Source organism: Nicotiana sylvestris, chromosome 2, assembly GCF_000393655.2.
Source record: "Nicotiana sylvestris chromosome 2, ASM39365v2, whole genome shotgun sequence".
In the NCBI taxonomy this organism is placed as follows: Eukaryota; Viridiplantae; Streptophyta; class Magnoliopsida; order Solanales; family Solanaceae; genus Nicotiana; species Nicotiana sylvestris.
Window position 1 is genome coordinate 133,715,829 of NC_091058.1, and position 72,089 is coordinate 133,787,917.

The 72,089-nt window shown below is 39.4% G+C and overlaps 1 protein-coding gene and 1 long non-coding RNA gene across 2 annotated transcripts; both read right to left on the reverse strand.

Annotated features, from left to right (window-relative positions):
- Window positions 1-31,701: 31,701 nt before the first annotated feature.
- Window positions 31,702-32,728, reverse strand: LOC104249001 (S-adenosylmethionine decarboxylase proenzyme-like). The gene is made up of 2 exons (XM_009805361.2): window positions 32,273-32,728; window positions 31,702-31,800 (listed from the first exon to the last, which is right to left on the reverse strand). The coding sequence occupies exons 1-2, from the start codon at window positions 32,726-32,728 to the stop codon at window positions 31,702-31,704; spliced, it is 555 nt and encodes a 184-aa protein (XP_009803663.2).
- An 8,998-nt stretch (window positions 32,729-41,726) lies between these two features.
- LOC104248998 (uncharacterized) lies at window positions 41,727-42,479 on the reverse strand. The gene is made up of 3 exons (XR_011405116.1): window positions 42,345-42,479; window positions 42,177-42,245; window positions 41,727-42,041 (listed from the first exon to the last, which is right to left on the reverse strand). It is a non-coding gene; the product is annotated as an uncharacterized lncRNA (long non-coding RNA).
- Between the last annotated feature and the right edge of the window lie 29,610 nt (window positions 42,480-72,089).

The window sequence follows — 72,089 nt, forward strand, 5'->3', positions numbered from 1 at the left end:
CCTTCAGCGGTGCAGAGGGAGAGGATGCCCAGGTTTCTTGGATAAGTGTCAAAGGATGCTTTGTACATCGGGTAATCTGAAGACCAGCAGGGTCATTTTCACTACTTATCAGTTTTCTGGAGCTGCCTTCACTTGGTGGGAGGATTTTGAGAGGTGTAGGCCTGTTGGTGCAGCACCCCTTACCTGGCAGCAGTTCTCTGTTCTCTTTCAAGAGAAGTATGTGTTGCAGTCTCGTAGAGAGGAGCTGCACAGCAGTTTGAGTGGTTGCGTTAGGGAGAGATGACTGTGTCTCAGTATGAGTTGAGATTCTCTGAGTTAGCTCGTCATGCCATTTAGTTGGTTACGACAGATAGAGAGAGGATTAAGAGGTTTGTTGACGGCCTCACTTATCAGCTTCGTATTCTCATGACCAGGGAGAGGGTAACTTGTGCTACTTTCGAGGATGTTGTGGATATTTCCCGTGAGATTGAGTCTATTTGTCGCCATGAGCAAGAGAAGAGGGAGTGCAAGAGGCCTCGAGGATCTGGTAGTTATAGTGGTACTCCTTTGAGAGTTCAGTTTCAACACGGCAGAGGCTGTCCATTCAGGCATGCTCAGCCAACTCGCCTAGGTTATCGTGGGGCGTCATCAGATCATGGTTCTCACAGTTCTCATTAGGGCCAGTCATCACTTAGTGCCCTTCTAGCTCAGAGTTCGTCCCGTGCTCCATCAGTTCAGGGCTTTTCCAAGCTAGGTGCATCTGCTAGTCACTCTGGTGCGAGAGGTTCCCTTCAGTCCCCTTCTCCAGCACCTAGGAGTTGTTACGAGTGTGGAGAGATGGTCATATATGGAGGCAGTGCCCTCGTCGTCTTGCGAGTTCATCTTAGCAGAGGGGTCAGTCATCAGCTCCAGCGCCAGTTACTTCACTACTACCCGCCCAGCCAGCTAGGGGTGGAGGTCAGTCAGCCAGGGGTTTCCCCAGAGGGGGAGGTCGATCAGGTGGCGGTCAGGCCTATTTCTATGCACTTCCAGCTAGACCCGATGCTATTGCTTCAGATGTTGTTATTACGGGTATTGTTTTAGTCTGCCACAGAGATGCCTCTGTATTATTTGATCCTGGTTCCACCTTTTCTTATATGTCATCATACTTTGCTCGTTATTTGGGTATGCTCTATTAGTCTCGTGCTTCACTTGTTCATGTATCTACCCCGGTGGATGATATTGTTGTTGTAGACCGTGTGTACCGGTCATGTGTGGTGACTATTGGGGGGTCTGAAAACCCGAGTAGATCTTTTATTATTGTATATGGTGGATTTCGATGTCATTTTGGGCATGGATTGGATATCTCCGACTCGTGCTATTCTGGATAGTCATGCCAAGACAGTCACATTGGCTATATGGGGTGTGCCACGAGTTGAGTAGCGAAGTGTGACTGATTATGTTCCCAGTAGAATGATCTCATTCTTGAAGGCCCAGCGTATGGTTGGGAAGGGTTGTCTTTTGTTTCTAGCCTTTGTGAGGGATGTCAATGTTGAGACTCCCAGTATTGATTTTGTTCCAGTTGTGAGGGATTTTCTTGATGTGTTTCCTGCAGACCTGTCGGGCATGCCATCGGACAGGGATATTGATTTTGGTATTGACCTGGTGCCGGGCACTAAGCCCATTTCTATTCTGTCGTATCATATGGCACCAGCGGAGTTGAAGGAGTTAAAGGAGCAGCTTCGGGAACTCCTTGATAAGGGGTTTATTCGGCCTAGTGTGTCACCTTGGGGTGCGCCGGTTCTATATGTGAAGAAGAAGGATGGCACTATGAGGATGTGCATTGATTATAAGCAATTGACCAAGGTAACAGTTAAGAACAAGTATCATTTGCCTCGCATTGATGATTTATTCAACCACCTTCAGGGAGTGAGAGTGTTCTCCAAGATTGATCTCCATTCAGGTTATCACCAGTTGAAGATCAGGGACTCAGATATTCTTAAGACGGCTTTTAGGACCCGATATGGTCATTATGAGTTCTTGGTGATGTCTTTTGGGATGACCAATGCCCCAGCAGCGTTCATGAATTTGATGAACAACGTGTTCTGGACTTGTCTCAACTCTTTTGTCATAGTCTTCATTGATGATATTCTGGTGTATACGTGTAGTCGGGAGGAGCACGCGGAGCATTTGAGAGTTGTGTTGCAGAGATTGAGGGAGGAGAAGCTTTATGCAAAATTCTTCAAATGTGAGTTTTGGCTTAGTTCAGTGGCTTTCTTAGGGCATATGGTGTCCAGCGAGGGTATTCAGCTTCAGGTTCAAATATGAGTTTTGCCATCAGCTTCAGGCTCATATACTGTGTATTGTGATGCCTCTAGAGTTGGTATTGGTTGTGTATTGATGCAAGAGGGTAGAGTTATTGCTTATTCTTCTCGTCAGTTGAAGCCCCATGAGAAGAACTACCCTCTTCATGATTTGGAGTTGGCTGCCATAGTTCACACGTTGAAGATTTTGAGGCATTACTTATATGGTGTGTCATGTGAGCTGTTTACTGATCACCGTAGTCTTCAGCACTTGTTCAAGTAGAAAGATCTTAATTTGAGGCAGCGGAGGTGGTTGTAATTGCTTAAGGATTATGATATCACTATATTGTACCATCCGGGAAAGGCCAATGTGGTGGCCGATGTTTAGCCGAAAGGCGGTGAGTATGGGGAGTTTGGCATATATTCCAGTTGGGGAGAGACCTCTTGCAGTTGATTTTAGGCCTTGGCCAATCGGATCGTGAGGTTAGATATTTCAAATCCCAGTCGAGTATTGGCTTGTGTGGTTTCTCGGTCTTCATTATATGATCGCATCAGAGAGCGCTAGTATGATGATCCGCATTTACCCTTCTTTAAGGATAGAGTTCAGCACGATGATTCCAAAGATATGACCATTAGTGATGATGGGGTGTTAAGGATGCAGGGCCAGATTTGTGTGCCCAATGTGTATGGGCTTCGGGAGTTAATTCTGGAGGATACCCATAGCTCACGGTATTCCATTCATCCGAGACTCGCGAAGATGTATCAGGATTTGAGGTAGCATTATTGGTGGAGAAGAATGAAGAAGGACATCGTGGGATTTGTAGCTCGGTGTCTGAATTGTCAGCAGGTGAAATATGAGCATTAGAGGTCGGGTGGCTTGCTTCAGTGGATGGATATTCCACAGTTGAAGTGGGAGAAGATCACTATTGACTTTGTTGTTGGACTTCCACAGACTTTGAGAAAGTTCGATGCTATTTGGGTGATTGTGGATTGGCTGACCAAGTCCGCACATTTCATTCCTATATGTACTACCTATTCTTCAAAGTGGTTGGTAGAGATCTATATCCGGAAGATTGTTCGTTTGCATGGTGTCCCAGTTTCCATCATTTCAAATAGGGGCACTCAGTTTACATCGCAGTTTTGGAGGTCTGTGCAGCGAGAGTTGGGTACCCAGGTGTCACGACCCCAAATACCAGTCATGATGGCACCTATCACATTACTAGGCAAGCCAACCAATCAACTAACCATGACCCATTTTCCTTTAACATTTAAGCCATTTTCTAATAGAAGTTTTAAATACTGAAGTCATTATAAGCGTTAAACAACAGAAATATGCGGAAGGTCAAAATAACAATAACTACACAACCCCAACAATCTGGTATCACGAGTCTAGAGCCTCTAATACAAGTTTGAATATCTAATGCATCAATAGTCTAGGAAATACAGAAAAATAATAAGATAGGGGGAGAGAACAGGCTGCGGATGCCATGCAGCTACCTCGAAGTCTCCGTCAAATACTGAAACAACTGAAAGTCCTCACTCGGTCGCTCGGGCACCTGGATATGCACACAAGGTGCATGGAGTAATGTGACTACGCCAACTCAGTATGTAACTAGAGTAAATAAGGATTGAAAGCAGTGACGAGTAGTTCAAAAATACATAACTAGATAATCAACAGAATATCAGGTCATCTTTACAATTTAAAATCAGTTTTCATTATAAAATCACATTTCCAGTTTAAACATTTGGAATCAAATACTTAGTGGTATATCAAATAGAGGCTTATTTAAAAGAAGAGTGAAATCAGTGAAAACATCATAACAAGGCCTCTCGGGCAAGGAATCACTCAGAATATGGCCTCTCGGGCAACCTCTCAGTCACTCGTGACTTGACTCTCATCACACAGTACTCACTCTCAGCACTTGGCTCATTAGTATCTCATAATAATATAAATCATAGTAACCGATGCAACGTGCAGCCCGATCCGTAATTTATAGTCGACTACGCTCACTAGGGGGTGTATAGACTCCGAAGGGGCTCCTACAGCCCAAGCATCATATCGCTGCGGCGTGCAGCCTAATCCAATATATATATCGTTGTGGCGTGCAGCCCGATCCAGTATATATATCATTGCGGTGTGCAGCCCGATCTAATATATATGTTGTTGCGGTGTGCATCCCGATCCATATAAGTATCGCTGCGCCGTGCAGCCAGATCCATAATATATTCATATAATATCCTCACTATTAGGTTCTCAACCTCTCTCAGTCATTAACCTTACAGCCTCTCGGGCACAGCAATAGAACTTAAGGAACTCAGCCCAAATAGTCCTCACAATTGAAGTGGGGTGATAAAACCATTTTTAATCTTTTAAACAGGTAAAACATGACTGAGGATTTGCTTCCAGCAAGTAAAGTGAGGAAAATAGTCAAAATGCATCTAAGGGTTTCTACAGGTCGGCACAAGGCCCCATACAGGGCATACAGCCCATAATACAGTATAAATATCCAAAATACGGAATAACATAATATTTCCAAATCAAATACACGATTTAATAGTCGCTACGGGACGACCAAGTCACAATCCCTACCGGTGCACGCCCACATGCTCGTCACCTAGCATGTGCGTCACCGCTATTATCAAAACAAGTCAAATACCGGGGTTTTGTACCCTCAGTTCTAGATTTACAATGGTTACTTACCTCAAACTGGTGAAAATACTACTCCGTGATGCCGTTTCCCCTCACATTGGCCTCCACTCGTGTCGAATCTATCCAAAATCAGAATCACGATGTCAAAATATGATAAGGGAACAAAGCCCAAGCGAAAACAATCGAAAATACCAAAAATCCCGAAATTGGCCAAACCGGATCCCCGGGCCCATGTCTCGGAATTCGATAATTTTTACATCAATAGGTTCCTTATCTCCCCACGAGTTTATACATATCAAAAGTTCTCAAATACGACCTCAAATGGTCCTTCAAATCCACAATTAAAGGCCTAAGTTTCAAAGCCCTAGTTTCCCCAATTTTAACATTTGATTTCCATAATTTCTAGCTCTAATCCATGAAATAATAACATAGGAACAAGTTTTATGTCCAAATTCCTTACCTTAACGAAGTTCTCTTTAAATCCCTCTTTCAAATCGCCCAAAAAGCTCTCAAGCCGAAGTCAAAAATGGTGAATTAAACCCATAATTCGCGAAAGACCTTTTTATACCTTCTGCCCAGTTGTTCTGCATCTGCGGCACCGCATATGCGGTCTATCCTCTGCTTCTGCGGAAATCACTTAGCGGACCAGTTCTGCATCTGCGATCGAATATACGCACCTGCTACTAAGTCGGTGCGGTCCAATTACCGCATATGCGGTTCCTACCTCTTCCTCTCAAATCCGCTTCTACGGCTCCCCTTCCACACGTGCGGCACTGCACTTATGGTCCTCAAACCGCAAGTGCAAAAACACCAGAAGCAGCAAAGTTTAGCAGCTGCAATAACATCTCAACTTCTCTGTTAACCACCCGAAATCACCTCGAGGCCTCTGGGACCGCAACCAAAAGCACAAACATATTCCAATACCTTATAAAAACTTGTTCCAATCACCAAAACACCTCAAACAAATTTAAATCACCCAAAACACATCGGATTCAAGCCTAAGTTTCAAAAATCATTTTAAATCCTCTTTTGATCAAAAACCCAACCAAACCACATCCGAATAACCTGAAATATTACACACACATCCCAAATGACACGACGGAGCTACTGCAACTCTCGGAATTCCATTCCGACCCCTAAATCAAAATCTCTCCTACCAACCGGAAATTGCCAAAATATCAACTTCGCCAATTCAAGCCTAAATCTACTCCAAACCTCCAAAAACCATTCCGATCACACTCCTAAGTCATAAATCACCTCCTGAAGCTAACCGAACCATCAAAACTCACATTCGAGCCCTCTAACTCATAAGTCAACATCTGGTTGACTTTTCCAACTTAAACTTCTTTAAAGAGACTAAGTGTCTCAAACCCTACCATAATTATTCCGGACTCGATCCGACCAACCCGATACCACAAAACACGGATAACGAAGCTTAAAGAAGCAAAAATAGGGAAAACGGAGCGGTAACCCATGAGACTACTGGCCAGGTCGTCACATCCTCCCCAACTTAAACAAACATTCATCCTCGAACGAGTCAAGAAATATACCTGAAGCCTCAAACATGTGAGGATATCTGCTACGCATCTCCTGCTCGGTCTCCCAGGTAGCCTCCTCCACGGGTCGACCTCTCCATTGCACTTTCAATGAAGCTATATCCTTTAACCTTAACTTTCGAACCTGATGACCCAAAATAGCTACTGGCTCCACATCATAGGTCAAATCATTGTCCAACTGAATCGTGCTGAAATCCAGAACATGAGACGGATCCCCAATATACTTTCGGAGCATAAAAACATGAAATACCGGGTACACACTCGACAAGCTGGGCGGCAAAGCAAGTTCATAAGCCGCCTCCCCAATTCTCCGAAGCACCTCAAAAGTCCCAATGAACCGCGGACTCAATTTACCTTTCTTTCCAAATCTCATAACACCCACCATGGGTGAAACCTTCAACAGAACCTTCTCGCCAACCATGTAGGACACATCTCGAACCTTCCTATCAGCATAACTCTTTTGCCTCGACTGTGCTGTATGAAGCCTCTCCTGAATCACCTTCACCTTCTCCAAAGCATCTTGTACCATATCAGTCCCCAATACCCTAGCCTTACCGGGCTCAAACCAACTAACTAGAGATCTACACTGCCTCACATACAAAGCCTCATATGGAGCCATTTGAATACTCGACCGGTAGTTGTTGTTATAGGCAAACTCCGCAAGCGGTAGAAACTGATCCCATGACCCTCCGAAATTAATGACACAAGCACGCAACATGTCCTCTAATATCTGAATAGTGCACTCGGACTGCCCGTCCGTTTGAGGGTGAAAGTTTGTGCTCAACTCAACCTAAGTACTCAATTATCGTTGCACAGACCTCCAAAACTGCGAAGTAAACTGAGTGCTCCTATCTGAAATGATGGAAACTGGGACACCATGCAAACGAATAATCTCCTGGATATAGATCTCTGCCAACCGATCTGAAGAATAGGTAGTACACACATGAATGAAATGCGCGGACTTGGTCAGCCGATCCACAATCACCCAAATAGCATCGAACTTCCTCAAAGTCCGTGAAAGCCCAACAACAAAGTCCATAGTGATCCTCTCACACTTCCACTCAGGAATATCCATCTGTTGAAGTAAGCCACCCGGTCTCTGATGCTCATACTTCACCTGCTAATAATTGAGACACCAAGCTACAAATCCCATAATGTCTTTCTTCATTCTTCTCCACCAATAATGCTGCCTCAAATCCTGATACATCTTCACGGCACCCGAATGAATGGAAGACCACAAGCTGTGGACCTCTTTCAGAATCAACTCCCGAAGCCCATCCACATTGGGCACACAAATTCGGCCCTGCATCCTTAACACCACATCATCACCAATAGTCACGTGTCTGGCATCATAATGCTGAACTTTGTCCTTAAGGACCAGCAAATGCGGATCATCATACTAGCACTCTCTGATTTGATCATACAAGAAAACCGAGAAACCACGCAAGCCAATACCCGATTAGGCTCCGAATTATCTAACAACACAAACCGATTAGCCAAGTCCTGAACATCAACTGCAAGAGATCTCTCCCCAATTGGGATATATGTCAAACTCCCCATACTTACTGCCTTTCAGCTCAAAGCATCGGCCACCATGTTGGCCTTTCCCGGATGGTACAATATAGTGATATCATAATCTTTAAGAAACTCCAACCATCTCTGCTGCCTTAAATTAAGATCCTTTTGCTTGAACAAATACTGAAGACTGCGATGATTAGTGAACAACTCACAAGATACGCCATACAAGTAGTGCCTCCAAATCTTTAATGCGTGAACTATGGCAGCCAACTCCAAATCATGAACGGGGTAGTTCTTCTCATGGGGCATCAACTAACAAGAAGCATATGCAATAACTTTACCCTCCTACATCAACACACAACCAATCCTAACTCTCGATGCATCACAATACACGGTATATGAACCTGAAGCATATGGAAAAACTAACATTGGAGCTATGGTCAAAGCTATCTTGAGCTTCCGAAAGCTCTCCTCGCACTCGTCCGACCATACAAATAAAGCACCCTTCTGAGTCAACTTGGTCAAGGGTGAAGCAATAGATGAGAATCCCTGAACAAACCGGCGATAATAGCCTGCCAAACCAAGAAAGTTGTGAATTTCCGTAGCTGAGCACGGTCTGGGCCAACTCTGAACCGTCTCTATCTTCTTTGTATCAACCTGAATACCTTCGATGGACACCACGTGCCCCAAGAAAGCCATTGAGCTAAGCCAGAACTCACATTTGGAGAATTTTGAATAAAGCTTCTCCTCCCTCAATCTCTGTAACACAACTCTCAAATGCTCTGCGTGCTCCTCCTAACTACGCGAATAAACCAGAATATCATCAATGAAGACTGTGACAAATGAGTCAAGATAAGGCCGGAACACATTGTTCATCAAATGCATGAACACTGATGGGGCATTGGTCAGCCCAAAAGACATCACCAAGAACTCATAATGACCATATCGGGTCCTAAAAGCCATCTTAAGAATATCTGAATTCCTGATCTTCAACTGGTTATAGCCCAAACGGAGATCAATCTTGGTGAACACTCTCGCTCCCTCAAGCTAGTCGAATAAATCATCAATGCAAGGCAAAAGATACTTGTTCTTAATTGTTTCCTTGTTCAATTGCCTATAATCAATGCACATCCTCATTGTGCCATCTTTTTTCTTCACAAATAAAACCGGCGCACCTCAAGGTGACACACTAGACCGAACAAACCCCTTATCAAGGAGTTCCTGAAGCTGCTCCTTTAACTCCTTAAACTCCACTGGTTCCATACGATACGGTAGAATAGAAATGGGCTGAGTGACCGACACCAGATCAATACTGAAATCAATATCCCTGTCCGGTGGCATGCTCAATAGGTCTGTAGGAAACATATCTAGAAAATCCCTCACAACTGGGAAAGAATCAATACTGGGAGCCTCAACTCCAACATCCCTCATGAAGGATAGATACGAAAGTAATCCCTTCCCAACCATGTGCTAGGCTTTCAAGAATGAGATCACCTTGCTGGGAACATAATCGATCAAGCCTCGCCACTCAATCCGTGGCACACCCGGTATAGCCAATGTGATTGTCTTAGCATGACAGTCTAGAATAGCATGACAGTCTAGAATAGCCAATCCATGCCCAAAATGATATCGAAATCCACCATACATAATAGTAAAATATCCACTCGGGTCTCCAGAGCCCCAATAATCACCACACACGACTGATACATACGATCTACAACAACAGTATCGCCCACCGGTGTAGATACATGAACAGGTGAAAAGAGACTCACAAGGCATATCCGAATAACGGGCAAAGTATGATGACACATAAGAAAAGGTGGAACCGAAATCAAATAATATAGAGGCATCTCTGTGGTAGACTAAAACAATATCTGAAATCACGGCATGTGAAATAGCAATATCTGATCTACCCGGAAGGGCATAGAAACGAGCCTGACCCCCACCTTATCGACCTTCCCCTCTAGGGCGGCCCCTGGCTGACTAACCTCTAGCCCTAGCTGGCTGGGTGGGTGGTGAAGTAACTGGAGCAGAACTCGAGGGTTGATCCCTCTACTGAGACTGACCATCACGAAGACGAGGACACTACCTCATATGCCCAAACTCTCCACACTCATAACAACTCCTCGATGCTAGAGATGGGGACTGAAGGGAACCCCTGGCATCGGAATGACCAGTAGAAGGACTCGGCATGGAAGAACCCTGGACTAATAGAGTACGAGACGAGCTCTGAGCTGGAAGGGCGCTAAGTGATGAGTGGCCTTGATGAGAACGGCGAAAGCCATGACTTGATGATGCTCCACGGTAACCTGGGCGAGCTGAATAGGCTTGCCTGAAAGAACAGCCTCTACCCTGCTGGAACTGACCCCTCAAAAGAGCACTTCTAAAGCTACCAGATCCCCGAGGCCTCTTGCCTCCCTCTCCTTTCGCTCCTGCCGGCGAACCGACTCAATCTCACGGGCGATATCAACAACCTCCTCGAAGGTAGCACCTGTCACCCTCTACCTAGTTAAAAGAATTCGAATTTGGCACGTGAGGCCATCAACAAACCTCCTGATCCTCTCTCGATCTGTAGGAGCCATCCAAACTGTATGACGGGCTAACTCAGAGAATCGCATCTCATACTGTGTCACCGTCATCTCCCCCTGGCGCAGCTGCTCAAACTACATGCGCAGCTCTTCTCAGCGCGACTGTGGTACATACTTCTCCAGGAAGAGAACAGAAAACTTCTGCTAAGTAAGGGGCGCTGCACCAACAGGCCACCCCTCCTACCAAGTGAAGGCAGCCCCAGAAAATTGAAGGTAGTAAATGCCACACCACTGGTCTCAAGAATCCCTATCATACGAAGCATCCTCTGGCACTTATCCAAGAAACTTGGGCATCCTCGCCCTCTAAACCACTGAATATCAGGGGCTGGAGTCTGCCAAACCTCGCAAGTCGATGCTGCTCATCGTCCGGCATAACTGGTACTATAAACTCCTGAGCTGGTGCAATCGGCTAGGCTAGAGGTGCCCCCAGTGTCTGGAGTCCCTATACAACCTGCTCAGGTGTGCGAGCAACGGGAGTCTGGGTGCCTCCCCCGATCTGAGAAGTAGCTGCAGTCGTTGTAACTGAAACTGCCTGAGCCAAACTGGTACACACTGATAAGATCTAAGATAAGCCTCCTGAAGGGCTGGAACCACAATAGGCACAGCTGGTGCCTGGGCTGATGCTGCTGTAGCATCCACAATTGGGACCTGATCGGGAACTGGGGCAGTTGGTGGATCTGGCAGTGCTGCTCTAGCTGTTTTTCCCCTACCACGGCCTCGACCTCGAACTCGGCCTCTGGTGGCCCCAGCTGGTGGAACTGGTGGTCGTCCACCCCGTCCGGTAGCATGTGTCCTCACCATCTGTAAGAGAATGGAATAACAGAAGTTTAGTGCTCAGATCAACAAGTTCGCACGACAAGAATTTCAAGAATATGAAGTTTTTCCAAAAGGTTATGCAGCCTCTCGAGGATAAATACAAATGTCTCTGTACCGATCCGCGAGACTCTACTAAACCGGCTCATGACTCGCGAGACCTATATAACCTAGGCTCTGATACCAAATTGTCGCGCCTATCACATTACTAGGCAAGCCAACCAATCAACTAACCACAACCCATTTTCCTTTAACATTTAAGTCATTTTCTAACACAAGTTTTAAATACTGAAGACATTATAAGCGTTAAACAACAAAAATATGCAGAAGGTCAAAATAACAATAACTACACAACCCCAACAATCTAGTGTCACGAGTCTAGAGCCTCTAATACAAATCTGAATACCTAATACATCAATAGTCTAGGAAATGCGGAAAAATAATAAGATAGGAGGGAGAGAACATGGCTGCGGACGCCATGCAGCTACCTCGAAGTCTCCATCAAATACTGAAATAGCTGAAAGTCCTCACTTGGCCGCTCGGGCACCTAGATCTGCACACAAGGTGCAAGGAGTAACGTGAGTATGCCAACTTAGAAAGTAACTAGAGTAAATAAGGACTGAAAGCAGTGATGAGCAGTTAAAAATACATAACTGGATAATCAATAGAATATTATGTCATCTTTACAGTTTAAAATCAGTTTTCGTTATAAAATCACATGTCCAGTTTAAACATTTGAAATCGAATACTTAGCGGTATATCAAATAGAGGCTTATTTAAAAGAAGAGTGAAATTAGTGAAACCATCATAACAAGGGCTCTCGGGCAATCACTCAAAATATGGCCCCTCGATCATCCTCTCAGTCACTCGTGACTCGACTCTCATCACACTGTATTCACTCTTAGCATTCGACTCATTAGTATCTCATAATAATAGAAATCATAGTAACCGCTGCGGCGTGTAGCCCGATCCGTAATTTATAGTCGACTACACTCACTGGGATGTACAGACTCTGGAGGGGCTCCTAAAGCTCAAGTGTCATATTACTGCGGTGTGCATCCCGATCCAATATATATATCACTGCGGCGTGCAACCTGATCCAATATATATATATATATATATATATATATATATATATATATATATATATATATATATATATATATATATATATATATATATATCACTGCGGCATGCAGCCCGATCCAATATATATTTCGATGTGGCGTGCAGCCCGATCCATATAAGTATCGCTATGGCGTGCAGCCTAATTCATAATATATACATATAATATCCTCACTATTAGGTTCTCAACCTCTCTCAATCATTAACCTCACAGCCTCTCGGGCACAACAATAGAACTTAGGGAACTCAGCCCAAGCAGTCCTCACAATTAGAAGTGGGGTGATAAAACCAGTTTTAATCTTTTAAACACGTAAAACATGACTGAGGATTTTCTTCTAGCATGTAAAATGAGAAAAAATAGTCAAAATGCCTCTAAGGGTTTCTACAGATCAGCATAAGGCCTCAAACAGGGCATACAACCTATAATACAGTATAAATATCCAAAATATGGAATAACATAATATCTCCAAATCAAATACGTGGCTTAATAGTCGCTACAGGACGGACCAAGTCACAATCCCTACTGGTGCACGCCCACACGCTCGTCACCTAGCATGTGCATCACTGCGTTTATCAAAACAAGTCAAATACCGGTGTTTTGTACCCTCAGTTCCAGATTTAAAATGGTTACTTACCTCAACTCAGTGAAAATACTACTCCGAGATGATTTTGCCCCTCTAATTGGCCTCCACTCATGTCGAATCTATCCAAAATCAGAATCACGGCGCCAAAATATGCTAAGGGAACGAAGCCCAAGCGAAAACAATCGAAAAATACGAAAAATCCTGAAATTGGCCAAACCCGACCTTCGGGCACACATATCAGCATTCGATAATTTTTAAATCAATAGGTTCCTTATCTCCCCACGAGTTTATGCATATCAAAAGTTCTCAAATCCGACCTCAAATGGTCCTTTAAATCCATAATTAAAGGCCTAAGTTTCCAAGCCCTAGTTTCCCCCATTTTAACCTTTGATTTCCAAAATTTCTAGCCCTAATACATGAAATAATAGCATAGAAATAGGTTTTAGGTCTAAATTCCTTACCTCAACGAAGTTCTCTTGAAATCCCTCTTTCAAACCGTCCAAAGAGCTCTCAAGCCGAAGTCAAAAATGGTGAATTAAACCTATAATTCGCGAAGGACCCTTTTTATACCTTTGCCCAGTTGTTCCGCATCTGCGGCACCATTGCTGTTTCTGCAGTAGCGCATATGCGGTCTATCCTCTGCTTCTACGGAAATCACTTAGCGGACCTATTCTGCATCTGCGATCCAATCTACGCACCTGCGACTCCGCAGGTGCGGTCCAATTACCGCATCTACGGTTCTTGCCTCTTCCTCTCAAATCCTCTTCTACGGCTCCCCTCCGCACATGCGGCACCGCACCTGCAGTCCTCAAACCACAGGTGCAAAAACACTAGAAGCAGCAAAGTTTAGCAGCTGCAATAACATCTCAACTTCTCCGTTAACCACTCGAAATCACCCCGAGGGCCCTGGGACCTCAACCAAAAGCACAAACATATTCCAATACCTTATTCAAACTTGTTCCAATTACCAAAACACCTCAAACAACATTAAATCACACAAAACACATCGGATTCAAGCCTAAGTTTCAAAAATCATCCGAATTCCGCTTTTGATCAAAACCCCAACCAAACCACGTCCGAATAACCTAAAATTTTACACACATATCCCAAATGATACGACGGAGCTACTTCAACTCTCGAAATTCCATTCCGACCCCTATATCAAAATCTTGCCTACCAACCAAAAATTGCCAAAATATCAACTTCGCCAATTCAAGCCTAAATCTACTTAAAACCTCCAAAACCTATTCTGATCACACTCCTAAGTCATAAATCACCTATTGAAGCTATCCAAACCATCAGAACTCACATTCGATCTCTCTAATTCATAAGTCAACATCCGGTTAACTTTTCCAACTTAAACTTCCTTAAAAGAGACTAAGTGTCTCAAACCCTACCATAATCATTCCGGACTTGATCCGACCGACCCGATACCACAAAACAAGGATAATGAAGCATAAAGAAGCAAAAATAGGGTAAACAGAACGGTAACCCATGAGACTACTGGCCGGGTCGTCACACCAGGTTGGGTTGAGCACAGATTTTCATCCTCAGACGGATGGGCAATCCGAGCACACTATTCAGATATTGGAGGACATGTTGCATGCTTGTGTCATTGATTTTGGAGGTTCATGGGATTAGTTCCTACCACTTTCAGAGTTTGCTTATAACAACAACTACCATTCGAGTATTCAGATGGCTCCATATGAGGCTTTGTATGTAAGGCGGGGTAGATATTTGGTTGGTTGGTTTGAGTCGGGCGAGTCTAGGCTATTGGGGACAGGCTTGGTGCAGGATGCTTTAGAAAAGGTGAAGGTGATTCAGGAGAGGCTTCATACAGCGTAGTCGAGACAAAAGAGTTATGCTGACAAGAAGGTTTGAGATGTGTCCTACATGGTTGGCGAGAAGGTTCTGTTAAAGGTTTCGCCTATGAAGGGTGTTATGAGATTTGGGAAGAAAGGGAAATTGAGTCTGCGGTTCATTGGTCCTTTTTTTTTCGGGGGATTGGGAAGGTGGCTTAGAGCTTTCTTTGCCACCAAGCTTGTCAAGTGTGCATCCGTTATTTCATATTTCTATGCTCCGGAAGTATATTAAGGATCCATCTTATGTTCTGGATTTTAGCACGGTTCAGTTGGATGATGATTTGACCTATGATGTGGAGGCAGTAGCTATTTTGGGTCATCAGGTTTGGAAGTTGAGGTCAAAGGATATAGCATCAGTGAAAGTGCAGTAGAGAGGTCGGCCCCTGTAGGGGGATACTAGGGAGACCGAGCGGGAGATGCGGAGCAGATATCCTCACCTATTTGAGGCTTCAGGTATGTTTCTTGACTCGTTTGAGGATGAACGTTTGTTTAAGTTGGGGAGGATGTGACGACCCGTCCAGTTGTCTCATGAGTTACCGCTTCGTTTCCCCCATTTCTACTTCTTATTGCTTTGTCTATCGGTTCTTTATGTGATAGGTTGTTTGGCTCAGGTTAGGAGAGGATTTGGTAAGGTTTGAGACACTTAGTCTCTTTTGAGGAAGCTTAAGTTGGAAAAGTCATCCGGATGTTGACTTATGTGTTAGAGAGCTCGAATGTGAGTTTTGATGGTTCGGATAGCTTTGGGAGGTAATTTGGGACTTAGGAGCAAGATCGGAATGGGTTTTGGAGGTTCGGAGTAGATTTAGGCTTGAATTGACGAAGTTGATATTTTGGCAATTTCTGGTTGGTAGGTGAGATTTTGATTTATGGGTCGGAATGGAATTCCGAGAGTTGTAGTAGTTCTGTAGTGTCATTTGGATGTGTGTACAAAATTCCAGGTCATTCGGACGTGGGTTGGTTAGGTTTTGATCAAAAGCATAATTCGGAAATTTTTTGGAAAACTTAGGCATGAATCCAATGTGTTTTGGTTGATTTGATGTTGTTTGAGGTGTTTTAAAGATTGGTATATGTTTGAATAAGGTTTTGGGATAGGTTGGTGCTTTTGGTTGAGGTCCCGGAGGCCTCGAGGTGGTTTCGGATGGTTGGCAGAGAGTTGGAGTTTTTGGTGAGCTGCAGATCTTTTGCTGCTTCTGGTATTTCCGCACCTGCGGATTAGGGACCGCAGGTGCGACGCCGCATATGCGGAAGACTGGTTGTAGAAGCGGAAGCTGGTGAAGTTGGTAGGAACCGTAGAAGCGGTTGTGGGACCGCATCTGCTAAGGCGCTGGTGCAGTATATTTCATCGCATATGCGAAAACATGGGAATTTAAGTGAAAACCGCAGTAGCGGTTCATTGGCCACAGAAGCGGGAATTTTGTCGTAGATGCGAAAATGCCTGGGCCAGAAGGTATAAATTATTTCCTTTGCAATTTTTGAGCTATTTCACCATTTCTAAGTCGACTTTGGAGCTTTTTGGACGATTTTGAAGAGGGATTTCAAGAGAACTTCATTGAGGTAAGGATTTTGGATCAAAAACTCATCCCTATGGTATTATTTCACGGATTAGAGCTATAATTAATGGAATTTAAAGGATAAAATTGGGGAAACTAGGGCTTGGTATTGGAGACCTAGGCTTGAGGATTTGAGGGCCCTATTGTGGTCGAATTTTGATACTTTTGATATGTATGAATTCGTGGGGAGATAAGGAACTTATTGATGTGAATTTTATCAAATTTCGAGACGTGGGCCCGGGGTCGGGTTTTGGTAATTTCGGGATTTGTGTTATAAATTGATTATTTTTGCTTGGGCTTCATTCTTTTAGCCTATTTTTGACGTTGTGATTCTGATTTTGGATAGATTCGACGTGAGTGGAGGCCGATTCGAGGGGCAAAGGCATCGCGGGCTAGAGATTTGATCGGATTGAGGTGAGTAGTGATTGTAAATGATGTCCTGAGGGTATGAAACCCCGGATTTCACATCGTTGTGCTATATTGAGGTGATGCACACGCTTGATGACGAGCATGGGGTCATGCATTGTTGGGAATTGTGACTTAGTCCATCCTGAATGACTATTTTACCGCGTATTTGACTGAAATCTATTTGCTATCATCATTATTTGGGTTGAATGTCATATTTGGGCTGAATGTCAACTATTTGAACCCTTTGGGAATTTTTAGTAATATTTCCTCACTGTTTTGACATTATACTTGAACTCAGTCATGCTATATTTCACTGTTTTCATACTCAGTCATGTTTACTATGTTTTAATACTTAAATGATATTTTAAATGATAATTGGGCTGAGAATCATGTTTTACTACTGCCGAATAGGTTGTGAGGATTTTTGACTGAGTAAGTTTGAGGGCCTATGTTGTAAGAAAACACTGATCATGATTTGAGGCCGAGGGCCTGAGATATGTACACCACGAGGTGGCTTGTTGATATGAGGCCAAGAGCCTAGTGATGATGGCACGAGATGGCTTGATATTGCACTTGTCGTAAGGGACCTCTCCAGGAGTCTACACACCCCCAGTGAGCACGGATACCCATTGTGATGTGAGATATAGCCCGAGAGACTGGTATTGTTCTGAGATATTGCCCGAGGGGCAGATTTGTTGATATTGTGCCCGAGGGGCGAACCTTTATATGTTTATCTTTCTTAATTGTCTGTCATTTACCTGCTTAATTTTGAAAAGGCTTTTCATAAAGTTAAGTTGAACTAAAATGACTTTCTCATATCTCTACTGATTTACTGTTTTGACTAGTTTTATTGCTTCATTATAGCCTGTAATGTGCCTTATGTGATTTCCTGCCTTCAGTCTTTATTTATGATTATTACTCACTGAGTTGGAGTACTCACTTTACTCCCTGTACCCCGTGTGCAGATTCAGGCGCATCTGGTCCCGCTCCCGAGTGTTGATCTTTCCAGCTCAGGCGGATCCGAGGAGACTCTAGGTAGTTGTCGGCGTTCGTAGCCCAGAGCTTCTTCCCTATCTTATTTCTTCTTGTCTTAGTTTTGTATTGAACTCTGTAGACTTTTCTTGATTATATCGGATTTTAGATGTTCATGACTAGTGACACCCCGGTATCGGGCTGTGTTGGGTTGTTCTTCCACATATTTGTACTATTGACTGCTTAAACTTTGGATTATTTTATCATGCTTTAGAATTGAATCTTATTGTTTAATTGTTTAAAAATGAAATGGGAAGTGATGGTTGGCCTTGTCTCCACGAGAGGCACCATCACGACTGCGTCCGGGTTTAGGGTCGTGATAAGCAACAACCATATTAACAAAAAAATGTGATTGACCAAACTGTGGAATACAAACTTCTAACGTCCAGGGCCAATACTAACAACATAAAATTAAGTATTAATGTTAAGTAGCATCCCCCCTAGAGGTTGGTATAAGATCAACATTGATGGTGCTTTTAGGAGAAACTATCTTGTAGGAGGGATCAGCGGAGTCATTCACGATTATAAAGGCCAATGGAGGACAGGCTACCACAAGGAATTATATGCAATATCACCAATCCACGCAGAACTTCAAGCATTTAGGCATGCACTTCAACTAATCATCAAGGACCAAATATTCCTAGTTGAAGTAGAAATTGATGCCACGGAGGTCATACGTTTTCTTCAAAATGATTACCCAACTTACAATAATTTAATCTATGACTGCAGGTGGTTAATGGACAAGGCAACCAGGCAAGGGAAGATCATATTGAAGCATAGCATCCGCGAAGGGAACATGGTAGAACATCTTTTCGCAAAAGCAGCGCTCATGCAAACTAGCTACAATAAATTATGTGTCTTAGTTCTACCACCTGAGTTTGTAATAGATGCCTATCACAAAGATCAGGATGGCTATATCTATGTTAGAAGTTGTTCTACGGACCTGTATTGCTGCTTTAGGTAATGACAATGCCTTATAAGGCATAATTTTAGCCAATAACGGCATATGTATTAGCGATAGTGCTAAGGGTCATGGACCCTAGTTATTATTAATATAACTACCTTTTATGTTCAAAAGAGAGAGAGAGAAGCCTTCTATTAGTTATATTCTTCAATTTGTCTAAATTTATAAATAATACTTCTGTATATTATTTACTGACGTTATAATTATATTTTGGTTATATTTTTTGTGCTTAAAATGTTTTCATGAATATTGTAAAATTTATCATATGGCTTTGTAATATCTTGACACTTGGCTTAATCTTATGAATAATAATTTTTAATCCTAAAATTGCCAAGTGAATTTTTATTATGTTGTCACTTGGCTTAATATGATATCTTTGCCTCTCCTTTTATTATGTTTAGATAATACAATATATAATACGTAGATACCTCCTTCAATATAACATATATAATATAGATTTCTTACTTCATCCAAAATATATGTTCTTTTACTATTTTGTATAAAATGTATCAATATTTTGATTATTCTTTTCTACATTATATGGAATAAGCAATTAATCTCTTTCTCTATTTTATTATCGATATAAAAGTTTTGATTTTTACATTTTAATTTCGTCCAAAATATATGTTACTTTATCATTTTGTATAAAATATATCAATATTTTTAGAAATTCTTTTTCTACATTATATAGAATAAGCAATTAGACTTTTCTTCTATTTTATTTTCAATATAAAAGTTTTGATTTTTACATTTTTACTTCGCCAAAATATATGTTCTTTTATTATTTTTTATAAAATATATCAATATTTTTAGAATTTGTATTCGACATTATATATAATGAGCAATTAGACTTTTCTATGTTGCCACTTGGCTTAATACAGTGTCATTGCCTCTCCTTTTATTAAGTATAGATAATATAATATATAATACATAGATACCTCCTTCAATATAACATACATAATATACATATATCTTACTTCGTCCAAATATATGTTCTTTTATTATTTTGTATAAAATGTATTAATATTTTTATTATTCTTTTCTATATTATATGGAATAATCAACTAGACTTTTCAAATTGAATGGAATAGGCGATTCAAAATACCTCATCTAAATTGAAATGGAGGGAGTATTAAATAAAGTTGAAAGCTGGAGAACATCAAATTTTCAAGAAAAGAAAGCGACATTTATTATTAAGCAACATTTATTACAATGGAGAAAAGAATGAGTTTCTGATATTCAAGAAGAAACTATCTTTCAGTAGACTACTCTAGATATCAGTTAAAAAAATGAAAGCCCCATACAATCTTTCACTACACTACTCGAATATCATAATCAAAGCCCTCTATAATCCTTCAAGTAAAAGTAAAGTCTAGTCGCATATCAGTAAATATTAAAAGCCTTAGACAATCTTACTCGGATAACGAAAAGTCATATGAAAAGAAGAGCTACTACGCTATACTCCTTGGCTAAACCGCACTATGCATATACCATTCAGTCAAATTGTCGTATATTATATGAGTCCTACACCGCTAAGCCTAGCTGTACTTATGATTGCGCTTCTTGTGTTCTCATGAATGGACCTCGGGACTCGAACCACAAACGCATTACTGTTATATAACTCCCTAGCTTGACCAAATTCTTTAAGGCTGGAAATGGTAACAATAGACAGATCTTGCTGTTGTACGGGGCGGAGATTCACAATGAATTCATCCCTCCCCCTGCTGATATTTTAAATAGTGATGGAATTTTGAATCTCCTTATAGTCTTCATTCTTTAGGCTAGGTGACTGAACATAGCCAATCTTGGGCAATGGCCTCCTCAATTGTGCTATGATGTTGATTGTAATCTTGAAATATTGATGATTAGCTGTTATCAGGTTTTTGAGAGAAGAAGAAGAAGTAGATGAGGAGGGTTGGAGAATACGGTTGGGAAACAAATCAGTGGAAGATATCTTCCTCTATGAAAATTAAATGAAAATGATATCATTCATTACTGGCATTTTCAATGATAAATAGTATTAGAATGAAGATTCAAGGTCAGCAACTGTCACGACCTCGGTTCGGCCTCCGTGAACCATCGTGACGGCACCTACTCTCTACGACTAGGTAAGCCTAAAATGTGAAAGATAAACCAATTTACAGAAATAAAACAATCTAAAATAGAAATAGAGTAATAACACAACGTTTAAAAGTGTCGCTTGGCATACACAATATTAACTCTCAAAAACTAATACTTTCTCCCAAAATCCGGAAACCCATGAAATCATAAGCTAAGGATACTACATAGTGCTCTAACTCCGGAATAGTCTAAAACAAAGTAAACATAGAAGGGTTGTAACTACAAGAAAGAATGGAGAGAGACTCCTCGGTCTACGGACAAGACAGATTTACCTTGAAGTCTCCGAAGGGGTCGCCTCGCCTCAAGGATGGTAAGTCTAAGTCAAAGTACCTGGATCTACACATGAAAAACATGCACAGAAAGGGCATGAGTACACCATAGCGGTACTTAGTAAGTGCCAAGTCAAACCTCGGTCGGGTAGTGACGAGGAAAGTTAGGGCCCTACTGAGGTTAAATAACATATAAAGTTCGACAGTGTAGAACAGCACAGTATAAATAAGTACAGTAGTAAAAGTAACACAGGATATAAAGGACAGCAACAACAATTACAGAGGCAAAGTAAACACAGAAGGAAATACAGCTCAGCACCAAATAATAACAATCAGGGATCTTCCAGGACAACATCCTGTAGTCCCAAATATACATATCCAATAGGTCTCCCGGGATACCGTCCTGTAGTCCAACTCATAGTGCGCGGGAATCTATTGGAATCCCATTCCGTAGTCCCAAATGTAAATACCCAGTATTGGGGGAATCTACCGGGTGCAGTCCCATAGTTCCATATAACTATACAGGGGGGTCTACCGGAATCCCACATCCGTAGTCCCAAATATAAATAGACAAGGGGGAGCTACCGGAATCCCACATCCGTAGTCCCAATGTAAATACACAGTAGCAACAGAAAAATATTCAGAAATGTCAAATTACATATTAAGGCAAACAAGTAATTCCAGCCCAGCATGCTGCACAGAATTCAGATAAAGCAATTTGAACAACTAAAGCAATTAAATCACTTAGACATGTTTTCCTAAGCTAACAATAGGTTTAATAGTCTAAGTAATAAAAACAGGAAAGGAAACATACTAGTAATTACTTAATGAAAACCAGATTTCCAACAATTAGCACAAGTACGCACTCGTCACCTCACGTACAAGGCATTTCAATTATCAATAATACCAAATCCTAAGGGGGGGTCCCCACACAAGGTTAGGCAAACCACTTACCTCGAACCAGCTCAAATCAATCTGAAACCACGCTCTTGCCACGAGTACTCGACTCCAAATGGCCCAAATCTATTCAATTCAATTTCATAATGTAAATAACACTTCAAATAACTGATTCTACAAAGAAATTCTAAGCAAATACGCGAAATTAGGTAAAATAACCAAAATGCCCCTCGGGCCCACGTCTCAGAATTGGGTAAAGGTTACATTTCCAGAATCTTCGCACTCTCACGAATTCAGTCATACCAAAAGTTTCAAAATCGGACCTCAAATGGTCCCTCAAATCATCACTCAAAGATCTCTAATCAGCCAAGCCCAAACCCCCCTTCCCCCAATTTACCACTGATTTTTCTTAATATTTCGTGCTTAAATTGATAAAAATCATTTCAATAACGAGTTTAGGGACCAAAGACCTTACCCCAATAAACTCCTCTAAAAATCCCTCTTGAAAAAATGCTTCCCAAGCTTTTTCCCGTTTGAAAAGAGGTGAAAAATGGCAAAATTTTGCGAAGGCAACTATTTATATGTTTCTGCCCAGTTAATCCACTTCTGCAGCCCTGAGACCGCATCTGCGATCCCGCTTTTGTGGACCAATAGTCGCATCTGTGACAATCACTAACTCAGCCTGATTCCGCACCTGTGATTCCCCATTCGCATATGCGGTACCGCTCCTGCGGAAATTCTACCGCTTTTGCGGCTCCTACTGAACCTCCCCATTTTCGCTTCTGCGATGTCAAATGTTGCTTCTGCGGCTCCGCAACTACGGGACCCAACTGCAGGTGCGGTTATGACAGATATCAACAGCTTCAGCTGCTTTAAACCACTTCCAAATCCTTCCGTCAACCATCTGAAATCATCCTGAGGCCCCCGGGACCTCAACCAAAAGCACAAACAAGTTTAATACCACTTCCCAAACTTATACCAAATCCTTAAAACACCTAAAACAACATCGAAACAACGAATCAACTACGGATTCAAACCTAAGAACTCCAAAACTCTAAAAAGACGCTTTCGATCAAAAACTCTATCAAACCTCATCCGAATGATCTGAAATTTTGCACACACGTCACATTCAACACTACGGAGCTACTCCAACTTCTGGAATTCCATTCTGACCCTCAGATCAAAATCTCTCTATCGAACCAGAAACTTTAAAATTTCGACTTTTGGTATTTCAAGCCTAAATTAGCTACCGACCTCCAAAACACAATCCATTCACGCTCCTAAGCCTGAAATCACCCAACGAAACTAACGGAACCATCGGATTTCCATTCCAAGGCCGTCTTCACACTGTTTCGACTATGGTCAAATTTCCAACACTTAAGCTCTCATTTAGGGACTAAGTGTCCCAAAACTCTTTGAAACTCAAAACCGAACTTCCCGACAATTCAAAATAGTAGAAATAAACACGGGGAAAGTAGATAACAGGGGATCGGGGCGTATATTCATAAGACGACCGGTCGGGTCGTCATATCCTCCTACACTTAAATATTCGTTCATCCTCAAATGAGCATAGAGACATACCTAAAGTAGTGAAAAGATGAGGGTAACCGCTGCGCATATCCTGCTCGGTCTCCCAGGTCGCCTCCTCGACCGGGTGACCTCACCACTGAACCTTTACTGATGCAATGTTCTTTGACCTCAGCTTTCTAACCTGCATATCCAATATTGCCAGTGGCTCCTCAACATAGGATAGATCCTTGTCCAACTGGAGTGAACTGAAATGAAACACGTACGACGGATCACTGTGATACCTTCGGAGCATCGAAACATGAAATATCGGATGAACTCCTGCCAAGATGGGAGGTAAGGCAAGCTCATAAGCAACCTCCCCAACACGCATCGATATCTCAAAAGGGCCAATAAACCTCGGACTCAACTTCCCCTTCTTCCCAAATCTCATGATGCCCTTCATAGGCGAAACCCGAAGCAGAACCCGCTCTCCAACTATATAGGAAATATCATGAACCTTCCCGTACGCATAACTCTTCTGTCTGGACTGGGCTGTGCGGAGTCTATCCTGAATCACCTTAACCTTCTCCAAAGTATCCTGAACCAAGTCTGTGCCCAATAATCTAGCCTCACCCGGCTCAAACCAACCCACAGGGGATAGACACTGTCTACCGTATAAGGCCTCATAAGCTGCCATCTGAATGCTGGACCGATAGCTGTTGTTGTAGGCAAACTCCGCCAATGGTAAGAACTGATCCCAAGACTCTCCAAACTCAATCACACACGCACAAAGCATATCCTCAAGAATCTAAATGGTGCGCTCGGACTATCTGTCCATCTGAGGGTGAAATGTTGTACTCAACTCCACCCGAGTACCCAACTCATGCTGAACAACCCTCCAGAATTGTGAAGTGAACTGAGTACCTTTATCTAAAATGATGGAAACTGGAATGCCATGCAGACGAACAATCTCCCGGATATAAATATCCGCCAACCGCTCCGAAAAATAGGTAGTACACACAAGAATGAAGTGAGCAGACTTGGTCAGCTGATCCACAATCACCCAAATAGCATTGAATTTTCTCAAAGTCCGTGGGAAACTAACTACAAAGTCCATGGTGATCCACTCCCACTTCCACTCCGGAATCTCTATCTACTGAAGCAACCCACCTGGTCTCTGGTGCTCATACTTCACCTGCTGATAGTTGAGGCACCGAGTTACAAACCCAACTATATATTTCTTCATTCGTCTCCACCAATAGTGCTGTCTCAAATCCTGATACATATTCGTGGCACTCGGATGAATGGAATACCACGAACTATGGGCCTCCCCTAGAATCAACTCACGAAGACTATCAACATTGGGTACATAAATCCGACCCTGCATCCTCAATACCTCGTCATCACCAATAGTCACGTCTCTGACATCACCATGTTGAACCTTGTCTATGAGGACAAGAAAATGAGGGTCATCATATTGACGCTCCCTGATACGATCAAATAAGGAAGACCAAGAAACCACGCAAAAGCTAGAACTGGACTGGGCTTTGAAAGATCCAATCTCACAAAACTAACTAGCTAGGCCTGAACATCCATCGCCATAGGCCTCTCTAATGCTGGTAAATAAGCCAAACTCTCTGCCCAGCGACTTAAGGCATCGGCCACCACATTGGTCTTTCCCGGGTGATACAAAATATTGATATCATAGTCCTTCAGCAACTCTAACAACCTCCTATGGTGCAAATTTAGATCCTTTTGCTTGAACAGGTGCTGCAAGCTCCGATGATCAGTATAAATCTCACAAGGAACACAGCATAATTAATGGCTCCAGACCTTCAGGGCATGAACAATGGCAGATAACTCAAGGTCGTGGACTAGATAGTTCTTCTCATGCACCTTTAACTATCTGTACGCGTAGGCAATCACCCTACCATCCTACATCAAAATCGCTCCAAGGCCAATCCTCGAGGCATCAAAATAGACAGCGTAAGACCCCGAACATGTAGGCCATATCAAAACTGGGCTGAAGTCAAAGCTGTCTTGAGCTTCTGAAAGCTTGCCTCACACTCTTCCGTCCACTGGAACAGAGCACCCTTCTGGGTCAGTCTGGTCATAGGGGCTGCAATCGATTAAAACCCCTCCACAAAACGACAGTAGTAACTCGCCAAGCCAAGGAAACTACGAATCTCTGTAGCTGAAGATGGTCTAGGCCAACTCTGCACAACCTCTACTTTCTTCGGATCCACCTGAATACTCTCACTCGATACCACGTGGCCTAAGAATTCCACGGAATCTAACCAAAATTAACATTTTGAGAACTTAGCGTATAACTTCTTCTCTCTTAGAGTCTGGAGCACAGTCCTTAGGTGTTACTCATGATCTTCTCGACTCCGGGAATACACCAGAATATCATCAATAAAGACAATGACAAATGATTTAAGATACAGCCGGAACACACTGTGCATCAAATGCATAAAGGCTGCTGGAGCATTGGTCAGCCGAAATGACATGACAAGGAACTCGTAATGACCATACCGAATCTTGAAAGCAGTCTTCGGGATATCTGGCTCTCAAATCTTCAACTGATGGTAACCTAAGCGCAAGTCAATCTTAGAAAACACCCGTGCACCCTGAAGTTGGTCAAACAGATCATCAATACGAGGCAAAGGATAACGGTTCTTCACTGTAACCTTGTTCAACTAGCGATAATCAATACACATACGCATAGAACCATCCTTTTTCTTCACAAACAAGACAGAAGCACCCCAAGGTGATACACTGGGCCAAATAAAACCCTTATCAAGCAATTCCTGTAACTGATCCTTCAACTCCTTCAACTCAGGAGGGGCCATATGATACAGAGGAATAGAAATGGGCTGAGTGTGCGACAATAGATCAATGCCAAAATCAATATCTCTATTGGCATGCCTAGAAGATCAGTTGGAACACATCAGGAAAATCCCGTACTACTGGAACTGAATCAACTGAAGGGGTATCAATACTGACATCTCTCACATAAGCTAAATATGTGTCACACCCCTTCTCAACCATACGTTGAGCCTTAAGGAAAGAAATAACTCTACTTGGAGTGTGATCTAAAGTACCCCTCCACTCAACATGCGGTACACCTGGCATAGCTAGCATCACGGTTTTGGCGTGACAATCAAGAATAGCATAATGGGGCGACAACTAGTCCATGCCCAAGATAATATCAAAATCTACCATGCTGAGCAACAATAAATCGGCTCTAGTCTCAAAACCACTAAGAGCAACCAAACACGATCGATAAACGCGGTCCACCACAAGAGAATCTCCTATAGGAGTAGAAACATAAATAGGGGAACTTAAAGAATCCCAAGGTACACCCAAATGCGGAGCAAAATATGAAGACACATAAGAGTAAGTGGAGCCTAGATCGAATAGAACCGATGTATCTCTGTGACAAACCAGTATAATACCTCTAATGACAGAATCGGAGGAAACAGCCTCTGTACGGGAAGGAAGGGCATAGTATCTGGCCTGGCCTCCCCCTCTAGGGAGACCTCTACCTCCCCGACCTCTACCTCTAGCTGGCTGAGCAGGTGGGGTAGCAACTGGAGCTGTAACCGTAGCCTGAGAACTCTGGGGGCACGCTGTGGCTGAGAAGTCTGTGGAGGTGCACCCCTCCCAAGTCTGGGGCAATCCCTCACCATATGGTGTGTGGCACCACACTCAAAACAAGCTCTAGGAGGACGTGGCGGCTGTGACTAGCTCGAGCCAAGTCTGTTGGACTGACCTCTGAAAAAGCACCCCACGCAGGAGGCGCACTAGAAACCGGAGGTACATAATAAGGCTCATGAGGTCTAGGAGTAGTTGGAATACCACTGGATGCTGGAAGAACTGAATGAACAAGGCAACTCATGTGACCCCTACCATGACGACCTGCAGTTGGGGCACGGGCACCCAAGTAATGGCCCGACTCTCGAGACCTTTTGGCGTCTCTCTCCTCTCTCTCCCTAGAATGTATACCCTCAATTCTCCTAGCAATGCTCACCACCTGCTGATAAGAAATATCCATATCCAACTCACGAGCCATGCTAGACCTGATGCTGGTAATAAACCCCTCAATAAACCGGTGAACCTTCTCATGAACAGTAGAAACCAAGGCTGGGGCATGTCTATCCAAGCAAGTGTAACGGACAGCATACTCTGAAACAGTCATAGCACCCTGGCGCAAATGCTCAAACTCTGTGCGCCATGCATCCATGAGGCTCTGAGGAACAAACTCTCTTAGAAACGTATCTAAAAACTGGGTCCAAGTCAGTGAAGCAGCCTCGTCAGGACTGTCTAGCTCATAGGTGCACCACCACTCATAGGCGGCTCCTCGAAGCTGGAAGGTAGTGAAAGAAACCTCACTCAATCCTGATATACCCATAGTGCGGAGGATACGGTGACACTCCTCTAGAAATCCCAAGGCATCATTTGATGCTAACCCACTGAACACCGGAGGATCATACTTCTTGAACCTCTCAAGTCTCCGCTGCTCATGCTCTGAAGCCGCTGCTGTGTCCTCTGGCTGAATTGGCACTGCAAGCGGTATAGGAATAATCTCTAGGACCTGATCAACATGCACTCGCTACTCTGGAGTGCGGGCGATGGGAGCATGTGCTCCTCTCCCGGCCTGAGATGTGGTTGCAGCAAGGGGAAGCAACCTTGCCTGAGCCAAAATAGTGTACATGATCATGAACTGCAGAAGTCTCCTGAAGTGTTGGAGTAGTAGTAGCAGTAGGCGTGTCAGGTGCCTGGACTCCGGCTGGAACTGCTGGAGGTACCTCGGTAGCAGCTCGCGTAGGTACTTTGGCTGCACTATGTGCGCATCCTCGGCCTCTACCCCGGTCCCAACCTCTGACGGATACAGTAGGGGGTGCAGGTGCCTGATCATCTCGGGTAGTACGTGTCCTCACTATCTGTGAGAGAATAGAAGACAGAAGTTTAGAATTGTGATGTCAAAATATCGTACGACAAGGAAATCAAATGAAGTGGAATTTTCTTAACGGTTACATAGCCTCTCGTAGATAAGTAGAGACGTCTCCGTACCGATCAGCAAGGCTCTAATAAACTGGCTTGTGATTCATGACTACTATGAACCTAGATCCCTGATACCAACTTGTCAAGATCCCGGTTCGCCCTCCATGAACCATCGTGACGGCACCTAGTCTCTACGACTAGGTAAGCCTAAAATGCGAAAGATAAACCAATTTACAGAAATAAAACAATCTAAAATAGAAATAGAGTAATAACACAACGTTTAAAAGTGCCGCTCGGCATACACAATATTAACTCTCAAACACTAATACTTTCTCCCAAAACCCGGAAACCCATGAAATCATAAGCTAAGGATACTACATAGTGCTCTAACTCCGGAATAGTCTAAAACAAAGTAAACATAGAAGGGCTGTAACTACAAGAGAGAATGGAGAGAGACTCCTCGGTCTACGGACATGACAGATTTACCTTGAAGTCTCCGAAGGGGTCACCTCGCCTCAAGGATGGTAAGTCTGAGTCAAAGTACCTGGATCTACACATGAAAAACATACACAGAAAGGGCTTGAGTACACCATAGCGGTACTTAGTAAGTGCCAAGTCTAACCTCGGTCGGGTAGTGACGAGGAAAGTTAGGGCCCTACTGAGGTTAAATAAAATATAAAGTTTGACAGTGTAGGACATCACAGTATAAATAAGTACAGCAGTAAAAGTAACACAAGATATAAAGGACAGTAACACCTATTACAGAGGCAAAGTAAACACAAAGAAATACAGCTCAGCACCAAATAATAACAATCGGGGATCTTCCAAGATACCATCTTGTAGTCCCAAATATACATATCCAATAGGTCTCCTGGGATACCGTCCCGTAGTCCAACTCATAGTGCGCGGGTATCTACCGAAATCTCATTCCGTAGTCCTAAATGTAAATACCCAGTACTGGGGGAGTCTACCAGGTGCAGTCCTGTAGTTCCATATAACTGTATAGGGGGATCTACCGGAATCCCAAATTCGTAGTCCCAAATTTAAACAGACAAGGGGGAGCTACCGGAATACCACATTCGTAGTCCCAATGTAAATACACAGTAGCAACAGGAATAATGCAGTTTGAGTGAATAAAGCAATTAAATCATTTAGACATGCTTTTGTAAGCTAACAACACACTTAATAGTGTAAGTAATAAAAACAGGAAAGGAAACATACTAGTAATTATTTAACGAAAACTGGATTTCCAATAATTAGCACAAGTACGCACTCATCACCTCACGTACAAGACATTTCAATTATCAATAATACCAAATCCTAAGGGGGAGGTCCCCCACACAAGGTTAGGCAAGCCACTTACCTCGAACCAGCTCAAATCAAACTGAAACCACGCTCTTGCTATGAGTACTCGACTCCAAATGGCCCAAATCTATTCAATTCAATTTTATAATATAAATAACACTTCAAATAACTGATTCTACAAAGAAATTCTAAGCTAATACGCGAAATTAGGTAAAATGACCAAAACGCCCCTCGAGCCCACGTCTCGGAATTGGGTAAAATTGATATTTCCAGAATTCCCGCACTCGCACGAGTTCAGTCATACCAAAAGTACCAAAATCGAACCTCAAATAGTCCCTCAAATCATCACTCAAAGGTCTCTAATTAGTCAAGCCCTAACCCCCCCCTCCTAATTTACCACTGATTTTCCTTAATTTTTCATGTTTAAATTGATAAAAATCATTCCAATAACGAGTTTAGGGACCAATGACCTTACCCCTATGAAATTCTCTGAAAATACCTCTTGAAAAATGCTTCCCAAGCTTCTTCCCGTTTGAAAAGAGGTGAAAAATGGCTAAATTTTGCGAAGGCAAGTGTTTATATGTTTCTGCCTAGTTAATCCGCTTCTGCGGCCCTGGGATCGCATCTACAGTCCCGCTTTTGCCAAATAGTGGTTGCATCTGCGACAATCACTAACTCAGCCTGATTCCGCACCTGCGGGACCCAACCGCAGGTGCGGTTATGACAGATATCAGCAGCTTCAGCTGCTTCAAACCACTTCCAAATCCTTCCGTCAACCATCCGAAATCATCCCGAGGCCCCCGGAACCTCAACCGAAAGCACAAACAAGTTTAATACCATTGCCCAAACTTATACCAAATCCTTAAAACACCTAAAACAACATCGAAACAACGAATCAACCACGGATTCAAGTCTAAGAACTCCAAAACTCTAAAAATACGCTTTCGATCAAAAAGGCTATCAAACCTCGACCGAATGACCTGAAAGTTTGTACACACGTCACATTCAACACTACGAAGCTACTCCAACTTCCGGAATTCCATTCCAACCCTTGGATCAAAATCTCACTATCGATCCGGAAACTTCAAAATTTCGACTTTTGGCATTTCAAGCCTAAATTAGCTACCGACCTCCAAAACAATTCGTTCACGCCCCTAAGCCCGAAATCACCCAAAGGAGCTAATAGAACCATCGGCCTTCCATTCCGAGGCCGTCTTCACACTGTTCCGACTACGGTCAAATTTCTAACACTTAAGCTCTCATTTAGGGACTAAGTGTCCCAAAACTCTCCGAAATTCAAAACCGAACATCACGGCAATTCAAAATAGCATAAATAAATACGGAGAAAGCATATAATAGGGGATTAGGTGTAAATTCTTAAGATGACCGGCCAGATCGTTACAGCAACAGTTGTTGCAATCCTATTGCTCATGGATTTTCTTAACAAATCAAATGAAGTGAAAGATTGCGGTGAGAGTAGAACACCCATGTTCCCGCTAACTTTTTCGACCGTAGTTTCAATTGGCGACACCTGCATAAAATAATATAATAAGATTTCAAGGAAAGCAATCATCAAATTAAAGGAAATAAGACTCTCTGTTTAGGTCAAGTATATGAAATGGGACACTTCTGTACCTTCTTAGGATCTTCGAAAGAATTCTCATCCATCACTTTGCTAGATGTTAATGTAGTGTTGTTGCCCCAAAGGACTGCAGTGAGTTCTGCTTCAATCCACCAATAGGGATTTTAAGAGTAACTGTGCTGCTTCCAAAGTTCACAGCCTGGAAATATTATCTTTGACAAATGAGTCATGTGTAAAAAATGACAAATGAGTAACAGATGGAGACTAAGTTGTGTAGCTGCAAAATGAACATCGTTTGATTGTAACAAGTATGAACGCAGACTGAACACCATATAAATCTAGTAAAAACTATAAAAGAGAATCATCGCTAACTCAATCTAGGTATGACATTAGGATTCCAAGAACTATAACCTATGAAATAAGAACATTCTTAGTTTGTTTGACACATCTTGTTTGTTCACAGAGTGCTATGTGATGTTTGAATCTAGATAATGTAAGTTTTGAGACGCGCTAATGATAATCAGTCTATATGAAATTATACACTAGTGTACTTTTAGCTGTTCAAGAGTAGAGATTATCCAAACCCTTAAATATTCATCAATCAGATCAATAAAGTCCCCACCTTTATTCTTAAGTACTCGTTGACATCAATCTCATTTCTCAAAAATTACATATTGAGACTTGAAAAATGCAGACGCCTCCTTCCTATCCAAACTAGTCATGCACATCTCCAATGTATAAATTGGATTCGAATTATCTGCAGAGACAGCTGAAGATGAATACACATGCAATTCTATCACATAAGCGTTGCCACCTGAAGCAAGTTTACCAAAATAGCTGGCGAGCACAACTACTTCAGAAAAATAGCGATGTGGATATGGCTGAGCCCCGGAAAAGAAAAAACATCCACGAGTTTGCATTATTTTTTTCACTCTCAAATTAAGTGCATCAGCTAACTTCAGGATGGGCGGGATTGACAAAAGCAGTTGGTAGTTGCCATAAGTTTTGATTATGATCTTGTAAGGGTACACAAAGAGGCTAGACTCTGAAAGGACATAAGAATCCACTTCATCATTTGCCAAAGATGACATAATGGTGCGTTCAGCTGGTGTTAGAATTTCTTCCATCAAAGATTCCTAAGTCAAACAAGGAAAATCTCATGTCGCTTTTCATAACCTTCAAATCCAATAGCCGAGACTGGCAAGGCCATCTTGCCTTGGTAGAACAAGTGCTTAGGATGTGGATAAAGAAAAAGCTGAGACGACTAAAAATCTAAACTAGAAGTACAGTAACAGTACAGCACGAGAAATCTCATGGCTCGCGCACGCGCTGCATTTGAGAAAAATGGAACAGAACAAACAGTTAGCGTAAATTGGCTGCACCAGATTCACAAACAACTTTGGAATGCGAAAAGTAAGAGGTAAACTCACGTTGGAGTAAGCAGCAGATCTGAATTTCTTGATTCCACCGTGTGGTCGAACGTCCTCAATAGTGTAACCAAGGGGAGCTTCGTACGTACAATAGGGATTTACTACTGCTAGACTTCTTCTTCCCACCCTTAGGCTCCATTAGACCATTCAATCCTACCTGTTTAAACCATAGGGACAAAAAAATTAAGACTAGCTAGTCACAAGAAAAGTCCAGAACAAGATAAAAAACGACAGATCTACAACTGCAGAAAATCTGAAGACTATTATGAAATAAAAGCAATTTAGTAAAACATGAACAAGAAATAAAGACAATTTAGTAAAACATGAACAAGAAATAGAGATAGAGAGAAATGAAGAGATTTTCTTCTTAAATTGTGTGTATTTTTCTATCTATTACAAGGCTTTTATATAGGCATGAAAAGTGAAGAAAATATGTCATGGAATATGTCATTGAACATTTGAGAGAAAGATCATGGAGGAAGAGTAGACATCCACCATATTTTGATTTTTATCATAACACTCCCCCTTGGATGTCGATAAATAATGTGCTTCGTTAAAACCTTATTAGGAAAAAACCCTATGGAAAAAAATCCTAATGAAGGAAAAAGAGTACACGTATTTAGAAATATGCCTTTTGGTTGCCTCGTTAAAAACCTTTCAAGGAAAACCCAATGGGACAAAACCTTGTAAGGGAAAAAGAGTACAACGCGTATTAACTCCCCCTGATGAGATCATCAGTTCACATCGTTGAGCCTTCGTATCCCAATCTTGTACACTAGTTTCTTGAAGGTTGACGCCGGTAGATATTTGGTGAACAAATCAGCCATATTATCACTTGAACAGATCCGTTGCACATTAATATCACCATTCTTTTGAAGATCATGTGTGAACAATAATTTAGGTGAAATGTGTTTTTTCCTAACTCCTTTATGAATCCTCCCTTAATTGGGCTATGCATGTTGTATTTTATTCATACAAAACTGTGGGTAGTTTATCACACTTCAAACTACATTTGTCTCGAATAAGATGTATAGTAGACCTCAACCATACACATTCTGAACTTGCTTCATGAATAGCAATTATCTCAGTATGATTAGAAGAAGTACCCACGATTGATTGCTTAGTCGATCGCCAAGATATGACAGTATCACACATGTAAACACATAACATGTTTGAGATCAAGCCTTGTGTTTGTCAGATAAATACTCCACATCGACATAACCAACAAGATCGGTATTGCAATCATTGCCATAAAATAAGCCCACATCGGTAATCCCCCTTAGATAATGCAATATGTGCTTGATTTTATTCCAATTTCTCCTTGAGCTGGGCTATATCTTGCTAAGACATTAACTGAAAAAGTTATGTCATGCCTTATAGTGTTAGCAAGATATATTAGCGCACCAATTGCATTAAGATATGATACTTTAGGACCAAGAAGCTTTTCATTATTTTCATGAGGTCGGAGTGGATCTTTATTTATATCGAGTAATCTCACAACCATCGGAGTACTTAATGGATGTGCTTTATCCACATAGAAGCTCTTTAAAATCTTTTTAGTGTATGCTGATTGAAGGACAAAAATTTCATCTTTCATATATTCAATTTGTAGACCAAGACAAAATTTTGTCTTTCCAAGATCTTTCATTTCAAATTCTTTCTTTAAACAGTCTACTGCTTTAGGAAGCTCTCTGAGAGTTCTAATGATATTTGAATCATCAACATACATGGCGATTATAACAAATTCAAATCCATATCCTTTTATAAGGACACAAGGACAAATTGAATTTTATACCCTTCTTTCAACAAGTACTCTCTCGGGCGATTATACCACATGCGCCCTGATTGTTTCAATCCGTATAAGGATTTTTGAAGCTTTATTTAATAAATTTCTTGGAAACCTTAATATGCTCCAAGACAATTTAAATCTTTCAATGATATCCACTATACGCATATCAAGTTTTTCATATATTGCCAGATTAAAACCTGAAGTGACTATATCCACTATAAGAGAACATGTCTCCATATAATCAATGTGAGGATATTTACTAATTTTCTTGTGCCACAAGTCGTCTTTATGTCTATCGACTTGAACCTTTCGCACAAGAACACATTTATACCTCAATTGACTTTATACTTTCAGGTGTTGGACTATCCGTCCAACTTCACATTTTTCAAGTGAAGTCAATTTCATTGCGTATTTTTTATTTGGCCAATCTTTTATCTGTCCAAATTTCATGACAGATTTGAGCTCAAGATCCTCGTCAATATTAATAATATTGAGCGCTACATTATGTTAAAAGTATCGTCGACGATCATTTTATATCGGTTCAATTATTACACAATAAAGACATAACTTATTGAGATCTCTTTATCTCATTATTTTCAGGTACCTGAGCCTTTCACATGAGGTCTTATGAAGTGTTATGTCGTGGTGCTCTTCTAGGGCACTTGCCTCCTTATTATGACCATTTTGAATATTTGCCCCTCTCCTTCTTCAAGGAGTTTTATCTTTGGAACCGATTGGTCTGTTACACTTCATGCGTGCCATAGACTCTGTCCCTCATGGACTTTATTCTATTTGGAGCATTAGCAGCTGAAATATGACATTTAGCTTTGGGTCAGCAAATGCGTCTGGCAATAATTTGTAAATGAATTATCACTTGAACTTCAAGTTTATATTTTCTTGTACGAGGATCTATATGTATTCATAATAATTCATTTCACGTATCACTTTCTCAGCTGCCCATTTTCTCCCCCTAATGTTGGGATCACCAACACATTTCCCAACCATCTTTGGGAACTCATCTTTGTGCATTTTGGTGGCATAATTAAATCATATAGCACATCCATATTTCTATATAGAAATTATTTGGTTCCTGACCCTGAACCGATTGTGATAGGGAGAAATTTTTATAACTTGGCTAGATGCGTACAAGTGCTGTTGTATATTAAATAATAAATCTCATACCAAATTTCGTTTTGTGGGAGTTATGTTATCATAACCAATGATTTAGCTATAATTGGAGGCATACAATTTCTGCTAAACCAACTTGGATTTAAACCAATATTATTAAGATAAATCATCATAATTTATATTCTGGAATTGTGCTCTAATAATTTGAGCAAGCAATCTTGCAAAAACCAAACTGCAAGTTGATAACAAATGCACATGTGACCATAAAATAGATGCATCTATTAAAATCATATAATAGTAAACGATCCACATGGCAGGTGACTGGGCCCATATATATATATCACCTTTTATTCCTTCAAGAAATCAAAGGATTCAATCCCAACCTTTAACTGGTATATCATGAGAATAAGCAGCACAAGAGAATTCTTGAAGAATCTTCTATTCTTCAATATGTGTCAATGTAATTCTTAATTAATTTTTCGCATCATAATTGAACCGATATGGTCAACCGGTCATGCCAATTAATATTTATTTTAGTAAATCTCTAGTTTACTTGTGGCATATGATTCCAGCATCATGCTTATATTTGTGTAGTACAAATAGAAAGAAGATCGGGTAACCTTTCATATTTACCCGGTATGATTATAGAAATATGAAGATATTCAATCTTCCTTTCATTTATAGTCTCAATATGCCAATCACTTTGACTTATATATTTGAAACTCAAAAAGTTTCTTTTGAGACTTTACAATATCAATGTCATGAATAAGTTTATTCATCCGGGTAGTAACAAATTAGTTTTTCCGGAGTTCTTAACAACTTTTGTACTACAAGATCTTTTATCATACCATTCATATGGTAAATGTCTCCTTCACGGAGAAAATTATATCATAATAAATTGTCATGGTCAAAATCATCATAAGCAAAATCATTTCTTGCTTTAATTTTGCCTTTAATAACTTTTATAAAGCATGGCAAAATAATATTTGGCATATCACATGTACGCGACCAATGACATATTCATGTAACCACACAATAATATTTATTCTCTTTAGTTTACTCAAACCTTCCTTAGAGGTGAGTTGTGTGGTATTCATATAATAATGAATTGCATGTCTTTATTCATTGCTTTTATCACATATTGCCACATTCAACTTTAGGAATGGGTTTGTATTCTCAATGCTTATCATAAGTCACATTCTCTTCAAGGAATGGATCATAATCAGCGACATATTTTCATACCAATTTGATGGTAAACATTACCTTCACATTTTGAAGGACTATTTTGAGAACCCTTATTGTTCTCCTTTTATAATCATAGTGATGATTATTATTATTTTGATATTTGGAATGCTCACGTTCATTGTTCAACCACTTGTCTTCATTGAAACTTATTATGCATTGTTGTCACATTCACTTCAAGAATAGAGCAAATCAAGTGGGACAATTTTCATGCCTTTTCATGAAAAATATATTATTTTTCTTTAGTCATCATTATATCATCAATATGGTACATTGGGACCCAAACCCAATGTCTTACCAATATAAAGGCATGTTAGGCCATAATAAATTGGGACTCAAACCCAACTCTTATCATTATGGAGCATCAGGACTTGATCCCGATGTCTTATCCTCAAGTAATGGCATAATAGGCTAAACAATATTGAGATTCATTCTCAAGCCTTAATTTCAATCACATGCCAAGAAAGTTATACACAACTAATTTGCAACTTAGCAAATCAAATTTGCTTTCTTAAATAAGTGTACAAATCTCAAATCAGCGTAAAGCTTTATTAATTATTTGTAGCATCTATATGAAATACAATTGTTTGTAGTCAGAATATTTCTTCTAAATTCTATTAGAGTTTAAAAGGATCATAAAATCATTGTCATAATATTTATTGAGTCTCTCTCAAAAATATTGTTGTTTTCGGGGTATACCCTACCTATTGGATTTGATTTAACGCCATGACTTCCCTTCACTCAATTCAACCAAGCAATTAGTGAATAAATTTATCAAAAGTATATCATATAGGTAACAACACATATATAGTACTAATACATAAATTCAGCATTTATATTACCTGAAAAGTGACATTATAGGTAACAACTTACCAGTTGTAGCTTGTGCATCATTCATATAAAATACTTGAAAATGGTAAGTCAGTAGCAAACATCAAGTAGGTTATGGATACTCAAAAATACCTCTTCTAGTAGTCATACTAATCATTGTTTGCTTTCAAATGATACGACATAAATTATGAAGTATATTTTCTCAATAGCTGGTTTGTTTTCCAAACTTCAAATAAGTAATTAATCAACCTAGATAAAGATGTGAAGTATTTCTTGTTTTCTTCAAGATGATTTATGCTTTTAATCAGTATGACCTATTTTATTTTATTTTTTATTCCTTTTTTTTGGTACTATATGCAAGTGTAAAAATCCAAAAGGAAAAAAATATCCATCCAAGTAAAAGAAAATGTTTAAAGCGGCAGGACGGATTGAAGATAGTTAACACATAAATATGCATAGGACAATTTATATAAAATATCCTTGGTTACCATGACATGTATCATATCAACAATTAACTGCTACTATGATTTTCATATATAGAACTTCGAAAATTTTATTCCATTCATGTGATATAAAAGATGTAATATTAATATGTGTTTATGCAATACAGGTGTAGTACGAAGTTGTGTGCATATGTGATTTTAAAGGAATGACAAGTATAAGATAATCATACCTTCTTACATTTCATTACTTACGATATGTAGTTTCTCTTTACATTTAACCATGTGATGATATGTATGGCTTCTAATTGTAATCTTTCCGGATGTAGAAAAAAATTTGTAGATATATATATACAATTAGTTAGAGACTCGTGCTAATAACGTATTATGAAATAAAAGTAATTTAGTAAAACATGAACAAGAAATAAAGACAATTTAGTAAAACATGAACAAGAAATAGAGATAGAGAGAAAGGAAGAGATTTTCTTCTTAAATTGTGTGTATTTTTCTATCTATTACAAGGCCTTTATATAGGCATGAAAAGTGAAGAAAATATGTCATGGAATATGTCATTGAACATTTGAGAGAAAGATCATGGAGGAAGAGTAGACATCTACCATATTTTGATTTTTATCATAACAAAGACATATATTTGGAAGTGGAAAAACTAGGGCGGCTCCACATTGTTGGTGCCCTAAAACCAAATCTTGCTGAGGGCCTTTTTTTTTTTAAAAAAAAATCTTATATATTTTTAGTTTAAGTCTATTTTCCTTACTTTTTGAGACGCAAAGTTATTAGTATTTTGTTTATAATCAATTTATTCTAATAATTTTTTTTCGCTTAGTAATATAGCTAATCCATTTTAATTTATCTTGAGACATTATTGATCCTAGGTAAGGTTGTACTACATTAAAATTTAATAAACTTCTTCCCGCAAATGCAACTGTTAAAGGAACATTATTCGATAAGGAATATAGATATTTGAAAAAGAATCAAGTCTTACCTTTTCAAATCTTGTTAGCTGATTGAGTATATCGATTAGGGCATTATTTCTACTTATAGTATTTCCTTTAATGCTTTTAATTGGAAAAATAAGTCTAAACTATCCATCAAAGTAACTTTTCTCATATTCTTATCACCTAGTGATCTCAAAATTTCCCACTAAATAAAAATTATACATACTTTTCACGCTTCAGATTATTCAAATCTCTATGGTCGAGATCAGTGACAAAGTAATCAAAGTTTTCTTTTCTTTTTCTATTAAAAATTTATTATTTTTTACTTTAAAATATTCAGCTTTTTTAAAAAATTCTTAATTCTTAGAATTACTACTAGTAAAAAATAGGTCCCCTAAACTTTGGGCCTAAAGCAATTGCTTGGATGCCTTACCCTTGAGCTGGCATTGGGAAAAACAAGCAAGTGATTTAGCATGCAAATAAACAAGATTTCCCGAAAATAAATTATACTTTATGGCTAGCTTTACAATTCAAATACTCTAGGTAATTATGAAACAAATCAGCAAATGGAAATGAGATGAATGTAAAAATTAGGCAGCAACGTTCTACGAATCTAGGATTGAACTCGAAGGTGAGAATCCAAATTGCATATAGAGTTGAGTAGAGCAAGATCTTGAATCTAAGTAGCGGGAACAGATCCGCGGTTATGATAGACTTATACCTAATCGCTTTGTTTGGTTACTATACAGGAATTATTAATGTGTCCTTGTTAATTCTAATTTCATAGAAATATAAGCATTAAGTTAGCTTGAATAGGCGAGTAGTACTTCGGTCGAATGCTACGAGTAATATTATTCATGTCAATCAATAAACCAGATAAATTAATTAGATAATTTATGTGGAAGACCCAACAACATTGTTAGGTGACTCATGGCTCTGGAATATTTTCTCTCATTTAATCTGTATCTAAGCTTGCCGAGTTGTTTTCTTTCAATGTCTTAGTTTACTATTCTAGATTAGTTTTAGTTAAACAACCACACTTTGAAAATCGCTTGAATAGATTAGTTATTTTGCTTAATTTAGTTGATAATTAATCACGCGTCCTCGTGGGAACAATACTCGACTCACTTGCTATTACTGTCGACCACGCATACTTGCGTGTGCATGAAACATCTTAATTCCTCATTTGCTTATTTATACTCTTCACTTTTGTAAATCGTTTCCCTAAATCTGGAAAAATTCTTCAAGATGAAATTTCATCGTCACTTTATGGATAGCAAACGCAAGTACAAGGAGTACCATGAACAATATCTCAAGATAGATGGTGGTAGAACGAACAAGTTTTTGCTCAAAGATGGAGTTCGCACTCCAAAGGACTTGCTATAGGTGGTCAGGGCTATGAATTTCCGTCCATTGGGACTCATGAAGTTATTTTCCAATTAATAAGTGTGATATTGCTTGTAAATGATTGTTTATTAAACATACATTTCTTTGGTTTTGTCATTTAATCGACTATCAAAGAAGTGTAGATTAGTCCCCATACTTCTACATATATACATCTTAAACTTATCATATACCATCTGTGCTTAGTCATGTTCTGAGTTTCCATTTCTTAATGTATAATTTATTGCATAGGAATATTATTTAATTTTCCAGAACACAAGCACTGAGTTGTGTTTCAATAACAATCATGATTTGGTTTCTAGTAGATATGCCTCACTTCTATCGTTTAAGCATGACAATGATGCGTAGCAGCTATTAAACAAGAACCACACATTATAATGGAATCATACTGCAGAGACTTTGCTGGTAAAGAAGCTAGCAATAGTCCTCTGGTTCAATTCTTTATTTTTAATGATATCGTGATTCTTTTGTGCTCATCATAGACGATTTAAAAAAAGAAAAAACAGATAACATTTCTCCTAGTCCTAAAAACGTATATTTGAATTACATTATCCAGTCAGGGGCGGATGTAGTATGTTGATGACGGGTTCAATTGAACCCATAATTTTTTATGCGTTATATGAAAAAATCCGTTAAAATTATAAAAATAGTAGATATGAACCCATAACTTTAAAAATATAATGGTTCAATGCTAAAACCATAAAAGTTGAACCTATAAAGTTTAAATCCTGGATCCGCATATGTATCCGGTCACTTATCAAACATGTGAATTTGTTCTTATTTTGAAGACCTCAAATAACTTCAAAGCCATGTTAAATTTCCTAACATTATTCGTTCTATTCTCTTTATAAAGAAGTCCTATGGACACAGATCATACTGTAACTGCGGTAAATCAAGCTGGGAAATTAAGGAGAATCAAACATTATTATTAGATAAAACCAAAGAAGGTAGCAATTCATGACATAATCGCACTGACACAGCTTCCTCCTCTTCTTCAAATCGGAAACATAAAACACCTTAATAATACTCAAACCTAAGTAACTGATTCTTCCCCCCGTTTCTGAATTAAAAAGTTTTTTAGAAAAAAAAGGTAGCTAGCAGCCTAAAGGTTAAACAAAGATGTCCGCGATGTGAGATGCGTGGTTTTAATTGTTCATGCCAGTAGCATTTTTAACTGCATCTGCTGCCCCTTGTGCTGTGGCCTTCATTTGCTCTCCCGCCTATAAGTAACATCAAAGCACACAGATTACACGATGTCTATGCATATAAGTTAAACTCTGAATGAGTCAATCACCACATTAGAGAGACGTGATAGTTCAACTTGATTTAATGTGTAAATCAACAGATTAATTAACCTCTTGCATTGTTTCCTTGGCAGACTGTGCAGCGCTGCCAGCTTTTTCCATCATCTGATTACCCTTTTCCTGATACATACATATGTAACAATTTTACACCTACATTAGAAGTTGCAACGGAAAAGCAAAGAGTGAAATTTATATATACCAACAGTGTAAAATTCTGACCTGAGCTTGACCCTTAGCCTGGCCAGCTTGGCAACCCATGCTCTGAGAATTATCCATGTATGATTTGCTTTTGAAATAGAGAACAAATTAAACGGAAACTTTTAAGTAGTTTGTAATTTATTGGAGCTGAGTGGATATTTTGTTGCTTTAGACAATATTATATGTATTTATAGCTCGCGAAACCCATCCGGTCCTTGACACCTGTATATCTGTATTATACGTTGAAATTAAGCTTGGCCAAATTTGATTCTGATGCAGCGGCCCTCAAGACTAGGAGGAAGTTGGAAAACATTGGTTGTTTCTTTGTGTATGTGAGAGAGAGAGAGACCGGAGTAGTTATTCCTTCAGATTCGGCTTGAATTTTTGACTTGTTTTGTAACCTATCATTTTTAGCAAACCTAAGATTAGGGTCAAGGTTGGTTAGGATCAACTTATCATTTGGGGTCGTTTGGTTGTGTATTGGAGCAATTAATCGCGTAAAATAAATACAGTGTTTGGTTGACCATATAAGAAAAAAATAATCATCACATAGCTAACCCTGTATTGATTGTGGTACCAGTGGCGGCTCAATAAAACCGAATGCCTAAAGCCAAAACATGAGAAGATGTAAGGAAATAGCATTAGTAATGTGACAACGGTTGGACAAATAGACACGATTAATTTAGATAACCAAGAAAAAAATTGTATGGTCTTAACAATTTTTCTTTCAAGGTTTTAAGTTTTCTTTTAAGTATCCATAGTATAACATTATCTAATATTTTAGAATTTTGAGTTAAATTGTTCAAATATTCACATCTACTTATAAAATATTTAATAACTAGAACCAATGTAGTGTATTGAAACAAAATGCTAATGTTTTGTTAACTTAAAAAACCTTAATAATATAAATAATTTTAACTAATAAAAAAAAAGCTTTCGGGGGCTTTTGACTCTTGGGACTTAAAGCAAAAGCTTTATTGACCTTACCCTAGAGCTACCCACATGTAGTACTAAATAACACCAATATTATTTTATACGAAATTGAATATGGAACAAGAATATGTGTACTACCAATGCGGACATCATGTATAGCTAGCTTTCATCTTTTGGTTGATGCCCAGATGGATGCACACCTTCAAAATCTTTAACTTCTAGGAGTATGTGTATTAAGTAATCTTTTGCTTCATGAGCTCGTTCAATTCAATTATGATAACTTATATTTCTAATGTTGGCGTGAGAATTAATATTCTTCAACAATGAATCAGAGAATCCAGATATTAGAGTTGGGGCCATGAATGCTTAGCGCGTTAGACTCATCGCTTTTAAGTTTCCACTCATAAGCCTCAAACAGAGGGAATTAATTACCTAAGAATAAAGAAATCTAAATATAACATTTTGGTATAAACGATCCAAAATTGAGGTAAAAGAATTATGGTGATATTAGAAATTAAAGGAAAGAGATCTAAAAAAAGATTTTTGATCTTTTAGTAATATTCCCTTTCCTTCACTTGATCATATCATACTTTAATTTATCTCAATTAACATGAATCACTTTAACTAGTTTGTCCATCTCGTTTAAACAATTACCGCAAAAACATAAGAACTTTTGTGAATGATTATTATTGTAGATTTGACGTATAACTAAGTAAAGGTGAATAATTTTCCTTTCAATTGATTTTATTCAACATTGACATTTTACTTGCCCGAACATAAGAAATTTCAATAGTTTAACTGCCTTTTTCGAGTAAAGTGTTAAAATATCGCTATTATTTGCTGAAAGTGTATGCTTGTTCTTGTTAAATGGGAGAATCTTCACCAGCGATTAGAAGGTGCCTATCATAATAATCTCACTCATATTTGCTTTTAGGCCCTTATTTTTGTCTATCTATATAGTACTCATAAGTTTTCTGAGGGTTTTAAGATGTGAAAATGAATAAAAGCACCATTCTAGCTCTGGGTATATGATATTCCAATTTAAACAGCGTAAATATATTTTGCTATAAGTAAATAATATGACAATAGTAAATAAAAAGGAAAATTTAGGAACCCCCGTGCCCTCTAACAAACTAGCTACCCTTTGCTGCGCCCAAAATGGCGGGGGACATAAAAATGCGATTTGGCGAAATAACTTCTTTACCAATATCATCTTTCTAAGCCGCTAGCATTCTTCAAGAGCTAGGTAGATGCAAGGTGCACCACAAAGAAAAATAAAGCGATCTCTTCGTAGGTGTTTAGTCAATATTTGGTCGAAATTGGTGAAACAATGGTATTTGAAAGTTAGGAGGTAGACAGATATAAGGTGCAGGTATTTGAAAGTTAGAAGGTAGATAAATACAAGGCCCTCCGGAAAAAGGCGCGGGGTCGAAACGAACAGAACATAGGAGTAACGGACAATTTTGAATACCATGAAAAGAATTTAATGTCAATATTGTCTTGATATTGTTGCGGAAGCCAAATGTATATAATGTGTATGAGTCACAATTACTATACCAAAAATTATGACAGCCACCAAATAATAAATAAGACAATAAAGCAACAATAAAAGGAACACCAGAATTTACGAGGTTCGGCCAATTTTGCCTACTTCCTCGGACACAACCAATATTTTATTCCACTCCAAAAATACAAGTGAAATAATACTAAAGAGAGAAGATACAAATGCCTTAAGAAGATAAGAAGGCAAATGAGAGGTGTGTCTAAATCCTAAACATTAGGCCTCCTTTTATAGGGAAAATTCCCTACCAAATGGCTAAACCACCGATGTGGGATTTACCGAATTTAACAAATCTCCACCTTGGCAAAATTTCACATCTTCAATTTTCTCTCAATAACAAATTTTGGTTGTGTCTTCATCTTCAATCTTCAGTGTTCAACAATGTTGATCAAATCCAAACAATGTTGAAACTTGACTGCAGTCACCACTTTTATCAGCATATCAACAGGATTCTCTAAAGTATGAATTTTCTTCACCATGACTCCACCTGTGTGAACACTGCTCGGGGTCCATTTGAGACCGTTGTGAACTCTGACACACTAGGATTTTGGTCTTTAGCCACTCCCTAAAACCTGAACTATCCCACTCAACCCATTCTTCCTATTATATGCTGAATATCTAAGCTAGTTGGTTTACGTTATTCAATGCTTGACAATATGGTTGTGTGATTTGGCTTTAAGCCCTTCTATGGATTCTGGGTTGCGTTGACGAATTTGGCTCCTTTTTGGAAACTTGCGTATGCTGCATGAGAATTGGTGAAGGCCTAGACAGTGATGGGTATTTCTTTTGGGCCTAATGTGGGCGTACTTTCATTGTTTATTAATATTTGTAATCTTATCCATTATTGGTCCTGTAATATTTTGTAATGAACAATTGGGTGTTAATTAAAATGGAGAATGGGTAGATTCTTAAAGTTTTCATGAAAAAGGGATAGATAATATGCCTATAAGACTCATTGATTCACTTGTTGTATGTGTCGTTCGATCACTAAGTGCACTATAGAAATCATGTCATTAGGGAAAGAGCACAACACACACATAATCTGCTAGAAAACATGAATTCAAATGTTGCAACCATTCTTACTGCTATGTGCTACTAGAAAACCTACCTATAGGAATAAATGTCAATAAACTATCTTTCGATTTGCCTCAACATGTTCATTAAAACTCATGTCTATAGGATTTTGATCACTTCATTTGCTATTGTCTCGCACTGTTCACTAGAAGTCATGTTTATAGGATTTTAATCGTTTCGTTTGTTATCATCCTATTAACCTAGAAAACATGTCTATAGGGTTAAGTATAACAATAAAATCGATCCAAGTGCCAATTGTTAGAGATCCTATCTATAGGATACCACCATCCAACTTAGTAATTGTTAATATTGTACCTCTCAACTTTGTTTATTATTTCACTTAGGCCACTGTCAAAATTCATGAGTAATTTTGAGTTTCTCCTAATAGATTTCATTATCACCTGGAGCGTAAATCACTTAAACGAAGCGTCTGTAGGTTAAAATACTGGAAATCTGCAATATTAAAATCACCATGCAAATCGTATAAACAATTAGAGATAAACAATGCCTGGCCTTTGAAATTTCTTGTATGCTTTGATGCTTTGTCACGTAGAAATCATGTCTATATGGATTAAGATTCTTAATTCTTAGTTTCCTAAAATTAAAACATGTCTTGCATGCATTTGTTGCCTAAGTGTGGAGGCAAACTTGAGCCCTTAACTACCCGTATTTGATGTCCAATGTATTTTTTGTGTCGCCTAGTTTTGACATTTCTGAGAAGCCTAAGTGAGGTCTAGAACCACCCAAATAGAGGTCCAATACCTCCTAGACCATAGGTATGGGACGGATAGTGCACGCATAGAGCACGATTTAGAATTGACCTAGCACGCTTTACGTAAACAACTTTAACATAGTAATCGGGTAGCAGGAGATGATAGTTTGTACCCACTGAATAATATGAGTAACTCCCTACTTTAAGGGAGTTACGAAATATTATTTATGTTGAATGGGGTGATCCTTTAGCCTAAAAAACTTAGGACCCCCTCTCTGTTATATACTTCTATAGTTGCATCCCTGTTTCCGTACTAAGATTTGTACTAATCATGTTGTACTAAAATTCTTTGACTTCTGAATTTCCGTTGTTTATTTGAACACTTAGCTTAATTGTAATATACATAATCTTAAGTTCGGTCGTGACCCACAATTGTGGACTTCAAAGAGTGCCTAACACCTTCTCTTTGAGGTAATTTGAGACCTTACCCGATCTTTGGTGATGTTAACTAGTCAAATAGAGTTTTCTGCATAATAGGTGTCATAACGCACCTTAAAATCGTTAGGTGACAATTCTTCTCCTTTATAACTCTATCTCCCATTTCAAAAGGAGTTGTCACGACGTCGAAATTCTCTTTCGCGAGAAAACGGAGCGTGAGAGCATAGCGACTCTGCTGGGGATATACTTAGGTTGTTACCATAATGAATTTGGCTTATGCGGATTAGTTTTCTTTGTTATAAAACACACATTCCTTTTCCATATTTATTTTCTAAATTTGATTTTACATGTATATCCCTTTCCCGTTCACTTTTGCTTGTTTAAACCTGTTATAACATGCACATCCCTTCCCTTCTCCACCTTTATTTTCTTAAATTTGTTATAACTTGCACATCACATTACCTATCCACCCTTATTTTCTATAACTGCTATTTAGACTGCTATATCATGCCACTCCCGTCCCTACTCCCTTGTTTGTTTATCATATTTATGCATATATTTCAAAAACTAACTTCTTCATTTGTTTTTCATGTTTCATCTAAATATTGTATTTATCGCTTTGTACATATTTATCATGCAAATACTTGCAATGTGCTATTATATCTACATAAAGCATGATCCACATCATACTTCACTCGTGCCAATTATCAATATAGCGACACTTGATTAGTGTCCGCGCTATTCCAAAAATTACCCTTTTAAATTGAAAAAGCTTATTTGCGGTAGACTACTCGATCAGCGGTGCAGTCGACGGTCCCGTACATTTCCCTATCAAGCTATCCACTTTAGAGTACCAGTCTAGGTCATTCTAGAAACCTTACTCCAATATCAAATGTACATGCATCATGTTAAATCTAGTACTGGTTAGAACGTTGTTAACGTGATATCCCGCTAAGATAATCCTTGTCCAAAGTTCGACGGGATTTCCACAATCCTAATGGAAACTGTCACGTTATGTGTATTACTTGGAGAAAATATACTAATATGTTGATCATTAATGTGTAATAGTCAAATCTGGAGGGGAAAAGGCTAACTTTATTTGTTTGCAGAAAATAAAGCATGAAGTCCCCAAGTTCGGCATGGTAAAAAACATCCCACCTCTGTTGCTCGATTGGTGGAAAAAGCTCGTGCCCAGCAACAAGTATCATGTGAGAAGGGTCCTCGGTAATTTGCCATCCTTGTTAGATATCCGACTGAATTGAGCATTGAATGAGGCTGCTGCTATGTTTTGGGATGAGAAAAGGGTCGTCTTCCACTTTGTTGACATAGAAAGGACTTATCTATTAGAGGAAATAGGAGATTTCACTAAGATGCCATGGGATAGTCTACGGTTATTGGTACCGGAGAATCGCACCCCTCGCGGTTTCCTAAAAATGTTAGGTTTCAAGAAAAATGATGAATTTCATTGTTTTAAGAAGTCGTACATCCCATTTGAATTCCTTTATGAGCGTTATGGGCACAATAAGTTATATCATCTTCATAATCAGGAACTCGCCATTACTTCTTTAGGTTGGGCACATCATCAGGTTTATGTGTTCATCATCTACTTCTTGTGGTTATTGATATTTACAATGAAAGGGGAAAGGATCCATACTCGCCTAACTATGGTCGCTAGGACTCTGTTGGAAGGAATCGAGGGATAAAACTATACTATTATCCCCATGATCTTAGCTAAAATGTACCGCACTCTAGATTGGTGCAAATAGGGATTCAGGCACTTCGAAGGTTGTAATCTGTTACTACAAATTTGGTTGTTAGAATATTTTCAGAGGGGAGACTATCGCCAAGAGTTTCTGCGTCGACTGCTAAATGATTACATAACTTACTATCATCTTAAGAAAATGATATTTATCCTAGACAGTTTGCACAACATGGAAATGCTGTGAGTTGGGTGCGTTTCTTCATCAATCTGACAGACGAGCAAGTACATTAGATGTTCGAATGGTTTTCTAGCAGTGAGTTCATCATCAGTTCGAGAGAGACTACTTATCTAGTATTGATCGGGTTGAGTGGAATCTATCCTTATGCTCCTATAAGGATGATGAGCAAGCGGGAAGAAAACAGGTTATACCTCAGGTTTTCAACATGGTCCAGTACAAAGCTGATTTTAAAGGGGACATTATTCCATTCAAGTTCGAGGCACATCATATGTGGAATCAGAAAGTCATTGTGGAAAGGGATAATATTGAGCTAGACATGTATCATGCCGGGCATGTGTACTTCTACCCATCATGGTTAGTGGATGACATAGCAGGAGATGTCAAGCCGGGAATTAATATGAAAAACAGGATCATAGATGACGCTGCTGAAGCACAAGTCAAGTACAGGAGATTGCGCAAGAGGGTCTTTGAGTCTGAAGCTAGGCATCTGGAACAACACAAAGTATATATGGAAGCAACCAACGAGTGGAGGGAAATCGCCACTAAATCAACAGAGAGATTGGAATATCGGGAGCAAGGGTTTATGGAACTTGAAGGAAAATGAGAAAGAGGATTCAGATTGTCAAAACACGGATAGTAATGAAGGAGGGCACATAGCAAAGGACTACCTATTGTTTGATATGTGCGACCTAGGGAATCTGATCGATGGAGTCAAGAGAGCCAAGCACGAGGAAGGTCCTTTCGGGACCAAGTAGATTAGGGAAATGTTGTTTTACTGCTTTCTAGATTAGTTTAGATTTCGACTGTAAGAAGGCAAATACCCTTAGTAACTTTCTTATTATTGTCATTTTAGTAAGGATTTGATTCATTTTCACATTAATGAAATGACACAATTATTGGCATCAATTTTCTCCGAGTCTATGTGTCTCTTAGGCCTACCTCGGGCACAACGATGTCCCCCAATTAGGACGCGAATTTATTACAAAGCATGTTTAATATTTCAAGCATTCTTTCAATATACCTTACTGACTTGGTTACCTTTTGTTTTTCTTTCTTTTGATTATTCCCATTCCCCAAGGTTGGTTCATGCATACTTGCATCATCTACATATCACACTAGATCCAGAGGTCCTCCACCTTCTCCTCCACCAAGTGATCCTAAAGGCAGAAGCAAATGGAAAGGAAATATGGATGATTTAAGTGGTATCAGAAAGGACAATGCAGAAAACATTGAAACTTTGGATGGTCGAAGTAGTCCAGCAAGAATGAATTGGTCCTACGCCTGGAACAAAAGATACTGGAGCTACAAGGAGAACTTGAGAAGGTCCTAAACTTGGAAAATTTTCCCTCACCCTAAACTTCCCTGATATTAACCAAAAAACGCCCAAAACTCGGCACCTCCCCAAAACACAAAATCAAAATCCATCACCAAACCTTCCCGCACCACATCAATACACCACACCTTCTCAGAACTATAACCCTCCACCGGTACCTACTCCTCAACAACAGCCTCACCATTCAGCTCAATTCCCACAAACCACCACTTACCTCACTCTTTGGAATGCACCACAACCTACGCATGATCCCCAAAACTCAACCAATGACCACCATTTTGCCCAGAATCCTGGAGTCCACCAAAGCAATCCCATATATGTGGAAACTTTACCCCACACCCCACAACAAACCCTGTATATACCGGAATCCACCGAGAAGTACATGGAGGAAGAACTCAAGAAGCTCACTGATAGAGTTCAGAGTGTCGAAAGTGGTAATGGCATTAAAGGTTTGCCGGAGGTTACAAACCTCCTAAGTTCGAAATGTTTGATGGAACTGGTAATCCAAAGGTACATTTAATGACATATTGTGACAAACTAGTACGAGTTGGCAAAGATGAACGAATCCATATGAAGCTATTCATGAGAAGCCTCACAGGAGATGCTGTCTTGGTACATAAGCCAGAACCCAAAGAAGTGGGTTAATTGGGTGAGCATAGCATCAGATTTCATGGATCGATTCAGATTCAACACAAAAAATGCACCAGATGTTTTCTAGATTCAAAATCTCAAGAAGAAACCAACTTAAACCTTCCACGAGTATGCTACTCAGTGGAGATCTAAAGCTGCAAAGTTAAGGCCGACACTTGAAGAAGAACACATGAATAAGTTCTTCGTCAAAGCTCAAGACCTGCAATACTGCAAAAGGCTAATGGTTATTGAAAACCATAAATTCTCTGATATTATCAAATTGGGAGAAGGAATAGAAGAAGGGATGAAGAGTGGGATGGTGACAAATTTTGAAGCACTCCACGCAACAAATAAAGCTTTACAGTCAGGAGGTATCTCCAAGATGAAAGAAGTGGGTGCAGTAACGGTAGCCCAAGGTCCAAAGTCTCTTCTCACCTACCAAACACCTCTACTTACATACAAACATTCACCCCTCAGATACCAACAACCTGTTGCCATCTGCCACACTTATAACACCCAACCCATATATTACCACTAACTACCGTCAGCTCGCCAAAATTACCAAAGACCCAGACCAAATTTTGACTGCAGACCACCTAGACAATATACTCCAATTGTTGAACCCATAGACCAATTATATGAGAGGTTGAAGGCTGCTGGCTATGTCACTCCTATTCCCGATGTTGCTATGGAAAATCCTTCTCAATGGATTAACCCAAACAAGACACGTGCCTATCATCCAGGCATGAAGGTCCATACCATTGATGAATGTCGCACTCCGAAGGACAAGATCCAGCCATTGATCTACACTAAAGTCATAAAGGCAAAGGAGGCTGCGCCTAATGTTCGTAACAATCCTCTCCCGGATCACAAAGGTGAGTGATTGTATGTGACACAGACCGATGAAGAATGGGATCCGGAAGGGTCAATTAGACACATTTGGGAATGGATGATCCGAAAACATCTCCATTCACCCTCACGCTCATTGTGGTACAAACTCAAGCACCGCTCGAAGTAGAGGTAACTACACCGCCACTGTTTGAAGTCGAGGTAACCACACCCTTGACTGTGATGGTAGAAACCACTCAATCTTACAAGTCTAAAGTTATACCATAGGACTATGTTGTGGAAGCAAGGAGGATAGCAAAAGCAAAAATGGAAGAAACCGGTGTAGCACAAGCCATGACTAGGACTGGTAGGGTTTATACACCTAAGCACTTGGGAGGAACAAGCAAAGAAGCTGCATTTAAGTTGTCTGTCATTGAGACAGGTCTTGATGACCTTTAGAGGAAGGTGAAAGTGATAGAATACTCTGTGGTTGACCATTTGAACAAAAATCCTTCTCAGATATCCATTTTATCACTGCTACAAAACTCCGAGACACACAGGAATGCCCTGATGAAGGTGCTGAGTGAAGCCTATGTACCTACCAACATCTTTAGTGGGGAAATGGCCAACATGGTCAGGCAGGTATTGGAAAGCCACGAAACCACTTTTCACGAAAGCGAGCTGCCACCAGAAGGACTAAGTCACAACAAGGCATTACATATCATAGTGCAATTTGAGGACAAATTCATCTCCATAGTCCTTATAGATGGGGGTTCGAGTCTCAACACATGTCCACTGACTACTCTGAAGAAGCTGGGTAAAGGACTGCACGAGATATGGGTAGGAAGCATAAATATAAAGGCATTTGACGGATCTTAAAGGGCCATAATCAGATAATTTAACCTCAACTTACAGATGGCTCCAACTAGGTTCGATGTTGAGTTTCAAGTGCTGGATATATCTACTACCTATAACCTATTATTGGGACGTCCCTGGATACATGGCATTGGGACGGTGGGTTCTACTTTGCATCAAGCTGTGAAATTTAAATGGAACCATCAGGAGGTGATCATCCATGGAGATTGGAGTAATCCCAATTATACCAGTCAGATTGTTCCAGTCATCGGAGAAATGAAGAACTTGGTTGGAGAAACATACCACCGCATTTAGTGCGTCAACACAAGTGAAAAAGACAAATGGTGGAGCAACAAGATAGAAGGCATACTGTTGTGGACAGGGTATAAACCTAGCAAAGGTCTCGGTAAGAATCTCTACGGGATCGCCAAACCAGTATAACCAAAGAGTCATGGTACAACTTTCGGGCTTGGTTATGAATATACTTGGCATGAATACCAGAATTGGTCGCTGCCATTGCGAGTCCCTTATTATCCACTGGAACAACCGATACCGCATTTGCACCAGATATTTCATCAAGCTAACATGATGTGGGTATCTGAGGAGGATGAAGCTTTGGTTGGCATGAGAAAGTTATTTCTGGATGATGAAGACATGGACTGCAGTGTGATAGTCGAGGAGGAGGAGGAGGAGGAGGAAGACCTTACCATTCCTTTGCATTTTCTTTCTACACTATTATTATTACTTATCCCGATAAACCTACGATTGTGACATTAATGAGATAATGCATCATAAGGATAGTGCAGAGGATCTAGAAGATGATATAATACCTGAGAAAATTGTCAGAGAAGTGGAAAACTTTGAAAAGAAGCCTAAATCTAATTTGGATGGTATCGAGACGGTTAACTTAGGGGATTGCAAAAACAGTCAAGGAAACCCGTATAAGCATTCACCTATCACCATCATAAAAGGAAGAGTACATCCATTTCCTGAAGGAGTATGAGGACATCTTTGCATGGTCTTACGATGGTATGACTAGTATGAGCACGTCTATAGTGTCTCACAAGCTACCTACTGATCCCATGTGTCCATCAATAAAACAGAAGCTCAAAAAGTTCAAGCCAGATATGAATTTGAAAATAAAAGAGGAAGTCACTGAGAAAATCAAAGTCAAGGTTCTCAGAGTGGTTGAATATCTGACTTGGTTGGCCAACATTGTGCCAATTCCAAAGAATGATGGCAAGGTTAGAGTATGTGTTGATTATCGGGATTTAAATAGAGCGAGCCCCAAAGATGATTTACCATTGCCTAATATACACATACTGATCGACAAGTGTGCCAAGCATGAACTCTAGTCTTTTGTGCTTCGTGGGGTATCATCAGATCTGGATAGATGAAGAGGATACCAAAAAGACAGACTTTATCACACCATAGGAAATGTATTGCTATAAAATGATGTCGTTTGGCCTGAAGAATGCTAGAGCCGCTTACATGAGAGCTATGACAACCATTTTCAAACGATATGATACACAAGAAAATAGAGGTGTACATGGATGATGTCATCATCAAATCCAGAAGAAGCACATATCATATAGCAGACTTGAGGAAATTCTTTGATTGGCTTCGAAGGTACAATCTAAAATTGAATCCTGCAAAGTGGACTTTGATGTCCCCACTGAAAAATCGCTAGGATTCATCGTCAACCGTCGAGGGATTGAATTGGACCCGTCAAAGGTCAAAGCTATCAAGGACTTTCCATATTCGAAGAACAAGAAAGATGTGATGAGTTTCTTAGGACGTCTCAACTACATCAGCCATTTCATAGCACAATCAACCGCGATTTGTGAACCAATTTTCAAAATGCTGAAAAAGATGTTGCAACAGGGTGGATTGAAGAATTCCAGAAAGCCTTCGAGAAAATCAAGGAGTATTTATCCAAACCGCTTGTTCTGGTCCCACCGGAACCAGGTAGACTTTTGCTGCTTTATTTGTCTATACTAGATGGGGCTTTTGGTTACATTCTGGGACAACATGGTGAGGCTGGGAGAAAGGAGCACACCATATACTATCTGATTAAGAAATTCAAACCTTAAAAAGCTTGGTATTCTTTGTTGGAGCACACCTGCTGTGCTATGACATGGATCGCCTAAAAGCTAAGACATTATTTTTGTGACTATACCACATATCTCATATCGAGGATGGACCCGCCTAAATATATCTTCCAGAAACCCATGCCTACCGGAAAGCTAGCAAAATGTTAGATATTGCTGAGTGAGTTTGACATCAACTATATAACTTAGAAGATGGTCAAAGGGCAAGCATTGGCAGATCATTCGGCAGAAAATCCTGTAGACGGAGAATACGAACCATTGGAAATGTATATTCCCGTCGAGGAGGTATCATTTGTGGGAGAAGACATTACTAAAGCATATGATGGTTGGAGGATGTTCTTCGACGGAGCCGCAAACTTCAAAGGAGTGGGTATTGGAGCTATCTTAGTATCAAAAACTGGCCAACACTATCCGATATCTACAAAACTCAGGTTTCCATGCACCAATTATATTGTAGAATATGAGGCCTGCATCTTGGGACTCAGGTTGGCCATTGACATGAATATTCAGGAATTGTTAGTAATCGTAGATTTCGATCTCTTGGTACATCAAGTTTTAGGATAATGGGCTACAAAAAATACCAAAATATTGTCATATCTATACTGCGTACAAGAGCTGATCAAGAGGTTCATGAAGATAGAATTTAAACATGTTTCGAGGATTCAGAATGAGTTCGCAGATGCATTGGCCACTTTATCTTCCATGATACAACACCCAGACAAGAATTTCATCGATCCTATCCAAATAGAAACATAAGCAGCCAACTTATTATGCTCCTGTTGAAGAAGAAAGTGATGGAAATCCATGGTCCCATAACATCAAAGAATACTTTGCAAAAGGATAGTACCCTTAGCACGCAAATCATACTAAAAAATGAACACTCCGAAGATTAGCCAACCACTTCTTTCAAAGCGGAGGAATTCTGTACAAAAGGACTCCTAACTTGGGGTTATTACGGTGTGTCGATGCCAAGAAAGCATCCAGATTGCTCAAGGAAATACATGTCGTAACTTGCGGGCTACACATGAATGGTTTTGTCGTAGCCAAGAAAATACTAAGAGTGAAGTATTTCTGGATGACCATAGAAACAGACTGCATCAAGTATGTCCAGAAGTGTCACCAATGCTAGATATATGCTGACATGATACGAGTGCCACCCAATGAACTCAATGCAACAGGTGTACCCTGGCCTCTCTCCGCTCGGGGCATGGATTTCATCGGTCCAATTGAACCCAGTGCTTCAAACAGGCATAGGTTCATTCTAGTGGCCATAGACTATTTCACCAAATAGGCTAATGCTGTATCATACAAGGCTGTAACTAAAAAGGTCGTTGCAGATTTTGTTCGAGATCGCATTGTTTGTCGGTTTGGAGTGTTGTTACATCCCGTACTTTATTATTAGGATTAGTCGAAGTAAACCACATGAGCTTGAAGGGACTAAGACCATTCATGGGGTTATAAAGAATTTGTGACTATGTTATTATAAGACCCCATAAGTTTAACAACTTTGATATTGTTAGATATATTTTCATATGGTATTTTGAGTGAAATATTTTGTAATTTTATTTTTGAAAAATATGATTTATATATTTATAATATAATCACTTTCGAAAATGCTTTAAACTATACACATATATAATATGAGAAAGGTTATGAGATTTTCTTTATTGTAAATATAGAAATTATTTTGTCCACAAGAAAATAAGGTTATATTTTTACCAATTTAAGAATTAAGCGTACGAGAACTTTACTCTTTATATGAGATTAGGAAAAATATAAGTTGAGAAAATATATGTATTTTTGCAAGAATGTTTTAATAAAATAATAGTGTATGTATTTATTTTAAATGGTACCACATGACCATAATAGTAAGATGTATAAAGTGTGTTAAAAGTAAGTAGTATTTTAATAATTTGAGATAATTCCTAATTATGCGGATAATTGGTGAATAAGTATAAGAATTTCCTTTTCCACGTGGGACCATGACAACTAAAGTAGTGTATGACTAATTGTAATTTAATGACTCATCTTATTGGATAAGTGAATTCGTAAGTGATTGGAAAGTCCGAAGGCAAAAACATCCATAAATATTCTCATACCCTTTCTAATTCTTCTTCCACTTTACCAGAAGAGTTTGAGACATATTACTATACACAAACACTTGATTATTTCAATTATGGACCTAAAAGTTATTCCACTTTTAAGAAAAGATACATAATTAATTCTAAGTATTGGGGTGGTTCCAATTCAAGCTCTCCAATTTTTGCTTATCTTGGTGCTGAATCTTCTAATGACAATGATCCTCTTAGTACTGGATTTCGCACCGATTTTTCCCCTTGTTTTAAGTCTCTTCTCGTTTATATGGAGATTAGCAGGTTCAGTTAATCTTTAATATAGTAGACTTGGAGGAATTTTGGAGATACATGACAAAAGAAGGCCGAAAGGAATTGTTTGATGATGTAGAATATGGAGTTAATATTAGTCGGATAGGAAATAACGTGCAATGATATCAAGAATATCTTAAGCATGTTTCCCTACTTCGATCGAGGGTTACGTGTTTTTTGCAAAGACGTGTATTAGATGGATTGTACAAAGAACCGGCTCAGGTATGTTAAGGCTATTCCTTCTTTCCTTTTGGTATGATCCATACAACACAAACGAAACGAGTAAATGCACAACTTTCATAAATGACTCTATTCGTAGAAATGCTAAAGATGCTTTTATTATTGATTCCCCATGTATTATATTATTATTATCTTCTTCTCATGGGTCTCAGAATAATACGCAATTGATAAAATTTATCCGAAAGGAATGTCGAGATTATTAACATGTTTTCATGCATTTCATTCATTTATACATGTACATTGACTCATGACCATATGGCGTTATATACACGTATTTATATGTATATGGGATATGGGAAAAGGTTACGACGTTATATACGCACAACCACCTGATTAGCTGGTATACGTTAATGATTTTGCCCACAGTGGTCGAGATGATATGATGGGATGCCCTCAGAGGCTTGATAATGTTATGAACACATGTACCTATGCACGACATGAGATTCATACGCATATGCATGACACTATAAGTATTTCATGATTTACAGAGTTATCCAAACTTACAGGTTAAGTCATTTACTCCATGTTTCTTCCATGTCCTTAATTAATGTTGACTTACTGTTGTGTTTCAGTTCCGCCTTACATACTCGGTATATTAGTCGTACCGATGTCCTTTTGTTAGGGATGTTGCATTCATGCTTGCAGGTGTAGACAATCAGTTTGGCGATCCGTCAAAGTAGAAGAGGTTAGCATTTACCGAAGGATCGGTAAGACTCCACCTTACGCGGAGTGCATTCGAGTCTATGAGTCATCGTGTTAGAGTTTTGCTACACACTTATGGGTAGGCCGATAACCCTATCCCATTTGATGTCAAATAATCCTAGAGGCTTTGTAGATATAGGATTATTATGTACAGTATGTCAGAGGCCTTGACGGCCTATATCTATTCATGTTTTAAGAAAAATGGTTTAGTGAAACAGTATTTCCCCACTGATAGTTATACATTATGAGTTGTGGCCATGTAGGCCCATGACAGTTACAAAAGCGATGAGTCCAGCTAACCCAAGCTATATATGTTCTAGTTTTGGTCGAACGATCATGAGTTATAGAGTAGTTCGCTCGGGCCAGGATGGCACTGGGTGCCAGCCACGCCTCCTCAGGTTCAGGGCGTGACAAAGTGGGCATGACACGGAGTTCCTAAGTCAATCATCCCCGACAATGCCACCAATCTTAATAGTGACTTAATGAAGGTCATGTGTGGTACATTCTTGATCAAGTATAAGAATTCCACAGCACATAGGCTGCAAATGAATGGAGTTGTAGAAGTCTCTAACAAAAACATCAAGAAGATATTGAGGAAAATGGTAGATAATTACAAATAATGGCACGAGAAGATACCATTTTCATTACTTGGATATCGTACCACAGTTCGCACATCAACTATGGCAACTCCTTATTTATTGGTTTACAGTACTGAAGTGGTTATCCCTACCGAAGTAGAAATCCCTTCTATAAGAATCGTACAAGAAGCCGAGCTCAGCGACACAGAATGGGTACAAAGCCGCTATGAAAAACTGGCCCATTGATGGAAAGAAAATGAATGGAGTATGTCATGGTCAACTCTACCAAAACAGAATGGTAACAGCTTTCAACAAAAGGTCAGACCAAGGCAATTCACACCGGGGCAGTTGGTGCTAAAGCGAATTTTTCCGCATCAAGATGAAGCGAAAGGGAAATTTTCACCCAATTGGCAGGGTCCCTACATGGTTCATCGAGTACTAATAGGAGGAGCACTTATACTTGCAGAAATGACCGGGGAGATTTGGCCAAAACTTATCAACTCAGACGCAGTCAAAAGATACTATGTTTAGGATTCCTTACATTTATTTATTTGATGTAACTAAACTACGCTTGACCTAATTCCTGTTTAACAGGGGATACCTAGACATCCCTGTGGGTTCATTCACATCTTAATAAAATCTTTATTTTTGCATGATCGAAAAATGGAGGAGGATCCTCAAAATTTTGAACCAAGTTCAGCCCATTTGTTCATATGAGAAATAGCCAAAGTATTGTCAGAAGAATTACATTTAAACGGGGCAGAATTTGTAGGAGGACACTCAAAATTCTAAAGCAAGGAGGTCGCAATGTCTCTAAATTATGTCACAGTCACAATATCATCTAAATTACTCGATATAGCATCCTACTACATTTCAAATAACTATATTTATCAAATTCATGCATATGTTTCGAAAATATTATTTCTATGACAGCCAAATGTTACCCAGGGTAACTTAAACATGATCTTAAAGTAGGAAAAAAGATAGAGCAAGAAGACGAAAGTGCGAACCAACCTGCCCCACAAAACTCACAATTTTTCTTTGAATGCAGGCACAATAAGACAATGATATTTGCAGATACCTCAAGTGACTACCTTCAAGACAATAAATTATCTAGCGCAAACATCTTCAGCTAAGAAATACTTTACTTTCCCATTGTCTCCTTCCATACATGAGGCTAAGCATTGCCTCCCTAATTGCATAAGGCTAAGTACTGTCTTTCCCTACATAAGACTAAGCATTATCTCCTTCCTTGCATGAGGCTAAGCATTGCCTCCCTAATTACATAAGGCTAAGCATTGCCTTTCCCTGCATGAGACTATGCATTGTCTCCTTCTTTGCATGAGGCAAAGCATTGCCTCCCTAATTACATAAGGCTAAGCACTACCTTTCCATGCTTGAGACTAAGCATTGTCTCTTTCATTGTATGAGGCTAAGCATTGCCTCCCTAATTGCATAAGGCTAAGCACTGTCTTTCCCTCAATGATACTTACCATTGTCTCCTTCCTTGCATGAGGCTAAGCATTGCTTTCCTAATTGCATAAGGCTAAGCACTTCCTTTCCCTGCATGAGACTAAGAATTGTCTCCTCTTTGCATGAGGCTAAGCATTGCCTCCCTAATTGCATGAGACTAAGCAATGTCTCCCCTTCTTGCATGAGGCTAAACACTGCCTTTTTTTGCATCGAAAATAAACCTTATCTCCTATTCCTGCATGAGGCTAAACATTGCCTCCCTAATTGCATAAGGCTAAGCATTGCATTTTCCTTATGATTAAATATTATCTCTATTACGCTATATAAGACTTAGAACTATCCTTTATTCGCCTGGTCTAAGCACTACCCTAATCTTACAGAAGACTAAGCTTCATCTTGTTTCATTTCGCATATGACCAAGTATCACATCTTTGCATTTCATGGTCTGAAACATCACCATTTTGTCCAAAGGCGTCATAGTCTAAAGGCATCATCCTCATAGCCAGAAGACACCATTCCATGGCCTGCAGATCTCTCACAGTGCACTTCATTATTCAAAGGAGTCATAGTCCAGAGGTACCATCCTCATGGTCTGAGGACATCATTTCCAGAGGTACCATCCTCATGGTTCGAGGACATCATTTCATGGCCTGCGAATCCCTTACCACATGATTCATGGCCCAGGACGTCATGATCTAAGGAAGTCATCCTCACCATCCAAAGACAACATTCATGGTCCAAAGGGAATTTCCATCATGTTTAAATTCTCGCGATAATCCATATATATCTGCATGCATCATGTTTTATGTTTTGCAGGTAATCCAGGAAGTAGCCGTTCTTCAAACGGGAGCAATCGTCGCTCCAGTTTCCGTTCAATTCAAACCCTTTAATTGTTTCAAACGTAATCACCCTCCATCAACTACCCGCTCTATAATACATTTGTAACACTTCATATTCATATTTGTGACTCCGCATAAATTCATCTGATACTGTCCTACCCAAAAGAACCCTTTCCAAAACATACGACCATTCCTATACCAACTCCATCGGCTTCGTTCACCATTAGATCCAAAACTACACACGACCAGATTCCCGTAACACCAGGGATATATAGGCTACTTAGGAACCAGGGTTCGGCTCCATTTTTTTCAAATCACATCATCCTTCATATAATTCGGCCAAAATTGGTCATTATTTTTTTTACCCAACAACTCTTCTATCATTTTCGGGTAAAGAGGGGCAGCTATTGATACCCAATTGTGCCCTCATATTTTCTAATATATATATATACTTTCAAAACATCAACTTTGCATCATTATTTTTATAATTTCCATAATTTTAAGAGCTTTTAAATTGATTTTCCTGCATTTAAATTACTTGAATAATTATTAATTACCCCTTCAAATTATTTTATGATGACTTAGTTACCTAAAATTATTATTTGCACCTATAATATATGTTTCAACTATTTTACTTTATTTCATATTATTACATTAGCATTTATTGAGCTATTTATCTAATTTTGCAATAATAGCATGTATTCATATACAAATGCTCCTTATTTGTACTATTTGTGCCAAAAAATAACATTTTATATCTATATAGTGCTAAATAATTATTTTTAATCATTTTAGTGCACAAAATATTTTTATAAATTATTTTGCTAAATTATATGTGTTTCAAAGGCTGGCCTAATTTTGAGTTATTTTCGGACCAAATTAGCCCATTACCTAAGCCCAATAATCCCAGCACGAACCAAACAACCCCTTAACCTAAAACCCAGTCGGTAACTATTCTAATTGACCCGCCTCATTCATGTTTAAATCCCTACCGTTGATCTCACAAGATAAATGTCCCTCGTTCATTCTACTCTTTTGATAAACCCAATCCAGAAACCCTAACCCCATTTACCCCGATACGCTGCCTTTGAATTCGATTTTCTCCCCTCTATAGAAACCCTAGCTTCCATCTCAGATCTCTCCAAATTCGTTTCAACCATGGATTCTTTCCATGATTTCTTTACCTTTTATGTGTTATCCCGGTATTTTCTACAAAACTATGGTATCACTTAGTACTTGCCTAAATGTGGCAGGTACTATCTCCGAGAATCCGGTAATTCCACTTCAGCCGCTTGAATCTGGATAATATTTAGTCCATATACATCATGACCATAGCTATATGGGTTTGATTAGCCAAGATTTCCAGCCAATCATCGACTTCTGTCAACTAAGGTTTACCTATTTTTTCCCAAATCCCATTTTTATTGATTCTGCATGTTAATACTTCCTTATTTATGTTTCATTTTACAGTTTTACTTGTTTACTTGTTCGATTTCTGTCACTATATAAACCCCTCCCCATTCCCCTTTGAGAGAGAGACTTTAATCGATAATTTCACTGAAATTTTGAAGCTTTGTTCTGTTATTCTCTCATTATCTTGTTCTGTACTTTGTTTTGGCCGGCTGAAAGCCAAGGCCACTAAGATTCTAGTGTTCGAACTTTCTCTTGGTATAAGCATTGTCCGTGGTTCTTTTAAAGCTTTTGGTAACTTTGACGCAATGAGGATCTGGGTTTTTGTGGATCTTTTATTCTTTATTATTGTCCGTTTAACTGGTAAGCCACTTGACTTTTGCAATTTCTTATGTGTCTGAGATCCATGGCTTAATGTGTTTCTGGGTCACTTTTATGCATGACTATGTTAACTTTAAACTTGTTTTAAGTCTCTTTGGCATTTAACTTCTCATAATGCTGCTAGTTCTAAGATTGGTTATGCCTGACTCGGATAATTTGACCCTCCTAAGCTCGTCTAACTAATGTATTGGTGCCTGAATGTTCATAAATATGCTTACTTGCTTTGTCCTGAATCTTTGTAATGAATACTTCACATTTGTAATGACTTGTGTTCGAACTTCCTTTGTTAACTATGACATGTTTCTCTGCTACTTTGTCACTCAGCATGCTCACTTGATCTCATACCCCTTTAGTGATTTTTTGAGGTTTTAGAACAGTCATCTCATTTTTCTTAAACTGCTTCATGATTTTAGGTGAATCTCTGACATATCTTGGACATTCTTTAGTTAATTAGTCTACTGTGTTAATGCCTGAATACCTACATTTGCTGTTTGACATGTCTTTGCTTTCTCATTCTGTTCTGAATCTCTGTAATGATAGTCTTGCATATGTAATGTGTTCTAATTTGTGTCAAGACCTTTTTATATCGACTACGATCTTGCTTCTCTGCTAATATGTCCCTCAGTATGTCTTTGGTTCACTTGATACCCTGTTCCATTATTATTTTGCTTATTACAATGTGTGTTCCTCATCATATCTACATGCTGAATAGCATGACACTAGGATGCATACTTAGCATAATTTGACATCATAGGTTTTATTTTGTTTAGTATTGTGCGTCTGTGCATGATAATCTTTGTCAATCCTGCAAACTTGTCCCCCCCCACCTTTAACTCTTTCAATATGTCCATGTGTTATTTTTATAAGTGTTGAATCTTCTTCTAAGTTCCCGCTAAACTTACTTCATGACCTATTTGATTATTTGCATCGTGTTCTCAACCATGCTATGTCTACTTTAAGTTATAAGTGTATTCCCCCAACTTTTGTCCCTCAACCATTGTCCACTCTCCCTTATTTTTTACTTATGTTGTTCTGAACTTCTCATTCTTAGTCGGCTGAAATCCAAGGCTACCAAGGCTCGTACTATTGACCTCCTTAGTGTGAGCACTTCTCGGGGTCTATTTGAGACCCTTACAAACTCTAACACACGGATTTGGGTCTTTAGAAACTCCCTCAAACTTGAACTATCCCACTCAACCCTTTCTTCCTATTATATGCTGAATATCTAAGCTGGTTGGTTTAAGTGATTCAATGCTTGGCAATATGGTTGTGTGATTTGTCTTTGAGCTCTTCTATGGATTCTAGGTTGTGTTGACGAAAATGGCTCCTTGTTGGAAACTTGGGTATGCTATATGAGGATTGGTGAAGGCCGAGACAGTGCCAGGTATTATTTTTTGGGCCTTCTATGGGCCTACTATTATTATTTATAAAATATTTATAATCTTATCCTTTATTGGTCCTATAATAATTTGTAATGAACAATTGGGTATTAGTAAAAACGGAAAAATAGGTAGATTCTTAAATTTTGCATGAAAAGGGTAGATAATATGCCTATAAGACTCATTGATTCACTTGCTATATATGTCGTTCGATCACTATGTGCACTATAGAAATCATGTCATTAGAGGAAGTGCACACACACACACTGTCTGCTAGCAAATATGAATTCAAATGCTACAAATATTCTTACTGCTACGTGCTACTAGAAAACCTGTCTATAGGAATAAATGTCATTAAACTATCTTTCAATTCGCCTTAACATGTTCATTAGAAATCATGTCTATAGGATTTTGATCACTTTATTTTCTATTGTCTCACATTTTTCACTAGAAGCAATGCATATAGGATTTTAATCATTTTGTTTTCTATCATTCTATTCACCTAGAAAACATGTATATAGGGTAAAGTATAACAATAAAATCGATTCCAAGTGGCAATTGTAGAGATCCCGTCTATAGGATTCCACTATCCGCCTTAGTAATTATTAATACTGCAACTCTCAACTTTGTTTACTATTTCACTTAGGCCACTAGCAAAATGCATGAGTAATTCTGAGTTTCTCCTAATATATTTCACTAACATATGGAGCCTAAATCACTTAAACGCACAGTCTGTAGGTTAAAATACTAGAAATCTGCAATCTCAAATCGGCATGCGAATCGTATAATTATTTTGAGATAAACAACTCCTGGCTTTTGAAACTTCTTGTATACTTTGATTCTTTGTCACGTAGAAATCATGTCCATAGGGCTTAAGATTCTTCTGAATTGCCTAACTTGAAAACTTGTCTTTCGTTCATTTGTTGCCTAAGTGTGGAGGCAAACTTGAGCCCTTAACTGCCCATATTTGAAGTCCAATATGTTTTGCATGTCGCATAGTTTTGACATTTCTCAGCAGCCTAAGTGAGGTGAACATAGTAATCGGGTAGCAGGAGATGATAGTCTGTGCCCGTTGAATAATATCAGTAACTCCCTACCTTAAGGGAGTTAAGAAGTATTATTTATATTACACGGGGTGATCCTTTAGGCTAAAAAACTTAGGACCCCCCTCTCTCTTTTATATTCTGTTATAGCTGCATCCCTGTATCTGTACTATGATTTGTACTAATCATGTTGTAATAAAATTATTTGACTTTTGAATTCCCTTTGTTTATTTGAACACTTAGTTTAATTGTAATCCACATAATCTTAAGTTCGGCCGGGACCCATAGCTGTGGACTTCAAAGAGTTCCTAACACCTTCTCTTTGAGGTAATTTGAGCCCTTACCCAATCTTTGGTGCCGTTGAATATTCAAACAGAGGTATCTGCATAATAAGTGCCCTAATGCACCTTAAAATTATTAGGTGGAGACTCTTTTTCTTTAGCACACTATCTCCCATTCCAAAAGGAGTTATCACGATATAGAAATCCGCTTTCGCGAGAAAACGAGGCATGGCAGCGCACAGAATTGTGCGGCCGCACAACCTACGTAGGGGAAATTTTGTTCGATAATTTTAGCTGGGTATAAATAGATTTTTTTGTCATTTTTAGGTTAAGTTTGGTGCATCTGAGAATATATTGCCATTTTTCTTTATTGTATTGGGTAACTTTGTAATAGTTTAACATTTTAACATAAGGTTTTCTTCCCTTAATCATCTACAATGAATTTTATCTTAGTTTCTTCTTTAATTTCTTTATTTTCCATGAGTAGCTAAACCCTTGGCTAGGGTTGTGACCCAACCCAAGTATGGGTACTGAATGGGTGATTGATTTAGGACTTATTTATGATTGGGTATATGATATTTAGCCTAGTTCCTCCTTGAATTTGAGAATTGATGGTTGTAAATATTGATTCATTCCTAATTGACTTAGTCTCTACTTGAGAAAGAGAGACTAAGTCTATGATTACTTGGCTAACAAGAAATTGGGGTGAACTCAAGAAATGGATAGCCCCAATTAAAGGGTCGAGCCTAGAGATAGTAAGACCCGACTTGAGCATCTACCACTTGTTTTTTGTGAAATGCCCATTTGGACTTGAGAAAACCAAATTGGGAAAAATCACTCAAACTACCAAGAGGTATAGAGTGAGTAATTGCATGTGATTGCTATATTGTATCCCCATCAACCAAACATGCCCTAAAGCTCTCAATCCATTAGGTAACCATCTAGGAGGAAGTTACAATCCTAGGTCTTTTATAACATGAAAAACAACAATACCAAAAACATTGTCTCTTAGCTTTTCAATTACAAGCATTAGCATACAAAATAGAAGTAGAAAAGGAACAACTGGATATGTGGAAATGCAATCCTGGGCACGTCATACACTAGACTAGGTATATACCTAATCCCACATAAAGCTCTCTGTGGATTCGACCCTGACTCGTGTTGGGTGTTTATCATTGCATTAACCGCCTTGCAATCCCAATTAGAGGTGTGCGTTTAGGTGATATCAATTTTTGGCTCCGTTGTAGGGGAACTAAATATGAATTTAGCTATATATTTGGTTTTGTGTGTGATTTGTCTTCTTTTCCTTCTGAGTTACTAATCTTTTCGTGAAACAATTGTAAGCGAGCTCTTAACAACAATGATCCTCTTGGAAACGTGCCATTGGGGGATGAGGGGTATGATGAACAAGTTGATGAGGTTCCTCTTGAACCTCAAGGAAACAAACGAGGCTGCTCGCCTCAAGACAACATTCCCGCTCCTCCACCACCTCCCCTAAGAGTGGCGGCATACCAGGTATTGCCGAACGAAGGATACGCAAGTGCCATTTTCCCACCCCGCATTAGGGCAGGAAACTTTCAAATCACATATGTCATGCTTACATTGTTGGAACAACAGGGATTCTTCACCGGGGCTCCGAGTCAAAATGCATACAAGCACTTGAAAGGGTTTCTTGACACATGTTGGGGGAGTAAACAAGACAATGTCTCTGAGGATGCTTTTCGGTTGAGGCTATTACCTTTTTCTATTCGAGGGAAGGCCTTAGATTGGTCGGATAGGTTCCCAAATCAGTCTATCCATACATTGGATAAATTAGGTGAGGAATTCATTTCCAAGTCCTTTTCGCCCGGGCATATTGCAACTCTTAGGGATGAGATTCTAGCTTTCAAATAAGAACCTAATGAGCCTTTATATTAGATATGGGAAAGGTATCGTACAATGGTGAAAGAGTGCCAGAACATTGACATGACGAAGGCTATGATTCAACAAACTTTGTATAGGGAAATCAACACTACCAATCAATGTGTGGTCAACCAACTGGACAGTGGAAATTTCATGACAATGCCTTATGCGGAAGATTGTGAGATTCTTGATGAAATGGCAAATAATTTATTGGCATGGAAAAGTAGAGCAAACATTCCTCAAGGTGATCCAAATGTGATTCACTTCCATAAATAAATACATGATCATGGGCAAGCAATTGCCGAATTGATCACCATAATGAATCAAGTGCCAAAGCTCACTTCAAAAAGTTCAAGGTCCTAAGCTAGTAAATTTATTGGAAGGAGTTAGTATGATGGTAAAAAATAGAAGACAAAAGGGTCCTCAAGTGCAAAACCGGGTTGAAAACTATGAGCAAGATGATAGTGGATTTGATCGATATGGACAATACAATGAGCAAGAGGAGGAAGTACAATATGTGAACAACTTACAAGAGCAAAGAAACAACAATCAAGGCCCAAGTTAACAATAATGGTGACCACAAGGAAATTAAGTAAATTGGAATTCAAGCAATCAAGGTGGTTGGAACAATCAATACAACCAAGGGAATTGGAACAATCAAGGCAATCAAGGAAATTGGAATGGTCAAAATAAACAAGGCAATTGAATTGGCAATAATCAAGGCTATTGGGGAGGTAACAACCAAGGAGGGTGGAACAACAATAATAATCGAGGGTCGGGTTTTCAAAGGCCCATGATGTTTCAACAATCGAGTAACCCACCTCTGTATCCTTCTCAAGGTCCGATCTATTCCAACAATGAGATGGGACGAATCAATAAAATGTTTAAATAAATTATGGAGAAGAATGCTGACTCCAATGCTCAACAAGCCTCTCACAACACTTTTATTCGCAATTTGGAAGTTCAATTGGTCCAAATCTCACAAGCTTTGAACACTTATCCTAAGGGGTCACTACCAAGTGATACGGTGGTGAACCCAAAGGGTGAGATCAACACGAGACATGCCATGTCCATTACTAAAAAGAGTGGAAAAGGTGGGGTTGCAACCACCTCAATCCAAAAGAAAATTGTGGATGAAGAACAATTGGTACAAGAAGATGAGATGCCAAGCAATGTAGTTCAAGAGAATGATGAGGTGAGAATTGATATTGAAGACAATGTGGAGGAGATTCAAGAAGAAGTGAACCTGTCTAAGGAGCACATTGTTGACATACCAGGACCTGTAGTGCCAAAGTCTAAGGAGCCAATGACAATGCCTCCCCCTCCATACTCTCAAAGGCTTGCTAAGAAAAATAGCGAGAACCAATTCAAAAAGATTATTGACATGATGAAGAGTTTGTCTATTAATTTACCATTGGTTGAGGCCTTGGAGTAAATGCCGAGCTATGCAAAGTTCGTGAAGGATTTGGTGATAAAGAAAAGATAAATGAAGTGTGAGACTATCAAGATGACACATCAAGTTAGTGCTATTGTGCACTATATGGCTCTGAAATTGGAAGATCCCGACGCTTTCACAATCCCTTCCACTATTGGGAGCGCCGAGTTTGCCAAAGCTCTATGTGATCTAGGGGAAAATATCAACTTGATGCCCTACTCGGTGTTCAAAACTTTGGGAATTAGGAAACCAAGACCCGCATCTACGAGGTTGCAAATGGCGGATGCACTATGAAGAGACCATTGGGCATTATGGATGATGTGTTGGTTCGTGTTGATAAGTTCATCCTTCCGGTAGATTTTGTGATCCTTGATTTTGTGATCCTTGATTGCTCAGTCTCATACTTTCAATAGTATACTCTTATGCCATGTATTAAAATGACTCGTTAATCTCTAATGATGTTGTCTCTATTTTTGCAAATTTAGACTTACAAAGAGAATTATCAGTGAAGAATCTGGTTCATCAAGATAACACGGTATGTTTTCTACACTCTGCATATTTTAAAATAATAATATTTGAATCATGAGTAGAGTCATACCTAAGCTAAATTTCTTTTGAACATATATAAATAAGTGAACAAGTTTTATTCAAAGACTCACACAAAAATTAACTCACCTAGATTCTAGGGAAGCCTCAACCGTCTTTTCAAAACTGAAATTTCAGTTTGATTAGACTTCTATTTGATTGATAAACTGATGTTACTCATTATTACCCCCTTCCTTTAAATCATTCATCATCATCCCTCCCATTCTCTCATAATTCCCAAAAATCGTCAAAATTTCTCTCCTCTCTCTTCTTCCAAAATTCAATTTACCCATCCTTTTCCTCACAGAATCAAGAACAATGACTAATCCTCAAGATAACCCTGGTACACCCCCACCATGCTCCTCATCTTCTACTACCCCTCAACCTAGGAGACGATGAGTAAAAATGCTTGGTTGAAAAACTGTAGCTAGTGGTGTGCTTTCAAGGAAACTCAATGCACAATTATAGGCAAGTCAAGCCCAAGAACCCAAAACTCTGACGACTCTTTCAAGTCTGCAACTAAGGGGGAAGGAACTGGGTCTTCCGATTCTGAGCAGGTAACATCTGTGTCAAACCCTTATACTAAGGTCATTTCTGATTTGGCTGAAAATTTAGAAAATAGATTTACATTGGTTGGGTCTGTGGTGGATGTGGAAACGCCTGATTCCAGAAGGAGAGGAGGTAAAATAAAAGAGAAAAAGAAAAAGAGAGTGAGGGTATGTGAAGTGATAAGAGGGGAAAAGGGAAAGACGTGGCTGATTTTTCACCTACTTCTGAAACTGATAGAATGGCTATCTGTGGAGCAGAGTCAGAAAAGGTGGAGGAAAGCGGAAAGAAAGCAAGGGGAAGTGGATCAGGAGAATCCATTGAAAGGCTGGTTAATCTTGGAAAGCATACAGATGAATCTGGTTCATCCTTTGAAGAAACCCTAGCAGATACAGTTATATCCCCAAGAAAAGGAGAACTCCAAAAACAAAGACCCTTGGAACAGCAAGAGCCAATAAGAAAAGGAAGGCTGCTCCTTTTGACACTACTAAGATTTCTCTCCCAAGAGGAAGAGCCACGAGGTGCAAGTTGAAGCAAAGTGAGGAGGAGTTGCAGAAAGCTTTAGAAGGAAGTAAGAAGAAAAGGATGGACAAAGGGAAAGAAAAAGTGGGAGATTATGTTGAGGTTGTTGATGTGGATGAGATACCTGGTCCATCAGGGTGAAAAAGTGACTGCTGAGGTGGAGGTTCAGACCCGCAAGCCCAAGAAAGCCAAGACTTCTTCTAAGAAGTCTAAATCTATATCCAAGTCTGCTGAACCATCTACCCTAGCAAAGAGGACCAGGTCTGTAGTGAAACCTAAACAAGTAAACATTGCTGAAGAAGAGGAATCAAGTGAAGAAGAGGAGGATGGATCAAACAGTGAAGTGGACAAGCTGGCCAAGTTTGGCAAAAGGACTATCTTGAAGGGTAGACTCCTATAGGATCTGGAGGAAGCATGGATGGTCTTACTAGTGGAAAAGCTAGAGGTGCAAGGATGGAAGGACATGGTCCTTCAAATGGATGGAAGATTAGCTAGGGATGAAGTAGTTGAGTTTGTGGCAAATGCTGCTGTGTAGAATGGAAGAGTTACCAGCTTGGTGAAAGGGGTGCAAATCTCTTTTGATATGAAGGATTTGGGTGAAATTCTAGGTGTACCTACTGAGGGGTACAATGATTACACAAGACTTAAGTGGCCAAGCCTAGAAAATATTCCGACTGCCCTTGCCATCACTAGAAAATTCAGTGACCATGATCAGAAAAGTGAGCCCAAGGTGTTTACAAGAGTGCAATGAAGCCTTCCCACAAGGTTCTATTTGAATTTGTCATCAAATGTGTTCTGCCTAGCCTAGAGAGGAGGCACATTGCAAACTTCATGGACTTGTTTCTGATGGAGTGTCTAGACAGTGGGAAGCAGATAAATTGGCTTGGGTTTATATTCCAGCTTCTTGATAGGGTTATCAATTGTACCAAGTATCATGCTATTCCCTATGGGTTCATTCTTACTACTGTTCTTGCTTATTTTAAGGTGCCTTTGAAGAAGTGAGAGCTAGCTACAAGCAAAATCACTTTGGGGCAAAAACTTTGATTACTTGTGACTATGAGGTTCTTGCCGCTCCTAATGTACCTGGTTTATCTAAAAAGACACCTATCAATAGCAAGGTCAGAGTCTTGGTACAGGAGAGTGAGGCAAAGGAAGCTGAGATGGCAAGGCTGAAGACACGGTTGGCTGAGGTAGAGTCTGAGAGAGATGTTCTCAGAACTGACCTTGCAAGGGAAAAGGAGAAGAATGATGGAATTCTTCAAGACATGCTGAAACTTCTCCAAGCAATAATCTAGCCCCTACCTCTTCCAAACCTTGAATCCTAGCCTAGTGTAGTTCCTTCAATGACCCAGTTTGGGATGTTTGTTTTGTTGCTTTTTGCTAATGTTTTCAGTATTTTTATTTCCTTTTATGCATTGTGGTAGAATCATATCAACTTTTAATGAAATCAATGAAATATGTTGGTTTTTGCTCTAACTGATTGTTTTTATTTCTTTGATGCTTGAAATTCTTAGCTTGATCAATGATGATTAATCCATGATTGCATTTGGGATATCCCCAGTGGCCATGAGTAATATTAATAATATGGGATCTACATATTTTTATGCAACTTTTCGATGATGCCAAAAGGGAGAAAATAAATAGCTTGTTC

Coding starts and splice junctions, on each gene's coding strand:
- LOC104249001 (XM_009805361.2), bottom strand. CDS start 32,728: ATGGAAGAAATTCTAACACCAGCTGAACGCACCATTATGTCATCTTTG. Junction 31,801..32,272: donor CATTTTTCAAGTCTCAATAT/GTAATTTTTGAG, acceptor TAATATTTCCAG/GCTGTGAACTTTGGAAGCAG.